General features: G+C 39.6%; 1 protein-coding gene across 1 annotated transcript; it reads left to right on the plus strand.

Annotated features, from left to right (window-relative positions):
* Nucleotides 1–2,514: 2,514 nt before the first annotated feature.
* Nucleotides 2,515–58,539, plus strand: snx2 (sorting nexin 2). Its single transcript, XM_063068714.1, has 15 exons — nucleotides 2,515–2,669; nucleotides 4,221–4,335; nucleotides 9,463–9,620; nucleotides 13,906–13,972; nucleotides 14,382–14,425; nucleotides 15,339–15,480; nucleotides 17,425–17,503; nucleotides 26,661–26,736; nucleotides 37,481–37,594; nucleotides 37,831–37,924; nucleotides 40,350–40,555; nucleotides 42,460–42,603; nucleotides 57,207–57,287; nucleotides 57,370–57,441; nucleotides 58,058–58,539. Exons 1-15 carry the CDS (start codon nucleotides 2,550–2,552, stop codon nucleotides 58,106–58,108), a joined length of 1,563 nt encoding a protein of 520 aa, XP_062924784.1. The 5' UTR covers nucleotides 2,515–2,549; the 3' UTR covers nucleotides 58,109–58,539.
* Nucleotides 58,540–62,146: the final 3,607 nt, after the last annotated feature.

The following is a 62,146-nucleotide window of genomic DNA, read 5'->3' on the forward strand; positions in this document are numbered from 1 at the left end:
CAGCGCAGTGAGCAACACTGTCGTTATTTTTGACCGTATTAGGCAGGGGTACACTTTAGTGTAGTCTGGGGTGACGTACGTTTTATATATTTTTTGGAACACTCTGCCGTGGCGCACTCTCGCTCGCTTGCTCTCTCTCTCTCGTGGTCGCCCTCGCTCTCTCACGCGCTCTCGCTTTCTCTCTCACGCGCTCTCGCTTGCTTGCTCTCGCTCTCTTTCGTGCTCGCTCTCGCGCTTTCTCTTGCTTTGTCTCTCTCGCTCTCAAAAAATTGATTTCCGTGATATTTTATATAATTTGCGGGCATCAGGGAGCCACTATTAATATGCGGGAGACTCCCGGAACTTCCGGGAGAGGTGGGATGTCTGTATTTTTTAGAGCATAGAGAAGGATAGCATAGGCACAGACCTTCTGGCCCACCAGGTCTGCGCTGTCCGTGATTCATTTTAAGTTATTCATATTTGCCTACATATGGTCCATATCCCTTTGTTTACTGCCTGTTTATGTGTGTGTGCCTAAATGTCTCCAAAATGTTGCTAATGCAATCTGCTTCTACCACTTCCTCCAATATTATGTTCAGACACCTCCCATTGTGCTGTTGTGAATTAAGTTCCCCTTCCTCCTTTAGCCTCTGATGTTCTAAGAAAAAAAATCCAACTTTGTCCAATCTCTCCTTACTGCTAATACACTACAGTCGAAGCAACATTCTGGTGAACAACTTCTGCACCCTCTCCAAAGTCTCTACACCCTCTGGCCATTAAAAGAGCATCTTTTTATGCTCTTTATTAAAAAAGCACTGAAAGTACTCAGGTCAGGCAGCAGAATTCGTATTTCACGTCAACAGATTTTCAATGGTTCTTACTATTTTGTGCTGCTTATAGTTTCAGAACCTCAACTTGTGACATTAAAAAGTTTTATGGATAAAGTTCAACTCAGGGCATTAAAAGATAGATTTAGATATTAATGAACCCAACATGAAAAACCAATTTTGCCATTGTCCATGTGGGTCTGACCGGCTCTAGCCTGTTGAAGTTCAAACTAAATTTATAACAAAGTACATATATGTCACTATAAACAACCCTGAGATACATTTTTTCAGGTTTACACAATAAATCCATAACAAAATAATAACCATTATAGATTCAATGAAAGACCGCACCAACTTGGGCGTTCAATCAGTGTGCAAAGACAAAAAGAAAGAAAAAATAATATTATTAAATAAATAAGCAATAAATATTGAGAACATGAGAAGAAGAGTCCTTGAAAGTGAGTCCGTAGGTTGTGGGAACATTTCGGTGATGGGGCAAGCGAAGTTGAGTGAAGTTATTCCCTTTGAGTCAAGATCCTGAAGGTTGAAGGGTGATAACTGCTCCTGAACCTGGTGATACGAGTCCTGATGCTATTCTACCTTCTTCCTGATTGCACCAACAAGAAGAGAGCATGTCCTGGGTGGTGGAGGGGTCCCTGATGATGGATGCTTTCCTGCGGCAACATTTTGTGTAGATGTGCTCAATAGTGGGGAGGTCTTTACCCATGACGGATTGGGTCAAATCCACTACTTTTTATAGGATTTTCCATTTAAGGGCATTGGTGGTCAATATATTCTCCACTACACGTCTACCGTATAGAAGTTTGTCAAAGTTTTAGATATCATGCTGAACCTTCCCAAACTCCTAAGGAAGTAGAATCTATGCTTTCTTCGCAATGCACTTATGTGTTAGGCTGAGGTCAGGTCCTCCAAAATAATACACCAAGGATTTTAAAGTTGCTGCCCCTCTTTATCTGTGATCTTCCGACTAGGACTGATTCATGGACCTCTGGTTTCCTCCTCCTGAAGTTAATAATCAACTCCTTGTTCTTGTTGACATTGAGTGAGAAGTTGCTGTTATGACACCACCTGGCCAGATTTTCAGTCTCCCTCCTTTATGGTGATTTGTCACCACCTTTGGTTTGGCCAGCAACAGTGGTGTCGTTAGCAAACTTGAATATGGTATTGGAGCGGTGCTTGGCCACACAGTCATAAGTGTAAAGCAAGCAGAGCAGGGGGCTAAGCACACAGCCCTGTGGTGCACCTGTGCCGATAGATTGTGGTTGCCTATCCAAACGGGGGTCTGCAGGTGAGGAAATGGAGGATCCAATTGCAAAAGGATGCCAACGTCTTAGAGCTTAGTGATTAGTTTGGAGGGGATGATGGTATTGAATGCTGAACTGTAGTGGATAAAGAGCATCCTGATGTATGCATCTTCTGGGAAACAATGAACGATGAAAAAAGCATCCACCCAGGTTGACAATCCCTTCACGCAGGGGTATGTTTCGTTGGTTGCACTGCTGACCACAGTGGGATGGTAGGCATCACAGCCGCAAACTCCCAGCAACACCAGACGCTGCCCCTCAGCCACTAATCACGTGGACCGGCGGCGCCGGCGAAAACGACTGCACGGCGTGATGTCAGGGCGAGCTACGTCGCGCGCGCGAGCCGAGGGCGGGGCGGACGTGGGTCACGGGTGTGGGGGCGGTCATATGACTTGTCGGTACGATCGTGACAGAGAAGATGGCGGCCGAGAGAGAGCCTCCGCCGTTTGGAGACGGGGATCTAGAGGAAGAGGATGCCGAGTTCAGAGAGGTGGAGGGCAGCGAGGATCTCTTCGTCAGCACCACCAGCACCTTGGAGGTGAATGCCTGCGCGGGGGCGGTGGGCAGGGTTGAGGGACATGCCACGGCTTGGCCCGACCCGGGACGCCGCTGTGTATTTTTTTCATTTTTCTCTCTCTCGGGGACTCGCCTGTGTTTCACAGAGTCTCGCTGGACTTGACTCCTCTTGTGTTGTATTTGTCGATGATGTGTCGTTGTGGATGGCACAGCGCTGCTGAGCGGAGGCGGATTGTTAATCGCGCCGCTTCCATTAGATTATCCACAAGAAAAAACACCCTTTTCCAAAAAAAAGTGAACGTAATGAAGTTATCCTGAGCAAATTGCGCATGACGGATGGTCTAGGGTTTGTTTTTTGCCGACGAGGAAGATAAATCTCTAATCACTTACTAAAGACAACAGTTAATGTAAAATTCAGCACTATTAATTCATTAGATTGGAATGCTAATGTGTTACGTGATTTAGTTGAAAAATGATGCGTTTACAAATTATTTGGTGTATTCCTGCAATTTGCTGTAAATCGACAACACATTAGATGGTGTCCAACAAAAATCCTTTTGAATACAGTTTTGATATGAAATCCTGCGGAATTGTGTGTTCAAAGAAATTGGCAGCTGAAGAAATTTGAATGTTCTGAGGGGATGTGGGAAACATGTCAAGTTTAAAAACTAATTTGCCACCATTTCAAAGTTCAGCGTTTGTAGTTTTTAAGTAGTCATGTTGCAAAATTGAAATTTCAAATTGATCAAAGCTAGTGGATTGATCAGGGCCCATTTCTAAGGCAGTCCTGTCTTTAGCTACTTATATACTTAAAGTTTTGGACAGAACTGAATTTTGGAAGCATACTTGAGATTTATGTACAGTATATGTTTATTGAGATAGAATGCCCTTCTGACCCTTTGAGCTATGCTGCCCTGCAATTTCCCCAATTTAATCCTAGTCTAATCACAGGACAATTTACAATGACCAATCAACCTACTAACCAGTACGTCTTTGGGTTGTGGGAGGAAACCAGAACACCCTGAGGAAACCCACAAGGTCAGGGGAGAATGTAGAACAAACTTGTTACAGGCAGCGGCAGGAATTAGATGGAAAATACGGAAATCACTGGTATGTGTTGAGCACGATGCTTAGAATAAAGAGCTAATAGAATGCAAATGCTGAAACTGCCCATGGAATCTACTGTTCCTATGTGGGTTTTGTCACATTAGAACCCATTAAAATGTTAACACATGAAAGTTGATCTCCATCCTAAGTGCTTGTAAACATTGTGAAATTTTCCTGCACATCTCTATTTGAATTGTTTCTGAATTGGTAAAAGCTGTTAAGCAAACAAGACAGCATCGTACACTTAGCAAAAATGCTAAACTTAAAATGTGTAAAAGATTTTTTTCAAGTATTTCACACATTGCTCTGTATGATAATAGGCCAGGAAAGATAATGGTAATATGAATAAACCATAATTGGCTGACTACCTTTGTACTCATCCAATGAAGTCTTTAATCTGATTTGTTTACCTGAAGTCTTCATTTCTAATCAACAGACTAAACATGCTTGTTTGCTGTTCTTTCAGTCTAGTCCTTCTTCACCTGATCCTGCTAGTCTTCCAACTGAAGATATAAGTGTGAAGTCAAATGGTCCCAAATCTGATGCTTTACTAGATGATGACCATGAAGACCTGTTTGCTGGTAAGGATGCTGCAATTTTTTAAACTTTGATTTTAGGCAGGTCTACTGGTTCTTGTTTCCTGTTCAAGTTCCATTTTTTGGTGCAGCTTCCTCCTCAGGTTATTGTTGAAGGCTTGAAGTACAGAATTTAATTGACTTGAGTAAATATCAAGTTGGGAGCAAAAATTATATTTGTAGTGCCTTTCAGCTTGGGACAAAGAGCAAAAGCTATGTTACAGATTAGTCATATTGGGAGAGTTGTGTTTGAGAGGGATAGTTTTTAGAGATGTGAAGTTACATAGTTGGTTATTATTATGCTGTTAAACATGAATTGGAGGAACATAATGAGGATTGTAGCCATAATATCGGAGAGGGTGAAACCAAATGGGATTTTTTTTTTTGTAAAGCAGAATTGAGGTTTTGCTTAATTAGGAACTGGAGGGATCAGCAGGGATAGTAGTTAATAGGTGGCTTCATGGGTTAGGACATGAGAATTGTATAGCTTTCAGGTTTATTAAGGGCAGTAGGAGATTGGTTGAGGATGCACAGAATCATTTCTAGAAGAACCTTTAGTAATGGATAACCACTGTTCAGACTCGAATCCAAATGTTGAAGATTTTGTCCTGAACATCACTTTATACCTGATTTCACAGTTCAGAATCAATTTATTGTCAGTATGTGAAAAGTACCGGAACTGATTGTGTTTCAGTGTCAAGCATGAAACACAGGACAGTACCATAACAAACAACATGATAGCAACTAACAATTTACAAGACAGTGGTGTAAACAGCCATGAGAATCAACAATAGCAGAAGGGTGGCATGTGCATGTGACCAATAACCAAACTTAAATCAATAATTATCAACAGAACAAGGAGAGCAGGGAAGACCATTTAACAGATGTTGTGCAGGGACAGTTAGAGTATTACACCTGATGAGTTTGGTTGAGAAGATGGATAGCTACAAGAAAGAAGTTTCGGAGATGATGTGTAGTCCTGGTTGGTGATGATGAACATGTAGCATCTCCCTGATGGCAGTGTGGTGAATTGGTCACTGCTAGGGTCGGTGCAGTCAGCAGAAATTTTTTTGAGCTCTTTTCTGCACTCTGGTGATGTACCGGTCTTTTAATGTCATTAGCTGACAGCCAATAATCTTCTTACTGGACCACTTACTGCAACCTGGACTTGGAGAAGGAGGAGGTAGTGGGAAACCAAATGTGCTAGAGCTGGTCAACCCTCTCAATGATGGTTGAGTACAAATTCATCAGGATACGCCCTGAAATGTTAAGCTTTCAAAGCTGGCATAGGAAGTACAATCTGCTGGGCTTTCCTAGTGATGAGCATAATGTGCTTGTCCTACTTGAATGTATTGGTAATGGTAGCCCCCAGGAATTTGAATGACTTGACCACAGACACAGCCTGACCCTTAATCTCGAAGGAGGGAGGACAGGTAGGGGATTGTAGGTGGAAGTCAATCCTCATTTCCATTGTCGTGATAGCAGTAAGTGTCACATTGTTACAAGCGCACCATACTGCAAGATGGTCTGCCTCTTTTGATAGCAGGTCACGTCATTATTAGATTTAAGACCAACTATAGAACATAGCAATCTACAGCACATTACAGGCCCTTTGGCCCACAATGCTGTGCCAACCTCTAGAAACTCCTCTAGAAACTGCCTAGAATTTCCCTAGTGCAAAGCCCTCTATTTCTCTAAGCTCCATGTACCTATCCAAGAGGCTCTTAGTCATGTTATCTGTGAACTTTAGGATTTATCTGTGGAACTGGTCATTTGTATAAAGTGAGAACAGGAGGGGGAATGAGCACAGCCCTGGGGAGAGCCTGTGCTTATAGAAATTGGATCTGAAAAGTAGTAGCCCTGTTTACATATTGCTTCCTTCCTGTCCAGAAGTTCATAATCCACTAGCAGATACTGTAGGGTACGGCTGGCTGGGTTAACTTTCTGTAGAGCAATTCTGGGACAATAGTGTTGAAGGTGGAGCTAACATCCACAAACAAGATCCTCACTAAGTTTTGGGGGAGTCCAAATGCTGGAGAATGTAATGACGACACAAGTTAACTGCTTCCTCAACTGAGCAGTTTGCTCTATAAACAAACTATTATAGGCCAAGAAGATGTTCAGTAATGGACTTTACATAGGGCATCATCAGCCTAAGGTTTTTGTACTACTGAAGTCAGAGTCACTAGCCTATAAACATTAAGTTCAGTGAGTTTGTCTGTCTTGGGAACGGGAATGATTGTAGCAACTTTGAAGCAGTCCAGGACCAGGTGAGACACCATCAGGGCTTGCAACTTTCCTAACCTTCTGTTTTTCCAAATTTCTTCACAGAAAGTGTCGGGTGGGATGGAGGGAGGGGGAAGAAGGTGAATGGAGCTGAAGTAAAATGGAGTGATTGTGGAAGGGAGGTGGGTAGGGTTTTAGCATATTAAGATAGGGAAAGTAAGAAGTAAATGTTTTATTCCTACATATTCAAATACCCATCAGTAGTTTTGTAAGTTTTTATTTATTTTGGATGCTGTTAGCCAGTATTCAGTGGTAATTTAGTGGGATACAGCAGCAGTGATATGATTTTAATGTTTCAGGAGCTCATTGTATTACGAAACTTGTCAGTATAGGCTCAGCAGATTCTGAATCTCTACTTCCATTTCCTGTTTTATGCTTCAGGTAATCAAATTATGAAGGAACATTTCAGTTAGAGAAAATCTATTTGGGACCTCTTTAAATTAGAGTAACGTAATATACCCACTTGCTGTTTGTATTAACTGCTATTCCATATGATCATCTTGTAAGTTGAATTGACTATCATTTTTGAGTTGGCCTTGGTTTTACTAAGCACAAGATCAGTTTATATATTTTATTCAGTTAATAATTTAATATAAGATTACCCTCAAAGTTGTAGGTTTTCATGTGGAATATTGCAAATCAACTAAGGGAATCATTTTTGGAAGTCCATTGCGTTCTCATGCAGAAATAGAATTCAGACATAAACAACATTTACACACATTCAGATAGTGGATTCCTGTTAATTGGGACACATCAGGTCCAGTACATTTTGGCCCAATTAAGTGGTTGCCCCAATTAGCCAAAGTCTCGTAGGAATAGATAAAAAAGACAAACTTCTGTTTAACTGAGTAACAAATTATGTATTCAGATGAAATACAGAACAAATTAGAAAACTACAATGCTACCACAGTACTGTAAAAATATTAAGAGCTAATATACATCAACAGAGGAGTTTAACCAGTGTACAGGATGTCCAGGGAGGTGTAGCACATGTAGTGAAGGGCTTGTGTCCATTCTGGGGCAGCTCACTCACCTTTGATCCCCACCAAACACTCAGCTCTCACCTGTGGCTCCAAGTAGCTGTTTGCACGCAACAGTGACCATAACTTGTTACACTGCTTTGACAGGCAGGCTAAACCAGGTGAGGGTAGCTGGTGGGCCTTACACCCTGGTGAAATAAGGGACATGCCTGTGCTAGCTCCAGCAGACTGGGCGGATGAGATTAGTGAACGAAGGACGTGATAAGGCACAGAAGAAATCATGGTAATTCATTGCAACCAAGGAAGACCCCAGTTTGTGACAACTGTACCACTAGACTCAGACTTCTGAGATTGACAGAGTGCAACAGCTTTTCCACTTTAAAAGCTCTGCTGCGCACGTTTCACTTTCATCATTGAATATGATGGGAAACCAACATGCTGTCATGTTCTTTGACTAACTGTAATTAGACAAAATTGGCACAGATGCCTAGTGCAGATAATGAACCAGCTTCATACAATGCTTTTGATGATTACATTTTCCGAATCTTCATTTTTGTTATATTCAAGATGATTGTCAATATCTTTTAAATGCTTCATATTTCCTAATTTGTTGAAGCAGTGTCATTTTCATTTTCAATCCTGGCTGCTTCTGGCATCTCGAAGCCTGAATGCTTGAAACTGCAGTGAGCAAAACAACCCTAAATTGTCTTATTGTATATTTCTCGCTGGCTGTCAGTGACAAAAATCACTGTCATTTGAACTCAAACACACGCAACTGACGCTATTGTAAAAACTGCTTTAAGCATGGTGTAGTGACTAATGGTTACACAAGTTCACACAACTGACACTAGTTAGAAACCGTGCAGCAACAGTTTCCTGTCTCAATTAAGCAGCATATGTCTCAGATAAACAAAGGGAATCCTGGCTATTTTCTTGATTAGTTTTTCTTCTTTGAGTTGCCCCAATTAACCAATGGACGAATCCACTGTGTACTGTACTTTGAGGAATATTTGGTGATTGAACAGTCAAATACAGCTTTAGGTGATCGATGTAGAAATCTGAATGCTGTTTTATTGATTTTTATGGAAAGAAGTATAGATAAAGGGAAATCTCAATGAAAAGAGTTATTAAATTGAAGTTGCCCATGGAAATTTAATATAGTTATTGCAGATTTTGTTCCTTGGATTGACGGAGCAAATGTGAATATTCTGCAGTCTACTGGTTTAGTGGAATCAAGGTTAACGATTTCAAGCTCATAAAAATTGGAATTTTTGGATATAAGCAATTTCAGATATAAATTTGTGCAAAATGCTCTTTGTGTATTTCCCCCAGATACCAGTGTGTACATGCTTTATGCTCAGTGCATCCATACTGCGTTGCTTATTTCCTTAGAATTGCACCTTGAGTCTTGATGACGTAGTTGATCATGGCTCATTAAGTTCTGCATGTTGGATACCTGTATTTACTTTTCTTTCTTGTATACAAACTTGAGAGATTTATTCATGTTTTGCAACTTGATAAATGGACCTCCAAGTAAAATTATTTAAACTGAAACTGGATTACTGGAGTCTAGAGGTGGATGTGGCTACCTTTTTTAATATGTTTTTAATACTGTATATAAATCTACTGTGATAGTACAAATAATTCACCAAATTTTTACTATTGTTTCAATTTAGTCTATGCAGACATTAATTGCAGTGAGTTTTAGTGTAGCACTCTATTTTGCAATTGTTTATGATGTGGACTTTATTGAAACTGTGCTTTAGGAAAGGGTTTTCGTACTTACCTTTGCTATGGATATTTCTTATCGATTACGTAGGCAGTGATATTTGTAGTAAGTTTTGCCTCTTTCTTTATTGCTTTCCAGAGGCCACAGAAGAGGTTTCACTTGACAGTCCTGAAAAGGATTACCTGCTTTCTCCAGAACCAACTCCTGCTATTACCCCTGTATCTCCGACACTCATTGAACCACGAGCTGAACTAAAAATGCCTAATCCAAAGATGTTCGAAAGATCCAAGGAGGAGGTGTGTATATATTTCTTAACATAAGTGTGGAGGTTGTAAAGCAAATTTTAATACAATATTTTAGACTCTCTCCATTATCAGCACACTTTATAGTCTAATTTATTAATGTGTTGATGTTACAGTAACAATTGTTTGACTGCAGTAGAACAGCTTGTAAGATTAATCCATTTTCCTAGTAAATTTAAGTATTGGCAGGAGAACAATGAGAGCTTTGGGTTCAAACTGTTATAGGGTGTCTACTCTAACATTGTGTAGCCTTTGCCAGTCCGATTGGAAAGTTAGACATAAGCTGTTTCATTACTTACATTATCAATTGTATCTTGTTTTGCATCCATGCAGGTGACTTTGTTATCAATAGTAATTAGATTATACAGAAAAATATAATAGCTGAAGTTATGGAGTCGTGAAACTATTCTTGGATTAGAGCATTGGTGTTCAGATTTTCAGCACTGTGCAAAATTTTACTTTGGAAAGGTTTTATCAAACTCAATAATGTAACAATGTCTTGTTTAAGTTGTAGCAATGGAATTAAATACTTAAGAATGGACCATCAGGCAGGGTAATTGACAAGTAGTCTTTTGAGTACAGGTGTATATTGTAAGAGACCTAGATTTGTTTCTTGTATGGTTATACAATATCTAGTTAAACTTTATCCATTAGAAAATGCAATCTAGGATTTTAAATCTTTTTTTGCTTGATACAGATTTTTTTTTAGTTTAATTTGGAGATGGCTTTCATGGGCTAACTTGTTTTGCATACAAATTGCACTTTATTACAGCTTGAAATTCGTACTGCAAACTTCTCTGAGAAGGATTCCCCACCCCAACTGATGATCTTTTCTTCGTCTTCAGCCACCCAGCTCTGGCAAAAAAAAAATGGATCTAGTGCTTTCCTGGCATATATGATGAATAAACTCTTGGGCTTCCAGCTGGGTACAGATATCAATTGTAACCGGTGTCAATGACAAACTCCGCCACCTCCATCAAGGATGATGCCTATGTATGTCTAATCCTGTTGTCCATCATTCCTTCCAATCACAAAGGAGAAAATCTTAAGATGCTGGAAATCCAAACAACAGACACAAAATGTTGGAGAACCTAAATAGGCCAGGTAGCATCCATGGGAAAAAAAGCATAGCTGACGCCTCAGGCCAAGACCGCCTCAGGACTTAACCTTATCTAATCAGGTTTCCACGCTCTCACCTTGTTTACAATCAAATCCGGTTCTTACGTGGGGCAAGACCTTCATCTTTTTTTAAAAATTCTTTTCCTCTAGTTTTATTTCATTGGCTTTTGGGACTACCTGATAAAGGAAGCCATTGAAATAAAACTATAAGAAATTTTTTTTAGCAAAGAGATCTTGCTCTAAGTAAGAACTGGAATTTGATTGTAAATAAGATGGAAGAGTGGAAACCTGATTGGTTAGTCCTTATCCAATCAGGAGGGACGGACTAGGGGAATATAAATACCACTGGACTAGACATGCCCAGGCATCATCCCTGATGAACGTGGCAGAGTTTGTCATTGAAACATCAGTTATAATCGATAGCTGTACCCGGCTGAAATCTCTCCACTTTTTTGACAACAGATCTAACAGCTCTCTTTCTCCAATAGCACCCTCTCTAGCAGAACTGTTTGTTCTCAACAGTTTCTCTTCTGGATCCTCCAACTTTCTCCAAACCGTGAGCACTTGGCAGTAGAGAAGGTCATGGACAGACATATTGGAATGGGTAGCCACAGGAAGCTCCTGCCTTTTGCGAAGGTGCTTAATATAGTAGTCCCTGAATTAGTGTCAGGTCTCACCATATAGAGGAAGCTGCACCAGAAGCATCAGATACAGTAGATGGCCCCAACAGGCAAGGTATCGTCTCACCAGGAAGGACTGTTTCAGCCCTTAATGGTGGTGAGATATAGAGGCAAGTATAGCATTTGCCACGCTTATGAGGCAAGTGCCAGTAAGAAGATCAGTGGGAAGATCATGGCCTCCTCTACTGCAAAGATGAGGCCAAAATGAGGTTGGGGGACAATACCTCCTATTTTATTGGGGTAGCCTCCAAATTGATTGTATGAACATGGATTTCTAGCTTCCAGTAATTTCCCTCCCCCCCCCCCACCCCTTTCCATTTCACTATTCTGATGATTCACTCCTCCTGTTACCTGCCGATCACTTCCTGGAGCAATGGAACACTACCACACAGAAACAGGCCCTTCAGTCCACCTAGTCCATGCCAAATTATTGTTCTCCCTAGTCCCATTGAACTGCACCTGGAACATAGTCCTCTGTACCCCTCCCATTCATGTACGTATCTGAATTTCTCTGAAATGTTGAAATTGAACTCTCATCCACCACTCTGCTGGCAGCTCGTTCCACAGTCTCACCACCCTCTGAGTGAAGAAGTCCCGCTTCATGATCCCCTTAAGCATTTTACCTTTTATCCCTAACCCATGGCATCTAGTTCTAGTCTCACCCATCCTTAGTGGCCTGCTTGCATTTACCCTATCTATACCCCTCATAATTTTGTATTCTTTCTCAAATCTTCCCCCATTCTTCTATGCTCTAGGGAATAAAATCCTAATTTATTCAACCTTTCTCTATAACTCAGCTCCTCAAATACAGGAACATCCTTAAGTTTTTTCTCCACTCTTCTTTGCTATAGGTTGGTGAACAGAATGGCACACATTGTCCCAAGTTGGGACTCAGTAATTTCTTATATAACTTCAATATAACATTCCAACTCCTGTACTCAATACTTTATACAAAGGCCAATGCGCCAAAAGTGCCCTCTATGACCCTATCCACCTGTGACACCACTTTCAAGGAATTATGAACCTGTATTCCCAGATACCTCTGTCTCCTGCACTTCTAAGTGCCTTACTGCCCGCCATGCAAGTCCTACCCTGATTTACCCTCCCAAAGTACACTGCATCACACCTGACTGCATTAAATTCCATCTGCCATTTTTCCAGTCTGTTTTTTCCAGCTGGCCGAGATCCTTCTGCCAGCTTTGACAGACTTCCTCGCTGTCCACTACACCCTCAATCTTGGTGTCATTCGCAAATTTACTGATCCAGTTTGCCACATAATCATTCAGATTGTTGGATTATAGATGACAAATAACAACAGACCCAGCACTAATCCCTGCAGCACACCACTAGCCACAGGCTTACTGTCATTCAACCATCTACTACCACTTTGTGGCTTTTTCTGCAAAGTCAATGTCTAATCCAATTTAGTATCTCATCCTAAATGCCAAGTGACTGAACCTTCTTGACCAACTTTCCATGCAGGACCTTGTCAGTCCTTGCTAAAGTCCATGTAGAGGATATCCAATGCCTCTTCATCAATCTTCTTGCTAACTTCCTCGAAAAACTTAATAAGATTGATTAGACATGACCTACCATGCACAAAGCCACATTGACTATTCATAATCAGTCCCTGTCTATCCAAATATGAATATACTATATCTTATCTGTTAGAATATGGCTAATTATTCTGCTAGGGCCCCTGCAATTTCTGCACAAGCTTCCGAATAGGTTCAAGGGAACACTTTGTCAGGCCCTGTAGAATAATTTGCCTCAAGATAGCAAGCACCTGTTCTGTAATTCATATTCAGTTCATTGTTCTTTCCTACTAGATTCCTTCTTCAGCCCCTTACCTTTTTACCTCTTTCACCTGTCCCTTTGCAATTACTTATTTCATCCACATCTCCCAAATGCCCGTCTTCTACTTACCCATCACCTGCCAGCTTGTACTGCTTCCTCTTCCCCCACTTTATTCCGGTTTCTGCCCCCTTTCTTTCAAGCCCTGATATAAAGTGCCTTGGTCCAAAATGTTGATTATTCTCCTAACATGCAGCATTGTGTTTTACTGCAATTGATTTTTTATGAAGGACCAAGTTTCTTGTTATCTTATGAAAAAGAATGAAATAAGATTTGACTAGTACTACCCAGTTGAACTGAAAGTTAAAAGACTGGAGTTCATAGACAAATTGAATTCTTACATCCACCAACTCAGGACCATTTCTTTAGCTGATAGTGATGCTGATAATATTAAATGTGGTCTATTAGAAACAGTTTAATGATTGGTGTCCATGTTTTTGAAAATTAATTTCTATGACTATTCTTTCCTATAAAATCTACATTTCTGGTATATAATTTACTAGATGTTGCCTTTTATCTCTGATCTTACTAGTACATTTTCTGTTTTGCATTTCAATTAAGATTTTGAATTGAATTTTCACTTGATTTTGTGCTAAATTGTCACAATCTTGTTGTTTTTATTGTAGCTTGAGGAAGAGGCAAATGGAGATGTGTTTGACATTCAAGTGTCAGTTTCTGACCCTGAAAAAGTTGGTAAGGTTTTTAAATGGCTAACATTATGAAAATGTGTTTTGAGTATTGCTGAGGCTCTCTCCTTTTGCATTGGCCCTTTTGTAGACTTGAATTTTTTTGACTAGCTCCGTGCTTAAACTTTCAGTTCTCCTTCTGAGGCAACTCTCTCCTCCCACGATACTTGTTTTGCACATTACTGCCATTTGATTTGCAATATTTTGCTCTGCTTTTACTCACTTCAAAAAAAACTGAATTCTATTTATTAGCCTCTTAGTGAAATTTCACTGTGTAGTTTCTTCCGACCCAAGTCTTCTAGCTTATTTTTCTGTAATTTTACTTTGAAACCCATACTATTGAATTGTAATCCAGATTTATAGTTTGCTTTTAACAGTTCTCATTGCAATGAATCTAATTGTGTTTTATCACTTAGGTGATGGTATGAATGCCTACATGGCTTACAGTGTATCAACTAAGGTAATGGTTTAACAGCATCGTGCTTCTGGTGGGGAGGGCAAATGAATGGACAGTGTCCGAAGTGGTGTGGTGACTTTGGTGAAGTTGGGTTGCATTATTTCTGTAGTCAGTGATTTCCATTTATAATTAAGCAACTTAATCAGCATGTAAACAGAACAAGACCAATGGGCTCTCCATCATTTGGGGATGTCACCAAAATTGATACTTGAGCTCTGATATCTAGGAGACTTGTCACTTCTAGGGATACTCATGCCATCGGTTCAAGGTGATCACTGGTCGTGTGTAACATTGATTGAAATTAATTGCAGTAGCGAGAGTAACAAACCTGGGTCAGTAGTTTTAATTGATTGATCACTATAATTAACACTAAATCCTTGTATAGCTGTGTACTCCATGATCTGGGCCAAATGTGATGCACATCCTAAATTGTTGAACATTTACCGTATTGACCCATTATGTTGCCAGTTATGTGTTTGGGGACTGTTGGTTAATGGTCATGTTAAACTGCTGCAAGAATAATTTGTACAATGTATGCCTGTAATTCAAGATTTTTGCTATTTCTCTTTTTGTCATGGTTCATCAGTGTCTGGGTAGAAATTTTGGGGTGGGGAGGGGGAAAAACTTCAGGCCAGACACCCAGTTTTGGGTCAGTACTCAGTGGTGGTTGCATGTTGACTTTTAGACTATAATTGAACCTGATGGGCTTCCAAGATGTAAATTAGGAAGCACTTAAGGCATAGAAATCAAATGGTGCAATTGAGGTTCTGCAAAACAATTGAAATTACTGAAATAAGTGTGCACCATGTAGGTGTAGAGAACAGGCTTTTCCAAATACACACATAATAGCATCAACAGTACCAATTTGTCTACTACAGGAGGATATAGTAATTCTGAATATTCTTTCATTATGCAGACTACTTTATCCATGTTCAGCAGCAAAGAATTTACAGTCAAAAGGAGATTTAGTGACTTTCTGGGTCTGCATAGCAAATTAGCTTCAAAGTATATGCATGTGGGCTACATTGTACCTCCTGCACCAGAAAAGAGCCTTGTAGGTAAGGTAATTTATTCAATTGACAACATAATACCCTCATTTAAGTGGTACTTTTGTTTTTTGTGTTTCTTTTACCAGTATCTTCCTCCCCCCCCACAACTTTAGTAATACAAGCTACAATATACTAAGTTCAATCAATTCTGCTTTGTATTCTTTCTTAGTTTTGTACAGTTGGTAGTATTGAGTTTTCTCATGGAAATGTTTAGCTTAAACCTTTGTTCATCTACATTGTTGGTGACTTAATAAAGCTAGAATATAAAGATTTCTGCTTTTGTAAGCAAATTAGATTTGTAACAAATCTAAAAATTGAGAACAAATGGTCTTAAATTATATATTAGCATCAATTAAGAACCAATACAAATTGAAAGGAAATTGACAGCTATTTTGCATCTATCCATTCCTTGGGCCTTGTTGAAGATAGTTAATCTTGAGTTATATTTTCACATGCATTTAGGTTGACAGCTCATTCTAGTGGTTTTATTTCTATTGTTTGAGTTTGAGCGGAAGACTTATTTTGGTTATGTTATACTTTGTTATGGGAGTGGAAGGGCTGAAGCCCTTTTCTTAATACCGTATTGCAATTTTGCTTTGGCTTTAATACTTCAAGGGCAATCGTATTGTCATTTTGGCTGCAAAATGAAAATGATTGCTTTTTTGTGACAATCTTGTTAACTAAATACAAGGCTCACTGCATGGTTTTTTTGAAATTTTCTTTTTAATTTTAATTTTAAGAAATGACTTTATAGAGGGTTTGATGTTAAGTCTGTATAAGTTTTTATCATGGGTCTTTAGTGGTGGGGTGGTGAGGGAGAAGTTTGGCTCAGTTCAGGAAGAATACAAGGCCACCTTCTACTGTAATGAAGAGAACTTTTTATCAGCAACTTCTGACATGTGCATGGTTGGTGGAATAGCAAGTCCTGAAGCTGATATTACCAATTTTTTTTTCTTTGCAGTGTGTGTTTTCTGGCTGTTAGTAATATTCAGCCTTTTCCTGGCCTTTCTCAAAGTCATTGGCTGAAGTCAATAAATAGATTTAACTTTGAAACAAGTAGCTTGCAGTGTTAACCATGCTGAATGAAGCATAATTGATTTTTGAACGCTCTATTAAATGAATTACTGCACTTTCTGATCTTGTACTGTGAGATGAGAGGGAATGAGTATACAACTTCTGTGCATTTTAAATTAATTTTGGTGTCTGTCAACTTCCAGCATTGACAATATTTCTATGTCAACTATAAACTTGATCTTCACTCCTTAACAACCTAATCAGAAAATACAACACATTAGTTTGCTCTCAAGGGGATTAGTTGTTCAATCAGCTAGATAACCTCACTGTGTCGCAGTTTTACTTGATTACAAATGTCAGTGGGGATGAAAGTTTTTGATTTCAGCAAATACTGGAAATCTGGAATAAAAACAAAATATTGGAAGCACTCAGCAGGGCAGGCAGCATCTGTAGAATGAAATATTGATGTTTTGTGTCTAATATCTTTCAGAACATGAAATTTTGCTTCTCGTGTAATTGTAAAGTCTATCCAAATGCAATTTGACTTGTTTAGCGGTCTTCTCAAAAGGTGTACTTAATATTTCTTTTAGAAAGGTTGGTTCCTCTTTTGAGTGGCGTATTACATTGTAAACTGTTGTTTCTGACTCTTCCACAATTCTTTTGAATTTGGTTATAGACCAAAATACTAACCAGGAAATCTAAAGTTCTAAATCTAGTTGTCTTTGAGCTTTTCAGAGAAAAGTATCAAAGTCACTTTTTATCCTTTTAACACGGTAATTACCAAAAAGAATTATCTTTAACTGTAACTTAACTGTTCCATCATATTACCACAATAGGGCAAATTGAATTGTTAGTTATCCTTGACTAGTATTCTCTAAATTGGGATCACCAGTTAATGGTACATCGTTTTGAAATTGGAAATTTTTTCTATTCTGAAAGGTATGACCAAAGTCAAAGTTGGAAAAGAAGATCCATCATCAGCTGATTTTGTGGAAAAGAGGAGGGCATCATTGGAAAGGTAAATTGCTTTGGAACGAATCTGTAAATTTTTAAGAATACCAAAGGTGGCTCAAATTTGAAGGCTGACGTACTTGGCTTTCTGACCGTTTAACCATTTTGTCATCACTACTCTATCTGCCCTTGCATAGCATTGTTGTGAGGCTTGATCTTAGATTAGCACAATGGATTTTACACTGAATATATAGAAGTGAGGCAAAATATCAATGAGGTCATGGGCCATATACAGGTTACAGAGGAGCAGCTGTTTGTTGAGCCAAATTAGGGTGATTGAATCCCCAGAGCCTGACAAGGTGTTTCTTTGGAACTTATGGGAGGCTAATGAAGAAATTGCAGGGGCCTTAGCAAAAATATTTGAAAACGTCCTTGACAATGGGTGAGTTGCCAAAGGATTGGAGAATAGCTGATGTTATTTCTTTGTTTGAGAAAGGCTGTAAGGATAAGCCAGGAAATTTTAGGCCTGTGAGCCCAACATCACTAGTGGGAAGTTACTGGAAGGTATTCTAAAGAACCAGATATCTAAGTATTTGGATAGAAAGGGACTGATGAGGTACAATCAACACAGCTTTAGAAACATAGACATAGAAACATAGAAAATAGGTGCAGGAGTAGGCTATTCAGCCCTTCGAGCTTGCACTTCCATTCAGTATGATCGTGGCTGATCACCAACTCAGAACCCTGTACCTGCCTTCTCTCCATACCCCCGATCCCTTTAGCCACAGGGGCCATATCTAACTCCCTCTTAAATATAGCCAGTGAACTGGCCTCAACTGTTTCCTGTGGCAGAGAATTCCACAGATTCACCACTCTCTGTGTGAAGAAGTTTTTCCTCATCTCGGTCCTAAAAGGCTTCCCCTTTATCCTCAAACTGTGACCCCTCGTTCTGGACTTCCTCAACATCAGGAACAATCTTCCTGCATCTAGCCTGTCCAATCCCTTTAGGATTTTATACGTTTCAATCAGATCCCCCCTCAATCTTCTAAATTCCAACGAGTACAAGCCCAGTTCATCCAGTCTTTCTTCATATGAAAGTCCTGCCATCCCAGGAATCAATCTGGTGAACCTTCTTTGTATTTCCTCTATGGCAAGAATGTCTTTCCTCCGATTAGGGGACCAAAACTGCACACAATACTCCAGGTGTGGTCTCACCAAGGCCTTGTACAACTGCAGTAGTACCTCCCTGCTCCTGTACTCAAATCCTCTTGCTATGAATGCCAGCATACCATTTGCCTTTTTCACTGCCTGCTGTACCTGCATGCCCACTTTCAATGACTGGTGTGTAATGACACCCAGGTCTCGTTGCACCTCCCCTTTTCCTAATCGGCCACCATTCAGATAATAATCTGTTTTCCTGTTTTTGCCATCAAAGTGGATAACCTCACATTTATCCACATTAAATTGCTTCTGCCATGAATTTGCCCACTCACCTAACCTATCCAAGTCACCCTGCATCCTCTTAGCATCCTCCTCACAGCTAACACTGCCGCCCAGCTTTGTGTCATCCGCAAACTTGGAGATGCTGCATTTAATTCCCTCGTCTAAGTCATTAATATATATTGTAAACAACGGGTCCCAGCACTGAGCCTTGCGGTACCCCACTAGTCACTGCCTCCCATTCTGAAAAGGTCCCGTTAATTCCCACTCTTTGCTTCCTGTCTGCCAACCAATTCTCTATCCACATCAATACCATACCCCCAATACCGTGTGCTTTAAGTTTGCACACTAATCTCCTGTGTGGGACCTTGTCAAAAGCCTTCTGAAAATCCAAATGTACCACATCCACTGGTTCTCCCCATCCACTCTACTAGTTACATCCTCAAAAAATTCTGAGATTCATCAGACATGATTTTCCTTTCACAAATCCATGCTGACTTTGTCCAGTGTTTTCACCGCTTTCCAAATGTGCTGTTATCATGTCTTTGATAACTGACTCTAGCATTTTCCCCACCACCGATGTCAGGCTAACCGGTCTATAATTCCCCAGTTTCTCTCTCCCTCCTTTTTTAAAAAGCGGGGTTACATTAGCCACCCTCCAATCTTCAGGAACTAGTCCAGAATCTAAAGAGTTTTGAAAAATTATCACTAATACATCCACTATTTCTTGGGCTACTTCCTTAAGCACTCTGGGATGCAGACCATCTGGCCCTGGGGATTTATCTGCCTTTAATCCCTTCAATTTACCTAACACCACTTCCCTACTAACATGTATTTCCCTCAGTTCCTCCATCTCACTGAACCCTCTGTCCCCTACTTTTTGCGGAAGATTATTTATGTCCTCCTTAGTGAAGACAGAACCAAAGTAGTTATTCAGTTGGTCTGCCATCTCCTTGTTCCCCATAATTAATTCACTTGTTTCTGTCTGTAAGGGACCTACATTTGTCTTAACCAATCTTTTTCTTTTCACATATCTATAAAAGCTTTTACAGTCAGTTTTTATGTTCCCTGCCAGTTTTCTCTCCTAATCTCTTTTCCCTTTTGTAATAAGCCCTTTGTCCTCTGCTGGACTCTGAATTTCTCCCAGTCCTCAGGTGAGCTGCCTTTTCTGGCTAATTTGTATGTTTCTTCTTTGGATTGATACTATCCCTAATTTCCCTTATCAGCCACGGGTGCACTACCTTCCCTGATTTATTCTTTTGCCAAACTGGGATGAACAATTGTTGTAGTTCATCCATGCGATCTTTAAATGCTTGCCATTGCATATCCACCGTCAACCCTTTTAAGTATCATTTGCCAGTCTATCTTAGCTAATTCATGTCTCATACCTTCAAAGTTACCCTTCTTTAAGTTCAGAACCTTTGTTTCTGAATTAACTATGTACTCTTCATCTTAATGAAGAACTCCACCGTATTATGGTCACACTTACCCAAGGGGTCTCTCACGATAAGATTGCTAATTAACCCTTCCTGATTGCTCAATACCCAGTCTAGAATGGCCTGCTGTCTAGTTGGTTCCGCAACATGTTGGTTCAGAAAACCATCCCGCATAAATTCCAAGAACTCCTGTTCCTCAGCACCCTTACCAATTTGGTTCACCCAATCTATATGTAGATTGAAGTCACCCATTATAACTGTTGTTCCTTTATTGCACGCATTTCTAATTTCCTGTTTAATGCCATCCCCAACCTCAGTACTACTGTTAGGTGGCCTGTACGCAACTCCCACCAGCGTTTTCTGCCCCTTAGTGTTATGCAGCTCTACCCATATCGATTCCACATCCTCCCAGCTAATGTCCTTCCTTTCTATTGTGCTAATCTCCTCTCTGACTAGCAATGCTACCCCACCTCCCTTTCTTTCACGTCTATCCCTCCTGAATATTGAATATCCCTGAATGTTGAGCTCCCATCCTTGGTCACCCTGGAGCCATGTCTCTGTGATCCCAACTATATCATATTCATTAATAACAATCTCCACTTTTAATTCATGCACCTTATTACGAATGCTCCTTGCATTGACGCACAAAGCCTTCAGGTTTGCTTTTACAACACTCTTGGCCCTTATACAATTATGTTGAAAATTGGCCCTTTTTGATTTTTGCACTGGATTTGCCGGCCTGCCACTTTTACTTTTCACCTTACTACTTTTTGCTTCTACCCTAATTTTATACCCCTCTGTCTCTCTGCACTTGTTCCCATACCCCTGTTGTGAACTAACCTCCTCTCTCCTAGTCTCTTTAATTTGATTCCCACCCCCCAACCATTCTAGTTTAAAGTCACCTCAGTAGCCCTCGCAAATCTCCCCGCCAGGATATTGGTCCCCCTAGGATTCAAGTGTAACCCGTCCTTTTTGTACAGCTCACACCTGCAGCAAAAGAGGTCCCAACGATCCAAAAACTTGAATCCCTGCCCCCTGCTCCAATTCCCCAGCCACGCTCCACCTCATTGCATTCCTACTAATTCCTAGTAATCCCGAGATTACTACCTTTGCAGTCCTTTTTCTCAATTCCCTTCCTAACTCCCTATATTCTCATTTCAAGACCCTTTCCCTTTTCTGACCTATCATTGGTACCTATATGTACCACGACCTCTGGCTCCTCACCCTCCCACTTCAGGATATCTTGGACGTGATCAGAAATATCCCGGAACCTGGCACCAGGGAGGCAAACTACCATCCGGGTCTTTGGACTGCGTCCACAGAATTGCCTATCTGACTCCCTTACTATCGAGTCCCCTATTACTATTGCCCTCTTCCTTTCCCTACCCTTCTGAGCTACAGGGCCAGACTCTGTGCTGGAGGCATGGCCGCTGTCGCTTCCCCCAGGTAGGCTGTCCCCCCCAACAGTACTCAAACAGGAGTACCTATTGTCAAGGGGCACAGCCACCGGGGTACTCTATTACCTGACTCTTCTTCTTCTCCCTCCTAATGTGACCCACTTGTCTGCCTCCCATGGCCCCGGTGTGACCACCTGCCTGCAACTCTTCTCTATCAACTCCTCACTCTCCCTGACCAGACAAAGGTCATCGAGCTGCAGCTCCAGTTCCCTAACGCGGTCACTTAGGAGCTGCATCTCTGCGCACCTGGCGCAGATGTGGACGTCAGATAGGCTAGGAGACTCCACGACCTCCCACATCAGGCACCGAGAACAACAAACTGCCCTCACACTCATACTGCCCCCTCTCTTCAAATAACAGGAAAAAAAATGAAAAAACCAAACCCTCTTCGCCTCGCTTGTTCCCACCTAAGCCTGTTGAGCCGAAGCCCTTAAGCCTTCACTCTGCTCCCGGCTCACTCCGCCGCCCGCTATATAAGGCTCTGTTCCTTTTAAATCTTCCACGCTTCACTGCCGGACGTCACACGCCTGTGCAGTCCCACCTCTCTGAACGCCGATGGGGAAAAAAAAACCGAAAAATTCAAAAATGGCTTCCTCCACACTCTCGCTCCGGTTCTTAGACTTCCTTCTCCTTTGTGTGTGATAGGTTATGCTAAGATTGGTTAGTCGACTTTTTCGAGGAAGTTACCAGGAAGGTTGACGAAAGAAAGGTAATGGATTTTGTCAGTATGGACTTTAGCAAGGCCTTTGAGAAGATCCCGCGTGAGAAGTTGGTCAAGAAGGTTCAGTCACTTGGCATCCAGGACGAGGTAGTAAATTGGATTAGACATTGCCTTTGCGGGAGAAGCTAGAGTGTGGTAGTAAATGGATGCCTCACTGACTGGTGGCCTGTGACTAGTAATGTGCTGCAAGGATCGGTATGTTAGTCATCTATATCAATGATCTGGATGATCGTGTAGCAAACTGGATCTGCAAATTTGCAGATGACTGAGGAAGGCTGTTAAAGCTTGAAGCGGGATCTGGACCACCTGGAAAAATGGGCGGAAAAATGGCAGATGGAATTTAACACAGACAAGTGTTGTACTTTGTGAGGACAAGCCAGAGAGGACCTGCACGGGGCAGTAGGGCACTGAAGAGTGCTATAGAACAGAGGGATTTTGGAATTCAGATCCATAATTCCTTGAAGGTAATATCACAGGTAGATAGTCGTAAAGAGTTTTGACACATTGGTCTTCATAAATCAATGTGTTGAGTGTAGGCATTGGGATGTTATGTTGAAGTTGAATGAGATGTTTGAGAGGCCTAATGTCGAGAAATGTTTGCAGTATTGGTCACCTACCTACAGGAAAGATATCAAAAAGACAGAAGTGCAGAGAAAATTTATGAGGATGTCGACAGGATTTGAGGAAAGATTGAATAGGTTTGGATTCTATCCCCTGGAGAATGGTGAATGAGAGGAAATTTGATAGTGGTATATAAAATTATGAGCAGTATGGACAGGTGAAATGTTATTTTTTTTGCACTGAGATGGGTGAGACTAGAACTAGAGATCATCTGTTAAGGGTGAAAGATGCAATGTTGAAGGGGACATGATCAGCTTATTCACTGTAAGGTGGGAGTATGGCAAGCACTGCCAGTGGAAGTGATGGATTTGGGTTTCAGTTTAATATTTAAGAGAAATTTCGATAGCTACATGGATGGAGGGCTGTGTTCGGGGTGCAGGTCCATGGACAGGCAGATTAAGAGTTGGGACTAGGACTATAGGACCTGTTTCTGTACTGTAGTGTTCTATGTCTCCATGATACAGAAGTTAATTGGCAAGCATGGGATTTTGTCAAGTAAGAAAGGCCAAGTTAAATTTGCAGGTAGATGCACTGAAAGTTAATTCATGTGCTCACTGATGTTGAATGTCATTAGGTGCAGAAGTAGCACGTTTGGTCAGTCCTGACATATCTAAAGTTAAAGAAAGTATCACATAACTTTATCTATCCTGTGCATTCACTTTGAATTGTTGCTTTTTAAAATAAATAATCGAGTGATTTATAATTGGAAATATTGCATAACCTCAACTAAATAAACTTAGAAATTTAACCTTTGATTAATTCTTGGTGTTATCTGACATCTACTGAAATATCTGAAGTTAGAACAGTGGAATAACCATTGCAAGATCCTCCAAATTAAACTTTAATCTGTGGTACTATTTGCTATTTCTATCTACATTTGGCAGTACAGTACACTAGGAAAGTGAATTTGGCAATGAAATTCAACTCTTGGTAAAATACCAATTCTTAGATTGGAGCTGCAGATCAGGTGCCATTTGCTTTCAAATGAACTGCTTCTGGTAATTCGAATGAGGGAATCCTCTAACTTTGAACACATTCCTGTACTAACTTACTGGTTGTTTAGATCTAGCTGAGTGACAGTTGCATTTTATGGGGAATTTGGTGCTGTAATTTTGATAAACTATGTGGGATATAAACTAAGTGGGCAGATTGTAAATTCCTGTATCATTTTGAGTAATAGATGGTGGACTTGACAGGATTAATCCCTTGAGAGAAATTCCTTTTCTATACCATTATAGCCCACTTAATATTATTAATGTATTCAATTTTTGTGATGATTGCCAAGGCCAGCATTTTTAACATTCAGCTATAATAGCATTTGATGTTTGAGCTATTGTTGTGTTGGATTGTATAGTGAAAGTACTTCATGGAATTCTAGTATCTGAAAATATTTTTAAATTTGAGATATTACTTATGGGTATTTGCTGTCCTTCAGTTTTTAAGGTGATACGCACATCAGAAGTCACAGCAGACTGCTATGATGCCTTTAGATATATCATTAACTTGTGTGGAGGGAGTAAGGTTTAAGATCATGGTTGTAAATTTGGAGTTGCACTCAACACCTGTAGTATTTTGTCATATTCCTGATGTACATTTTGAATTGGAGTAAAGCTTTGAAGTTAGTGAATCTTTAAACTTATTAACTGTGACTTGTTTGCTATCTGAGCCTCCCTTCAAGAATAGTCTCCCAAGGGAAATTATCAGAGAACCTTAATTTCCATGGAAAAGTCTGGACTGTTAAACCCGCTCCCCATTTTGTTGAAGCGTGAAACAAAACATGGTGGTAATAGTCAAGCAGTCAGACATGTTGGTGAAATGAAAAATACTCAAATATTTGTGTTATGTCATTGACCTGAACTTGTCCTGATTTTATCTCCTGAAGCCTCTATTAAATCTGCTTTTCTGATTTTTTTTAAAGAAACTACCCAACTCAGTATTACAGATTTTTGCTGAATATCTGTTTTATATATTAATGTAGTCTCTGTCAAATTGAATTGCAGTTGCGATTACTGTGGAAAAAACTGCTACTGAACAGTTTTGGTTGTTTCTATCTATTAAATTTAGTATAATTCATTCTGTTCCTTCGACTTTTGTTTTTCATCTACTTCATTGGCCAGAAATGTGAAAATTAAATGTTTTCATGATTCTGGAGTAATTGTGATAAACTTTTAATTTTCAAATATACTCTTGATGCTCAGAAACTAAGCTTCCAAACATTTTAATTTGCAAAGAGCACCTATCATTATCTTTGAATTAGACATGTAAGTTGAGTTTAGAAAGGGTTGCTGCTAGTGAAATTTACCAGATATTTTCTGAAGTTGTGGAAGAAATTCGAGGAGACTTCTGTTAATAAATTCTCCTAAAGATTTGTGACATTACCCATAAAATTACATGCTATAATAGGGAGAAACAATTAAAAAAAAAGAATTAAAATAGATGAAGCTGGTATTTTAAGAATGCTATTTGGCTTTCATGTATTTTCTGCTATTTGCGTTTTCTTATTGATGAAGGTGTTTTAAAGAACAAAGCCAGCTAGTGCTGTAAACTGCCATGAAGTCTAGGTTTCTTTGGACTTAATAGCTTGGCTTTTTGTGCAATGTATAAGTGAGGGTCATGTGGGCCTCGGCTGGTGCAACTTCTCACCCTCTTGCTGTAGTTGTATACCGATATCTGGAGAGAGGTGGCACTTTTTGCAAAAGGTTATCATTCTGGAAGATGTCTGAAAACCTTTCTAAGCTTATTTAAGAAGGGTATCAGACTTTGAATAATAGCATTGTTATTAAGGGCAAAGCAGTCAAGCTCGTTGAAAGATGGATTTGATTTTAAACTAAAATACTCTGCTTTTAAAAGCTTACATTTCTGTAGTGTAAATGTTTTTGAGGTTGAGAACATGTAAACAGGGTTTTATTGGGGTGGAGTTGATTTGTTAGGAGTATTTAGATTGCATACATGGGATTTACAGTTTGGCACTTGAGTTTGTAGGTAACAGGTACCATCATTGTTTAGTGAAGGTTTAATTTTCACTTAAATTTGAGCTTCTAGTTTTGAGTTTTATGTGGTAAATATCAGAATGCAGTTGTATTGTTTTGCAAACTGGAAATAAGGTTTTGGGATTTAGAATAGCACTGAAGTATTTTTCCCTAGATTGAACCAGATTAAAATTTCTTTGAGCATGATTAATTTTGGCTCATCTTAATGTAATTGAGCTGCAGAACTTTGTAGTCTAGATATGAGACCTGTCTGGTATTTATCTTGACATGCTTTGATGTATGATATTTTGTGCACCTTGATGCACAGAATAAAAATTCCATTTCAGAAGAGTCTTGACATTTCTCTGCCCTTTTTTTAAACTTGTTGATGTATCAAAAGGTCAGAGTCATTAATGCCTGTGTATTGTTGGCATCAAATGGAATGCCTTGCATGAAAATCTAATCCATGGTTTATATGAAGAATTGACATTCGAAATACAGGAACTGTCTTTAGCACTAATTATGGATATTTGGATAACTTTTGGACTCTGGACAAAGTATTATTAATTTTATATTGCAGGTATCTACAACGCACAATAAAGCATCCAACCCTGTTGCAAGATCCTGACTTGCGGCACTTCTTGGAAAGTAGTGAGGTAAGTTTTAAGACCATTATTGTTGAGAGAATTTCTTATAACTAGTTTTTCACCCTAGTTAAATAGATCCAACATTGCATTGTCACAGGGGCCCGTTATCTTTGAAACGCTATCCGAACTTGGTCAGATGTGAAATGTTGAAAATCAGTTGATAGGGTATGGTATAACCTTCAAGGTGGGAATAATTTTGTACAGTGTTACAGTACTTAGGCTTCTACAGACAAGTTTTGACACTGGGGCAATAGACAATATGCTGAAGGAACTCAGCAGGTTAGGCAGCATCTATGGGTGGTGGGAGTAATAGTAGACATTTTAGTCTAGAATCTGCATTAGGACTAGTACTATTGGGATAAGTGCAAATTTTTAAAAGTAAGCATACACACGCTGACCTGTTTACGTGCAAGAATACCTTCCCTCTATATGAGCAACTCTTCCTTCCCCACTAACACGGAAATGTACTAGGGAAAAGTCCCAATTGCCAAATACTAATCTTCCATCAAACATTGACCCCTATGTCCAAGTAAGTGTTGGTTCATGGAGTTCAACATTTCATGGTAATCCTTTTATGTCCACTTGCAGATCAGCATCCCCTAGTATTGGGGCCCTAAGTATACCGTCAACTCCATCGGGCATGAATAATGTCAGGCTTTCAAAACCTTAGTGTTTTTTTTAGTCCATTTGGAATAGACTACCAGGTAGATATAAAATAAGTTCAAAGATGGCCTGCCGAGGAGTTCCAGCCCGAACATCAACTGTACTTTTTTTCCCCCCAAAGATGCTGTCTGGCCTGCTGAGTTCCTCCAGCATTTTGTGTGTTTTGCTCAAAGATGTGCTTAAAGTTTGCTTGGGAAACGTCTTTTGGACTTCTAACTCCTGTGGCAATTCATTGGAGGAGCAGCATTTTTAGCGTTAAGTACTTTGTCCATGTCAGAGGCACATTGAAACCCTGTAGCAGAGCACCTTGGTACCACCTGCTTATCCCATCAAACACTTGGTTCATTTGTGTTTTCCATGTTGACCTCAATCCACAAACTTTGAAGTCCACCATCGTTGATTAGAAATGCCTGAGGATTTGTCCAATCCAGGCAAGATGGGACTGGCAAATTCTCCATGACCTGCTGATCGGCAGTCTAGGGTTTTGAAAATAGTCATGCGATCGGTCTGGTCGAGTAAGATGTTCTTTTAAGGAGTTGTCTATTGGTGGGTCCTCAGGTGGCTGCTAAAGACCAATCTGGGATCCACGTTTTGGTACACTGTGGATATGATTAAGTGGTGGGTATGGTTAGTGTTTGGATCTTTTGGTTGTTCATTCTCTCCTTTCACGGTTGCCATTAGTTCTCTGTGGCACAGCAGAGGTTGCTTTTGTGTAACACAGCTCCCTCTTGAGCAGATTTCCCTTAGTTGCATCTATTGAGTGTTGTGTCTTCCCAGGTTCTAGGTGTAATGTTGGACTTCAGGCTGATTTTGATGTAATTTTTGAAGCATTTCGTTTGCCACCAGGAGCTCACTGATCATCTTTCAATTGGGAGTAAAGGATCTGTTTGGGGAGACATGAGTTGGGCATCTGAATGACAAGACATATCCATTTGAGTTGTTTAATCATGGTGGAAATGCTGTTCATGTTGCCCCTCTCCAGTATGCTGGCGTTAGTGCATCTGTCCTTCCAGCTGATCCTCAAAATCTTGTGTGAAGTTCTTTGGTGGAATTGGTCCAGTGCTTTCGGGTGTCTCTTGTAGGTGGTCCATTACTCTGCTGAATCATGGACCTGGGTTTTGAAAATGTCAGATGATGATGCACTGGTTTTCGTCTAAGATTCCATATAACAATTACAGCACGGAAACAGGCCCTTCTAGTCCGTGCCGAACTCTTACTCTCACTTAGTCCCACCGACCTGCACTTAGCCCATAACCCTCCATTCCTTTCCTGTCCATATATCTGTCCAATTTAACTTTAAATGACATCATCGCACCTGCCTCAACCACTTCTGCTGGAAGCTCATTCCACACAGCTACCACTCTGAGTAAAAAAGTTCCCCCTCGTGTTACCTCTAAACTTCTGCCCTTTAGCTCCCAACTCATGTCCTCTTGTTTGAATCTCCCCATTCAATGGAAAAAGCCTTTCTACGTCAACTCTATCTATCCCCCTCATAATATTAAATACCTCTCTCAAGTCCCCCCTCAACCTTCTACATTCCAAAAAATAAAGACCCAACTTGTTCAACTTTTCTCTGTAACTTAGGAGATGAAACCCTGGCAACATTCTAGTAAATCTCCTCTGTACTCTCTGAATTTTATTGACATCTTTCCTATAACTCAGTGACCAGAACTGTACACAATACTCCAAATTTGGCCTTACCAATGCCTTATACAATTTCAACATTACATCCCAACTCCTGTACTCAATGCTCTGATTTATAAAGGCCACCATACCAAAAGCTTTCTTCACCACCCTATCCACGTGAAATTCCACCTTCAGGGAACTATGCACCATTATTCCTAGATCCCTCTGATCTACTGCATTCTTCAATGCCCTACCATTTACCATGTATGTCCTATTTTGATTAGTCCTACCAAAATGTAGTATCTCACACTTATCAGCATTAAACTCCATCTGCCATCTTTCAGCCCAGTCTTCCAAGTGGTCTAAATCTCTCTGCAAGCAACTCCACCTATCTTAGTATCATCTGCATACTTACTAATCCAATTTACCACCCCATCATCCAGATCATTAATATATATGGCAAACAACATTGGACCCAGTACAGATCCCTGAGGCACACCACTACACACTGTCCTCCAATCTGATACAGTTATCCACTACTACTCTCTGGCATCTCCCATCTAACCACTGCTGATTCCATTTTACTACTTCGATATTAATACCTAACGACTGAACCTTCCTAACTATCTTCCGTGTGGAACCTTGTCAAAGGCCTTACTGAAGGCCATATAGACAACATCCACCACTTTACTCTCGTCAACTTTCCTAGTAACCTCATCAAAAAATTCAGTAAGATTTGTCAAACATGACCTTCCACGCACAAATCCATGTTGACTGTTCCTAATCAGACCTTGTCTATCCAGGTTATTATATATACCACCTCTAAGAATACTTTCCATCAATTTACCCACCACTGACGTCAAACTCACAGGCTGATAATTGCTAGGTTTACTTTTAGAACCCTTTTTAAACAATGGAACAACATGAGCAATACGCTAATCCTCCGGCACCATTCCCGTTTCTAATGATATTTGAAATATTTCTGTCAGAGCCCCTGCTATTTCCACACTAACTTCCCTCAAGGTCCTAAGGAATATCCTGTCCGGATCCGGAGAATTATCCACTTTTATATTCCTTAAAAGCGCCAGTACTTCCTCTTTTTTAATCATACTTTCCATAACTACCCTACTTGTTTCCCTTACCTTACACAATTCAATATCCTTCTGCTTAGTGAATACCGAAGAAAAGAAATTGTTCAAAATCTCCCCCCTCTCTTTTGGCTCCACACATAGCTGTCTACTCTGATTCTCTAAGGGACCAATTTTATCCCTCACTATCCTTTTGCTATTAGTATAACTGTAGAAACCCTTTGGATTTATTTTCACCTTACTTGCCAAAGCAGCCTAATGTCATCTTTTAGCTTTTCTAATTTCTTTCTTAAGATTCTTTTTACATTCTTTATATTCCTCGAGCACCTCATTTACTCCAAGCTGCCTATATTTATTGTAGATCCCTCTCTTTCTCCGAACCAAGTTTCCAATATCCCTTGAAAACCATGGCTCGCTCAAACTTTTAACCTTTCCTTTCAACCTAACAGGAATATAAAAATCCTGTACCCTCAAAATTTCACCTTTAAATGACCTCCATTTCTCTATTACATCCTTCCCATAAAAGAAAATGTCCCAATCCAATCCTTCTAAATCCTTTCGCACCTCCTCAAAATTAGCCTTTCTCCAATCAAAAGTCTCAACCCTGGGTCCAGTCCTATCATTCTCCATAATTATATTGAAACTAATGGTATTGTGATCAGTGGACCCGAAGTGCTCCCCAGCACATACCTGTCCTATCTCATTCCTTAACAGGAGATCCAACACTGCCCCTTCTCTAGTTGGTATCTCTATGTATTGCTGTAAAAAAACTATCGTGCACACATTTTACCGACTCCAAACCATCCAGCCCTTTTAACAGAATGGGCTTCCCAGTCAATGTGTGGAAAATTAAAATCTCCCACAATCACAACCTGTGCTTACTACAAATATCTGCTTTCTCCATGGTAATTTCTAGACCAACTTCTGCAGATCAGAAGGGGATTAGTACCATGCACCTCCTTAAGGAAATGAAAGACACAAGATTCTGCTGATACTGGCAACCTTGAGCAACACACACAATGCTGGGGAACATGACAGGTCAGGCAGCATCTATAGAAGGAATTAAACAGCCAATATTTTGGGGTGAAACCCTTCATCAGTCCCGATGAGGGGCCTCTGCCTGAAATGTTTACTGTTTATTTTCCTCCGTAATTACTGCTTGACCTGCTGAGTTCCTCCAGTATTTTGTGTGTGTTGTTTAAGGAAATAAATACTGAATTCTAGACCTATTATACTGACATCAGTGAGGAAAATGCTGGAATCTAGGTGGTAAAAAGGCACACAAATGAAATTGGATGAAGTTGACATTAAAGGGAAACGTTTGGTAAAATCTGTGAAATTTTGAGAGACTAGAAGGGATGAGGATCAACCAAGTGTGGTGTACTTGGACTTCCAGCAGGTCATGTAGATGTCGCATGAGATAATTAAACAGTCAGAACACTTTTTAGGAGCAATATCCTGTGCAGGTTAACTAGTCTTAACATTAACGATTGACAAATAATATTTGGGTTGGAGGCTGTGACAAGTAGGATGTAGAGATTGTACTATGAGCCTTAGCTGCCCAATCTGTCAGTTTCTGGGAGAAATACATAGGTTTGTAAAATAGCCAAGCTTGCAGATAGAATTAGGTAGTGTTAAATTTGAGGAAAGTGCAGAGCCTTCTGCAATATAGATGGTAGGGGGGTGCGGTATCTGTAAATGGTTCAAATGTCATATGGTAGGTCATTGGTGAGAAGGGTTTGAATGATGTTCAGTGTCCATGTTGACTTTGGTTAATATGTATACAAATACAGCTGGCAATTAGGAAGGCAAATGGTATGTTACAGAGGATATAAATGTTTTGCTTGAATTAGAACCTTGAGTGCTTCTGGTTTCTCGACTCAAGAAAACCTTCAAGAATTGGAAAATGAAGGTTTTCCATAGTTGTGAAAGGAGGAGGGAGTTGTTAAACCATCTAAGCCAGTACACAGAATGAAAGGTGATCTAAATGTATAAAGTTCTTGTTGGAGAATGGGTTAAGAGTGATAATTAATCAGCCATGAATGAATGGCAGAGCAGACTAGATCAGGGGTCCCCAACCTTTTTTGCACTGCGGACCAGTTTAATATTGACAATATTCTTGCGGACCGGCCGACCCGGTGGGGGGCGGGGGTGGTTGGGTTGCCAACGAACAAGAGTAGCATTCAAAGTAAGACTACAATGACCGTGAAGCCTTGCACGGGCACCAGTGCGCATGCGTGTACCTGCCGATATTATTCTCTGCAAAGCGTTTTTGGCGATTCTGTTCGGGGGGCGGGGTGTTCATCGCGACTGGAATATTGGTAATAAGGGGCTAATACACTCAATTTCATTTCTAAAAGGGTTTATCTAAGGAATTTGATATTAAACACACAGCGCATATTTTCCTCACATGAATATAGTGATAAGTCAATCATCAGGGGAGGACGGGGAGCTTGAAGTGTTGAAAGAACCTCCAGTAGAAGTGGTAGAGGCAGGTTTGATATTATTTAAAGAAAAATAGGATAGGTATATGGACAGAAAAGGAAAGGAGGGGTATGGGCTGAGTGCAGGTCGGTGGGACTAGGTGAGAGTAGCTTTCGGCACGGACTAGAAGGGCCGAGATCGCCTATTTCCATGCTGTAATTGATATATGGTTATATAAGTCACTTATCAGTCAATAGCATCATAACATTTTAAGTAACGTCTGGATATTAAACACACAGCACATATTTTCCCCGTATGAACATATAAAATCATTGCAACAGACCAGTATCGCTGAATCAGTGGGAGCCCTGGGCTTGTTTCCCTGCAACAAGTCGGGCCTATCAAGGGGTGATGGGAGACAGCGATACTCGAAGGAGGTTCCTTATATCTAGTCTATTTAGTTTTCGTCGCATTCGTTGCAGAGATATGTTGGAAATGGAAGCAACGTTTTCAGTTCTTTCGTGGCTATCTCAGGATATTTAGCCTTGACTTTGATCCAGAATGCTGGCAGAGATGTTATGTCAAACATACTTTTCAGCCCACCGTCATTTGCAAGCTCGAGGAGTTGATCTTCTTCCCGCGCTGACTTGGATGACGCGCTGTTAATGACCTCGCGTGTGTTCAAGCTCAACAGTGCATGACAGGGAATGAGGAAAGGTGCAGCTGACTCATATCGCCAAGTCATATCGTTTCCTCGCGGCCTGGTAGCAAATGCTCTGCGGCCCGGTACCGGTCCACGGCCCGGTGGTTGGGGACCGCTGGACTAGATGCTCCAGAGCTGCAGAATTGGGCCATTTGTTTTATGGTCTTAAATGGTGTGATGTCTAGATAGTGATTAGTAAGCTTCAAGTGTGGTACTATTTCATATTCTCTACCCAATAGGGTTGTGGAGATTTGATCACTGAGTATATTCAGACAGAGCGGTATATTAGGAATTAAAGGAGCAGAGAGGTATGGGCTGAGAGCATGGAAGTGGCACTGAGGTATGTGATCTTGTGTCCTGAATGGAGTAGAATTAACAACGACTCGTTACGTTGTGTGGAAGCCAGATTGAAGAGCTTTTGGCATGTTGATACTGAAGTTGAGGTGTTGTCTAGTATCAAAATGCCAAAAACACATAGGCTAGGCAACATTTTTAAAGCAACAGTCAACTCCCTAGGTTAATGTTTAGGCATACTACAGCCTTTTGGACTTGACATTGAATTAACTATTTTGGATGACCTTTCCATTTTGTCAAGCAGGCTAGTTCTGAACTTGGAACAGTGTGTGCTGGGGTGATGGTCAAGTCCAGTGGTATTTGACTGGCTGGTTGGATTTAATAGGCAGGGTTATTGTTTATGAATGACCTTTATTGAGGGCTGTTTGTCAGTTTGGCTGTTCCCTCCATGGATGCTGCTTACTTGCAGAGTTTTTTTGGCATATTCTTCCTGATTGCTGACAAAGGAACTTTAGAATTTCTGGTTAGTGCTGCAACTTGGACAAATTCCAAGCTCATGTCCAAACAATAAGACATAGGACCCAGCATACCCCTCTGCAACTGACTCGTAACTTCTTGTGATTAATAGATCACAATCAGTAAGGACAGGTAACAACATCTCAACTACGATTATTCTCCACGCTGATGCCATGCAAGATTTCGTCCTCAGCCTTCTACTCCCTATATGGTCAGCTTCTGCTCTACTTCATTTAATGACATCGCTGGAACGGGCCAGATCTAGAACAATGACAAGATAATAGAGGAAGGAGGTAGAGAACCAAGTGGCATAGGATTGAGACAACTAAGTCTTCAATGCCAACAAAGGAGTTGGTTCACTGACTTCAGAACACTGCAGTGTGAGCCTTTGTCTGTATCATTGCTGCTGAAATAGGGATTGTTGAGAGCTTTTAAGTTCCAAGGTGCAAGTATTGCCAACAATTTGTTCTGGTCCAGCCTCATGGATGCTATGGCCAGTAAAGCACAACAGTGCCTCAACTTAGAAGGATAAGGAAATGTATGTTCCTTATTTATATGTTTCTTTTGTTCTTTGTTATTTATATTATTCATTGATGGGGCCCTTCTAGCCCTTTGAGCCGAGCCATGCCACTGCAGCAACCCCCAACAGCTCTGATTAAACCTAACCTAATCACAGGACAATTTACAATGACTGGTTAACCTACCCATTACAGCTCTGGATTGTGGGAGCAAACTAGAGCACCTGGGGAGAAACGCATGCATTATACAGGGAGGTCACACAGAGACTTACGGATGGCGCCAGAATTGAGCTCCATACTCTGCACTGAACTGTAATAGCATTGCGCTACCTGTTACACACCGTGGTGCCCATAGAATGCATCCTTTCAAAATTCATCAGATCTTGGTACGGCAGCGGTGCTGCCCAAGACCACAAAAAAATTGCAGAGTTGTGAACGCATTCTAATCTATCACTAAAACCAGCCTCCTCCATTAACTGTTTTCATTTCTAGCTGCCTTGTGAAAGCAGCCAACATAATGGAGAACCCCTTCCACAGTGGTCAATTCTTTCTTCTTCCCGTTCCCAATAGGCAGAAAATACAAAAACATAACCACCAAGTTCAACGTCAGATTCTGTTCTTTTATAAACATGAGATTGGACCTCTTGAACCACAAAAGGATCTCATGATTTTGCAGTCCACCGTATTGTGGTGCATGCAATTTGCTTACCTGCACTGCACTTTCTCTGTAACCAACTATATTTTTTACTTTTTACTTTTTTTTTCTATTACTGTGATGCAAATGGAATGTCAGATGGCATGCAAGCAAGAGCTTTTCATTGTATCAGTACCTGTTAATAATAAACCAATTACCAATTGGACTTCACTCAGTCAGACGTTCCTTCTATTTCCCACCCTCTGCCTTCTCTGATTTGAAATTGCCTAGTTTCTGAATTTTCCTTGCTGTCCAGAGATTAATGGTTTCACTCCAAAGATGCTTCATGAACTCCTAAATATTGCCAATTTTAAATATATTGAGACATCAATCTTTTGCTACTTTAGAACAGTTCCATCAGTATTGTAAAAATGATCAGGAGTTAGTATTATTTACCTCAGTGGTGAACCAGTTGCTCACTTGGGGAAAAGTTTTTTTTTGTCCAGCACTTGCTTTGAGTAGCAATCATTTCTTGTAGTTGCAATTATAAATATCACATTTGCTCATCTGTGGTGCAGAGCACTAGATACATTTTTGTCTCATTAGTTATTTTCCATCTTTGGTGTACTTGTCAGTTTGCTTCAAATCACAACTTTCGGGGGAGAAAAAGCTGCGATCATATCCAGCAACATAAGCCAATTTTGTAAATCTAAATGTTCAAGTGTAAATCTAACAGCATCACATAACTCTCCAGCAAAATCTTGCCCATGTAATGAGATCATCTCAGTGTGCAGTCAATTTAAACAGAGGGATTGTTTTATCCCAACAAGAACAGTTCACACACCAGGCTTTGAGGGATGATTGTGATAAATACCAAGCTGAATTTGATGAACAGTATCCTGTCGTATGAGGCATCATTTTCGAGGTGAGATAGGACAGTGGAGGGCCGAGGCTATGGCATCATCATTGCACGGGTTTGAACGGCAGGTGAACTGGAAAGGTTCCATTATAGCTGGAAGATGGGATTTTATATGATCCATTACCAGCTGCTCAAAACTCTTCAGGTTTGTTGAAGTCAGGGCCACTCAGCTGTAATCGTTTATGCCAGTTACCATCGCTCTCTTGGACACTGGAGTGATGGTGACTTCGTTGAAGTCTGCAGGAATGATAGACTGTTTCAAAGATATGTTAACGATATCTTTTCAGACCTCTGTTAGCTGATCTGCACAGTCAACCAGATATATTGGCCGGCCCTGCAGCTAGAATCCTCCTGACCTTGGCTGTGGCCAGAGAGGGTGCTCATTCCTTGGGGAGAAGGGGCTCTCCTCAATGTCACATCGTTTAATCCATCAAATCATTCATAGGCTCAGTGCCTTCATGCCTTATATCAGGAAGGGAGGTGTCGATGCTATTGACTTGCAGGGTGGAGTTGTAATCTGCTATGGTTTGAGTACCCTGCCACATGCACCACATGTCCCTGTTGTCACAAAGGTGTTTGTGAGTTTTCTGTGCATTCTCGTATTTTGCCTTCCAGATGGCACAGGAGAGCATAACTCTTGCTGACCCTAGCGATGTCCTGTTCCCCAATCTGAAGGCAGTGTCCTGAACCCTAAGCAGGGCATAATTATAGTCAGCCATGGTTTCAGGTTTGCCCTGGCACTGTAGTGTTTAATCCTGGTAAAGTCCTCAATGCATTTTCCTGTGTAGCCAGTCACTGATCCCACATATTCATCAATGCTGATGTGATGATTGTAGGTAGCTGCCTCCCTGAATATGCTTCAGTTCGTGCATTTGAAGCAGTCCTGCAAAGCTGAAGTGCACCATCTGGCCAGGTCCTGATCTTCTGATAACTGGTTTGATTCATTTAAATGGTGGTCAACATGCAGGGGTTAGCAAAATGGATATGTAGTCTGAGTATCCGAGGTGAAGGCGAGGGACAGCCTTGTAGGCTCCACTAATGCTGGACCGGGTCTAATATATCGTCTCCTCTGGTTGTGAAATTTGATGGTAGTTAATAGATTAATACTGAAAGCAGGTTTAATGTTTTGAGTTGATACTGTTAAAATGGGATTGAACTGCCTGTTTATAAATAGCAATATACTCTGGGTTTTATGAAGGATTAAGATGCCTTTTTTTAATGGGACATTTTGGTAAGCTACCATAAGAGTGTTGAAGTTTGTATACAGACATGCCTGAGAGCAGAAAATAGTGTTGGCCTTGTACTTTAACTACATACTTCTAAGGCTTTTCACAGGATAGCTCACCCTTATTTGTCATTCAATTCTAGCTGCCTCGTGCGGTTAACACCCAGGCTCTAAGCGGTGCAGGCATACTGAGGATGGTGAACAAGGCTGCTGATGCTGTCAACAAAATGACAATCAAGATGAATGAATCGGATGCAGTAAGAGCTGATATTTGAACCTGATTAATGAGTTGAATTAATGAGATTTTCCACTTCCTTTCTAAGGGTAAAAAGACAGTGGGATGGATAACTATTTGCTTATTTTGTCTCTGATTCAGTCAAATTGTGTAAACTATGACCACAGTTAATTTGTTTTCCCTTAAGTGGTTTACTGGTAGTAACATAATTTGTAATGATTTGTTCTTGGTAAATTAACTCCATTCTTCATCTGACAGTGGTTTGAGGAAAAGCAGCAGCAATTTGAAAATCTCGACCAGCAGTTAAGAAAACTACAAAACAGTGTTGATCTCCTGGTCTGCCACAGAAAAGGTGTGTACATTTTGAGTCTCAGATTCTTCCTCATTGGATTTAGCCAGTTAAATTTATTGCACATCTTGCATTTCTAATTTTCAATTATTTTCTACAAACTTCATTTAAAATTAGGACAAGGCTGCTGCAGCCATTTTTGCAATTGATCATCAGCTATAGAAATTTCATAATAATGCAGTTAAGTATCAAAATGGCAACTAGAAAAATTAAATTCTGCTAAATTGTAGAGTTTAAAAGTCATTATATTTTTCTCTGGATTGTTCTCTAATCCAATCATTAGGTCCCTAATGACTATACCTGGTTTGACTTAATTCTAGACCTACACACCAGCAACACACAATAAACTTAACAAGTCTCTTGGTTCAAAGATTTTTGGAGATGTAATTAGTCATTTTGAAAAGAAACTTCTATCGCATTGTTCATGATTACAGGACAGCCAAGTTAACTGTAGTTACCCTTTCTGATTTGATGTCTAGATAATATCTAGTTCATGTTCTTTTGTAACACAAAATGGTGGAGGAATTCAACAGGTCAGGCAGCATCTATGGATGTGAATAAGGGAATCAGATCCTGATGGAGGGGTCTTGGCCCAAAACGTCGACTCTTTATTCCACTCCATAGATGCTGCTTGACCTGCTATGTTCCTCCAGCATTTTATGGGTGTTACTCTGGATTTGCAGCATCTGTAGAATCGCTTGTATTCATGTTCTCTTGTATTTAGTTATTTTCCTGTATTTTCACTATTAATCAAACTGGAAGTGAGGTTTGACCATAAAATCATAAGATATAGGAGCAGAATTAGGCCATTTGGCCCATCAAGTTTGTCGATCATTTCATCATGGCTGTTCCATTTTCCCTCTCCGCCCTAATCTGCTGCCTTTTCCCTGTATCCTTTCATACCCTGACTAATCAAGAATCTATCACTAAATATACATAAAGACTTGGCCTCCACAGCCACCTGCGGCAATAAATTCCATTGATTCGCCAGCCTTTGGCTAAAGAAATTCCTCTTCATCTCTGTTCTAAATAGACCTCCCTCTATTATGAGACTGTGTCCTCTGGTCTTAGATTCTCCTACCATAGGAAATATCCTCTCCACATTCATTCTCATCAAGGCCTTTCAACATCCAATAAGTTTCATTAAGATCCCCCCCCACCCCCATTCTTCTGAATTCCAGAGTGTACAGGCCCAGAGCCATCAAATGCTGCTCATATGATAAGCCTTTCAAACCAGGAATTATTTTCGTGAGCCTCCTTTGAACCTCTCCAATGTCAGTTCATCCTTTCTTAGAAAAGAATAACTGTTCACAATACTTGAAGTGAGGTCCTGTCAGTGCCTTATAAAGCCTCAACATTACATCCTTGCTTGGAATGAAATAGTGAAGTAGTACAGTGGTGGGCTATTTTGAGCCCTTGTGTCTGCAAAGTATCTACAGTGGATGACACTCTTCCATTTTGAGGTAAGCTAGTTTTGGATTGAAATTGTGCTCCTAAATTTAGTGTAACTGTTGCAATGTTACCCTTTTCTGCCATTTTCAGATTTTTGACCACAGATATCAAAGTCTGTAGTCTTTCTTCTCCACCTCAACGGTACCATTTTGAAAGGCCTAAAATACATCATTAAGTTATAGGCAAGTGTGAATGGCCAGTCTTACTGGATGAAGTAAGTGGGGACTTAAAGGATGGTCAACAGGAATGCAAGAGGACAAAATGTAAAAATATAATACTGAATTTAAATAGTTGTGTGTTAATGAAAAGGCCTTTGCCAGCTTGGTCTGGCGTGAATCAAGTAGTCTGGGTTTAATATTCTACCCAACTGTTTTCTTCCTATGCTGTTATTGCTCTATTTCATGGGCTTTATTTTGAATTTTAATGGGGGATTTCGTGGATGGCTTCGATCTTGTACTCAGTGCATGGTCATTGAATGTTAAACATTCACACTCATTTTGCCATTACTTTTATTTGCTCCCAAACAGCTGCTGGAAATTTTCTCACCAGTTAAATTGTCTTATAGTACTGGGTTATCCTTTCAAATGTAACATTTGCAATCTCTGTCTGTAAAGCTGTCAGCTCTACAAGTTTACACTTCAGCAATACCAAATTAACTTTCCCAGTACCGGGTCTTTGATAACATATAGTTTTTCAGTATTTGGCATAGTTTTCTCTTGGCAACACTAGTGCAAAATGTACTTCAGTACCATAGGCAGTGTGGACCTTTTGATTAATTGATTCTTCCTGACATCTACAAGTTTGTATATAATCAAACCAAAATGATGTTCAGCCATCAAATGATGGTATGATCAAGAGTAGAGAAGTAAAATGGTTTGACCCATATTGGAAGAATAATACAGTTGCTTTGCAAGTTTTAGCCTAATTTTAAATTGGTTTAATGCTTGATGGCATATGCAAATCACCTTTTGTCTAGAACTCTCAGTCAACACAGCTGCTTTTGCCAAGAGTGCAGCCATGCTGGGTAACTCGGAAGATCACACTGCTCTGTCACGAGCCCTATCACAGCTAGCTGAAGTTGAGGAGAAAATAGACCAGCTTCACCAAGAACAAGCAAATGCTGACTTCTACTTATTTGCAGAGCTTCTAAGTGATTATGTTCGACTCATCTCTTCTGTAAAGGTAAACTGTTCAGCAGATTTTAAATTCTAGTAGTTTTTCATCAGCTAGATTCATGGGATATTAAGTGACTTGTAAGGTTTCATATTTTTTAATTTGAACAATACTCAGTTAAATTGACCTCTATACTACAACCAGAACAATGGTCATAAATCCATCTTGAACGAAAGAACTACACTTGAGGTTCTCTGAATAATTAGGATGCTGTGAAATCTGTTTGCATAATGTTATATTGGTTAGTGCAAATTTTATCTTGGATGTTGCACATGGATGTTGGTGTTCATGTTCTGATTTCAAAATATAGAAATTTCAATTCCAGAGCATTTTCATGATTATGTGGGAAAATGATCCACAAATATTATGTTCAATTGATTTTTGGAGGTTTCTTTGGAAACTGCAGTTGTTAAATGGGATAACCTAATAGCTGAGGGGACATTGCAAGATTATCCTTGCATGTTTTCAATTTGCATAAAGTTTCATAAAATTTCAATCAATTGGGCAAACCACCAGGATAGAAAATTGGTTAATTCAAAAAATAAGGTTATGTTCAAATTTCCGGAGTCTTCAGTGAATTAATCTAGTTGTGTGAGATGCAATTTTGCTGCATTCACATTTAAAGATATGGATTTCTGAGTGGCTGCATAATCTCAGATACTCTGTACAGTCTTTAATGCATTCTAATTTAATTTTTAACATGAGAGAGCATATGCAGATTGAGATGAGGCTCAAAGTAGTACCGAAAAGCGCAAGATGTGAATAAATTCAAATATGATTTTGTTGAAAATATTTTTTGCTAAATACTAACAGATCCAATCATGTATGTTGTGACTAGTCAAATTCCTGGTGCATCTGCTCAAATGGATGGGTATTTAGAACCTTGAGTCAATTGTTAGGACTACACAAGCTCAGTATAGATGGTTGATGTGCACATTCTGACTGCACCTTGTGCTTCACTAGGTAGGTCTCATAACAGCTTTATTGGTGTCCATGTGTTCAACTTGGTGGAATTCAGTACCAATGAGGACTGCCTAGCAATAAGTGTAATGTGACTCATTCGGTGGGTAGAGTGCGCAGACGTAAATGCACATTCTAGGAAGGATAACCGCTGTTTCTGTGATGACATGGACAGTTGAGATTTTTTAATTTGATGTGTTCAGTAAATGGGAATCTTTAAGGTTGAATTAGAATTGAGATTGTTTTCCTTGTTATGATTAAAGTTGATGCATGGTGATTAGCCTTTTAAGGAAAATTTGATATTGGAAGTAGACATAATACAGAGCTATAGGTGAAGGAATTGGTTTTGTTCCTGGTTATTTCTTAACCCTTCTGGGCAGCTAAGAATCATAAGTGACAAAGGTAACTAGTTCTTTGCTCCTGTATTAGCTGCTTGAAAGGACTGTCCTTTTAGTTTGTGTTGAGGTTGTTTTACTGTTTCAGCATTTACTGGTTTAAGATTTTATCCATTATTTATTTTCTGATCTCTTGTTCATTTGCCAGTCACCTTAAATACATTCAGATTCATCTTTATCCTTATTCCATTTGTGTCTATTTAAACATCAAATCTCTGCCTTTTAACGTGAGAACAGCCTCCAGCTTTGTTTCTCCGCACAACTGCTTTACATCTTCCCTCTAACGTACTCCTACCGGAATTGTACAATAGAGCTAACAAGTTGTAAAGTTTAATGTAACATGTTGTTTAGCCATCTTCTCGACTTGTGTGTCAGCTTTAGATTTGCCCACTGTCCCCACCTTCCCTTTTAAAATAGCATTATTTGCTTGCAATTGCATTGTCTCTGCACGTCCTTAATCAGTGTGATTAGACTAATGTACAATTGCTGGATTTGCTAAGTTGGCTTTCAAAGGTAAACTTGATCAACAAGTTGCATTAAGGTTTTTTTTTGCTATAGGGTGTGTTTGATTATCGAATGAAGTGCTGGCAGAAATGGCAAGATGCACAGGCCACTCTGCAAAAGAAAAGGGAAGCTGATGCTAAACTTCAGTATGCGAATAAACCTGACAAATTACAGCAAGCGAAAGAAGAGATAAGAGAAGTAAGTTTTTTTTCTACCTGACTATTCTTGGCAAAATAATGCACTTTTTAAAAGGGAAATGTATAAATTGCAAGATTTTATTTACAATGCACTTCCTGAAACTTAAGACAGTTCTCTTCCAGGCAACCAAAAATCTACAATTAATGAGTAAGAATGCTTTTCCATCTGCCTGTTCTCTTGTCTAGCTGCCCACTTGTTAAACAAGAATTGCAAAGGATAATGTATGGTATGAGAAATGTCTAGAGAATGGCCAAAGCAAACATTGTTCCCAGCTGAGAAATCAATTGGAATACAGAAATTGCAAAGACATTAAGGTTGCTGTTTGCAGCAAAAGTCAAAACATGCCCAAAAAAAAGGACAAGAAACCTGGAGGAACTAATGCTATAAAGAAATTGAGTTAGACAAATGGGACTTGGTCTAACAAGTCTAGTGGACCTGCTAGAACGGTTCAATAAATGATGTCTGCAAAATGTGAATGTTTTGGTTGTGATCTATTCACAAATTGGAATTTGGCAAATAGAAAATGAACTTCCTCCAGCAAATGTTGGTCATCTTTTAACTGAATGAAAGTTAAATTGCGCTGTTGATGCATTGGCCCCAGAAAGGAAGGTGATAGAATGGTTTGCAAGTGATTGGATGCACCCTAGTTTGAGCTGGCTATTAATGAAATATGTGTGGAAACATGGGTGACACATGAGGACTTGAGTGTGGATGTCACATCCTTTCTCTCAGATAAAAGGATAAAACACAACTTGTACAGGCCAATCACTGCAACCTTAAATGTTTTAGTAATCTTCAGGATGGACTTCACGATTGAAGGACATCCATTTAGAACAGAAATGCGGAGAAATTATATTAAACAGAGGGTGGTAAAACTGTGGAATTTGTTGCCTCGAGGGTCTGTAGAGGCCAAGTCATTGGGTTCATTTAAGGCAGAGATAGATAGGTTCTTGATTAGCCAGGGAATCAAAGGGTATGGGGGGAAGGCAGGGGAGTAGGGATGATTGGAAGAATTGGATCAGCCCATGATTGAATGGCGGAACAGACTCGATAGGCCGACTGCTCCTGTATCTTATGGTCAGTGGCAAAATAAGCAGTCATTTGAGCAAATGTGAATGCACTTGGGGAAAAGCCAGTGTAGAAATTTTAGCCAAGTAGTGTAAAACTGGAGCTTTTTGAGACATGGATTGATGAGGATTTTTTTTTAACTTAAATTTTCAAAGGGCATTTGAGATGCTGTCTAGTAGACCTTGCATCAGTACTTCAGCTTGTGGAATAAAAGGATCTGCGGCAGCATGGAGAGAAAATTAGTTAAATAAACAGCAGAAATAAGTGTTTACAGGATTCCCCCACGATCCGAAGGTAGAGAGTTCCTGTGAAACCGTTCATAAGCCGAAATGGCGTAAAGCAAAGAAGCAATTACCATTAATTTATATGGGAAAAATTTTTGAGCGTTCCCAGACCCAAAAAATAACCTACCAAATCCTACCAAATAACGCACAAAACCTAAAATAACACTAATGTATAGTAAAAGCAGGAATGATATGATAAATATACAGCCTATATAAAGTAGAAATAATGTTTGTACAGTGTAGTTTCACTTACCAGAGTTGGGAAGATTTAGCCAAAATCGATTTGTAGAAAAAAATCAGCACGTACAAGCATGCGCATACACCTGCCCGCACAAGGCTTCACGGTCATGGTAGTCTTTCTTGGGGTAAACTCACGTTCAAAGCGGGCGTCTTTTTTCGTAAAAGCGAAGTGGCGTAAAGTGGGGGACATCTGTATTTTGGATCAGATCAGTGCACAGTGATGCCTTCCCATGATCTGAATGAAGACTATAGCTTAACACTGACTGCAGTATGGTACTGTGCACAATTTCTAAATTAGCAGGTGCCACCTAGAGAGCATGAGTTGAAGTAATGGAGGGTAATTACTATCAGGTTGAAGGGGAAGCTATGAACTTGAAATTTTAAGTAGATAAATGATTGCATGCAAGTAAAGCTAAGAAGGCAAATAAGTTGGCCAACATTCTTACTTGAAACCATAGTTGGAATATTGTTTTCAGACTTACTCTGAGATATGATGGGTTGAGGTAATATAGAGTAGTTTCATCAAATTGATTCCCAAGTTGTGGTGAGGAGATGCTTATTGTCCCTATTGTGTGATCTCGAAACAGGTTGCTTAAGGTAAATACTGAACACGTGCTTCAAGTTTTAGAGAAATGGAAAAGTAGAGAGAATGAAAAGAACATATAAGGTGGTGGCTGAAACAGGATAGTATTAGTGCTAGCTGAATGTGATGAAGGCTTATGTGCAGCTGATTCTTCTGGAGGGGAAGTAAATGGGGAAATATGAGGTTAGGCATATAGAAATCAATTAGCACTTCGATACTAGGAATACCTAAATTAATGTTTAACCCATAAGAAGTGAACATTTGAGGTGACAATGATGGAACCTCAGCTTTTCCCTTTCCACAGTTGGTGTTTGACCAGAATATTTCCAACATAGTCTATTTTGATTTCCAGCATCTGCAGTTTTTGCTTTTCAGATGTGAATATTTCTCAGTGGTAGAGGCTAAAAGCAGGGAGCATTTTCTTGGGATAAGGAGCTAATCCTCTGAGAAGGAATTTGTCAGTCTTTGTAATTCACTGACTTAAATGTGGATAAAAAGAAATGAGGTATTCAAGGTTGAGTTTTGGATTGTAGCAGATATAAGGTTTGGGGAATAGGCAAAAGGTGAAGATTGGATTTGCCATAATACTGCCTTATGAAGCAACATGCATAAAATGTCATCTGCTTCGGTTTTGTTTTACTTCTGTGTGTTTTAATCTTTAAACCATTTGCTCCACATTTAACCAAGTTCAAATGAAGTATTGCTTGAGATGGTAAAATTCAATTTGTCTACTATTTACACCATTGCTTGTAATTGAACACAGGATTAACTTGCCAATGTGCTTATTTAAAAATCAATTTTCATTATGTGATCAAATCTAACATTTAAACTCTTCATTTTCCATAAAATGCACCAATGGCTTGCAATCTAGCTGCCATTTAAACTCAAGTTACAGCCTTGTGTTTAATCTGTTTTCTGATCAGCTTTTCCACCCTTCTAGGAGTATCATTCCCTCTTTTGTTTTTTACAGCTGCATGGACCAACTATAACTCTGAGCAGGAAATCTTTTAACAGCCTGAAAATCGTGCGAAACTTTAAATGTTTATTTTTGTAATATGCATACTATGTATATTTAGAATGAAAATTGAAAATATCATGCTTGATTTTATTTATTAATTGAAGGGTGTGGTGTAATGCAATGCAACAAAGAAAATCTTTTACATTTTGTGAACTACTTGTCTGTTATATTACAATCCATTGACTATAAACACTGTCCAGATTGATTTTGCGTCCAGCTGAAAGATGTTTTAATACTCATTAGATCATCCAAATGTTCCACTTCTAGTCTGTTTCTAGACTTGCATTTGATTGAGTTCATAAGATTGAATCCACATTCGTAGTCAGCACAAGAAGCTTCAAATGTTCCAATGATGCCAACAAGAATTGACAGTTCTTCAAATTCTCCGTTTCTAAGCTTATGGTTCAATATATCAGTGAACATCTTAATTGAACCAGTCTTAACTTTCTCAGAAATTTACAGTATTGCCGTGATATTTTTGCTGCAGACATTCTCTTTTCCAAATTCAAAATTCGTTGCATTTGCAATAGCAATGGGGTCAAATGCTTGTATTTTCTTAACTCGTCAGGAAATCGATTTAGAATACTTATGGATTATATTCATCAACACAAGTAATTACAGGGTATTTTACAATTATATTAACATAGATTTTAAAGTTATATTTGCATTATATAATAGAGAATTCCAGCTGTGCAACAATGAAGGCTACGTGCTCAGGAGCATTTAAGTTGCTGCGTGGCCACGCACCTGTGCAGCTTAGAGGAGGAGGCAGTGCTTGGGAGTAAAATCCTTGTACATTTTACTGCTTTTGTATTCGACACACACTTTAAATCAGTGGTTCCCAAATGGGGTGATATTGCCCTCCCCACCCAGGGGGCAGTGGGGTGTGCTTGGTAGCAAGGAGGGCAGCTGAGGGATTACAGGCTTAATTTAAGAAATGAATTACTTTAAGTATTTAATCTTCGGTGTCTCATAATTATAATTACATAATCACCATCTCTTGCTAACTCACCATTCTCTTGGCATGCTTGAAACGTATTATAGTTGAAAAGCAATGTGACACTTCTGCATTTGGCATATCATGACAAATCTAGACTGAAGAAATTGCTATTTCCAGTTTATTACTTACTTACTGTCTGTAATGCCGCTGGCACTTAAGGCGGCAATGAAGGTCTTACCATTCCTGGTGGTCAGGGCTTCTTTCATCGTGTCAGCAGCTTCCTGTTTTTACTACTGTCAAGTCATGCAAGTCCCAGGTGGAATACCATCGCAGTCATATGTAGAAGGATTCTTCACTGCTGTTTCATCATTATTCAGGTGCCTTGCCGTTCGGCATGGGCGATCATGTCTCTCCATCCATCACGGTCCTTGACCCTCCGAATTGTAGTGGTTGCCTCCCCTGTTTCTAACCATGATGTTATTCCATCTATCATTTTTATTCTTTGTCTGCCTCTGCTTCTTTTTCCTTCCAGCTTTCCAGTTGTAACTAGATGTTCTAATGTCTCTCTTCGCATGATGTGTCCAAAGAATGTTGATTGCTGTTTTCTGATTTTTTTTTTAAGTAATGTACATTTTGTTTTCGTTCTCTGTAGAACTTCTTTGTTGGTTATCCTGTCCGTATATGATATGCATATCATTCTTCTGAGGAACCACATCTCTGCTGCATTGATTCTTTTTTCCATTGCATTTGTGATGGTCCATGACTCGCAGCCATACATCAATATAGGAAGAACTTAGCAGCTGAGAGTTCTAAGGCGGACGTCAATTGCTATTTTCTTGTTCGTTAGGATGTTTCTCATTTCTGTAAATGCTGTTCTTGTCATTGCTATTCTTGCTTTTATATCTGTTTTGCATTTGCCATGAGATGTTACCCATGATCCAAGGTATTTGAAGTTGTGAACTTGTTTCAGGATTTCATTTCCCAATACGATCCTACAGTTTGGGATATCAGGTTTCTTTGACATTACCATCACTTCAGTTTTCTTTTTGTTTAAGGTTAGGCCAAGTCTTTCGCTCTCTGTGTTGATGGTAGATACTAGTTTCTGTAAATTTACTTCACTGTTTGCTATCAGTATTGTGTCATCTGCATAGCGGAGGTTGTTGATATTGTATCCTCCTATACTTATTCCAGGTAGGTCTTGTATGGTTCTCATGATTTCACTGTACAGGGAGAACAGGTCTGGTGATAGAACACAAACCTGTCTGACTCCTCGCTTTATTGGCTGATATTCACCAATCTCGTTGTCTATCTGTATGGCTACACTTTGTTGCCAGTAAAGATTCCTGATTATTCTTAGATCTTTTCTGTCGATATTAATATCTTTAAGCATTTTAGATTAGATTATGAGAACACTCAGTCTTTTTTTATTGTCATTTAGAAATGCATACATGCATTAAGAAATGGTACAATGTTCCTCAAGAGTGATATCACAGAAAACAGGACAAACCAAAGACTAACACTGACAGAACCACATAATTATAACATAGTTACAGCAGTGCAAAACAATACCATAATTTGATAAAGAACAGACCATGGGCTCAGTAAAAAAAAATAGATGATGACTTGGTGTTTCACTGTGCCAAAGGCTTTTGTGTAGTCAATGAAACAGAAGTATAGGCCTTGTTGTACTTCTATTGACCTTTCGATAATATTCCTGAGAATATAAGTGGCGTTTGATGCTCCCTTGCCTTCGACAAAGCCGCACTGTTCTTCACTGAGAATTTTTGTGAGGTGGCTAATTAAACTAATTGTTCTGTGTTGTCCACACTCTGTTGCACCTGGTTTCTTTGGCAGTGCAATGAATACTGTCTTTAAAAGATCATCTGGTACTTATGCCATTGTTGTATATTACACAACAATTTTGTTTTACCAGTCACGGTTGCTAGCCCTCAGCTGAACCCCTGAACCTGGAGGACTGGTGGATCCTTCTTAGCCTGACTTCTTTACCAAGAGCCAAAGTATAAGCCCTGACTCCGGCCAACATAGCTCTCCAGGTCATTGAGGCACGCAAGTCTCCAAACCACGACGAGGTTGTGGTCCTCTTGAAGGATTTCAGGGCCAGGCCTGGCATTGTGTCATTCACTACTGTAATAGTGTTAGTTATTATGATTCCTATATTCTAAATCATGCAGTGGAGCAAATCCTCTGAATTAAGGAATAGCATTCGATGGGGTAAGTTCAGAATGGTCCTGACCGTGTTTCTGTAGCCTACGGCCCCACCAATATATTACTGACCCACTTTGTGTACCTTCAGGCAGAGAATCAGGGTTTGCCTGATCTATGATGACATCATAACTTTCCTCTTAATTGACCACAATGCTTGAGGATGGACTTAAACCATAGGTGATTCATGGTCGCACATTAATCCATACAAAATGGCAGAAGCAGTCAATGAAAAAGTGTAGACAATATAGTGTGGAGTATCTGAAATAAGGATTTATATCAGCACCAAGCAGCCAACATGCCTATTGTGTGGAAAAGTTTTCTCAAATGAGGCAATGAAACTATCCAGGTTCCTTGAACATTTGAAGAGAATACACTGTAATCAAGCAAACAGGAACTTGGCTTACTTTCAGTCACTTCATGAAAACTTTTAGAAACAGAAATCACTTCAAAATATGTTTGCCAGCACTTCAGAACAAAACAGTGATGGTTTGTGTGCTCTTTGCTAAATCTGGAAAGCCCCATACAATTGGAGAAGAACTGATCCTGCAGCAGCAAGAAAGATCCTGAGTACTGTTTTGCATAAGTCACCAGACCAAATAACTAAAGCAATTCTGCTCAGCAGCAACTCTGTTCAAAGACAAATAGACAAAATGTCTAACAAATTTGGAAGACATTGTGCAGCATACTTAGGACAACAGAATTTGCTCTGCAGTTGGATGAGTCAACTTTGTCAGGCAACTAACCTTTGCTTCTTGGTTATATTCACTTCATAAAAGATGACTGCATGGTTCAAGACTCGGTATTTGCAAGGGGACTAGAAACATACGGGGTGACTCATTACGAGGGGTGATTGATAAGTTCATGGCCTAAGGTAGAAGGAGTCAATTTTAGAAAACCTAGCACATTTATTTTTCCTACATTTACACACCTAGTCCAGCGATCGTGGAGTATATGGATCCCTTCTTTTGTAGAAGTCGGCGTCTTGGGCCTCCAGAAGTGGTCCACAGCAGGGGTGATTGATAAGTTTGTGGCCTAAAGTAGAAGGAGATGAGGAGAAACTGCATTTTCACTCAGAGTTGAACTGCATGTGCATATAACGAGAGCTGTATAACTCATCTCCTTCTACCTTAGGCCACGAACTTATCACTCACCCCTGCTGTGGACCACTTCTACAAAGGGATCCGTATGCTCCACGAGCACTGGACTAAGTGTGTACATGTAGGAGGAGACTATGTTGAAAGATAAATGTGCTAGGTTTTCTAAAATTGACTCCTTCTACCTTGGGCCATGAACCTATCAATCACCCCTCGTATTTTAGGTTGTTGAGCAATTTTTCAAAGAGGAACATTCTACTCACCAACATTCTTGCTTGTGCAACAGATGGGGCACCATCAATGACAGGACACCACTGTGGAGTTATTACTTTTCTTCTAAAGAGCTGTACCTAACATTTACCATTCGCTGTGTAATTCACAGACGACATCTTTTTGCAAAAAACCAAAGTGATCGGCTGTACAAATCAGTGAGTACTGTTAGCACAGCAGTAAATAAAATCAGTCATATGCTCTCAGTTCTTGACTATTTTGTGAGCTTTGTATTAAGAATGAGCAGTTTAAATATTTGCTGTTGCACACAAGTCGGATGTCTTTGAATTGATTTTTCTTTGAAGACAAATGCTTCATTCAGTAATTAACTGAAGAATATTATGCATTACATTGCCTATTTGTCAGAATTATTTGCAAAGTTGATTGAAATCAATCTTGCAAGGAAATTTGAATTTTATTAAAGTCAAATCAGTCGTCTCCACATTTCTGTTCAAGTTAACCCTATCCAAGTGCAACATTGGCCATCATGACCTTTTCCAGTTTCTGAGCCTCTGATTTGGAAGAGAAAGAATGCCAGATGGTAATCTTCAAACATGCTGTGCCCACCTGGCTGAGCTGCATAAAGACATGTCAGTAAGATTTCAGGATCTTTTCAAAGTAAAACTTATTGTCAGACTACATGTCACCACTTACAACCCTGAGATCCTTATTCTGCAGGCATACTCAGCAAATGTATAGAACAGGAACTGTAAACAAACTGTGCAAATGCAGATATGAATAAATAGCAATAAATAACAAGCATGAAATAATAATATAAGAGTCCTTAAATGAGTGTAGCTGTCCCCTTTTGTTCAAGAGTCTGATGGTTGAGGGTTAATGGCTATTCTTCAACCTGGTGGTGCAAGTCCTGAGGCACCTTCCAGCTTCTCACAGCAGTGAGGGGGAGAAAAGCACGGCCTAGATGGTGAGGATCTTTGCTGCCTTTCTACAGCAATGTTTCATGTAGATGTGCTCAATGGTTGCGAAGGTTTTACCTGTGATGTACTGGCCCAAATCCACTACCTTTTGTAGGATTTTCCGTTCAAAGGCATTAGTCTTCCCATACCAGGCCATAATGCAGCTAGTCAGCACACTTTCCACCACCCATCTATAGAAGTTTGCAAATATTTTTGATGTATGCATCATTGCTGTCAATATGTTTCAGGGTTGTGTGAAGAGCCAATGAGATAACATCTGCTGAAGACCTCTTGATCCAAATTCCAGATTGGGTAATAAACCCAATCTTGAACACTTGTAATAAGGGATTAACAGGAAGGATGAAAGAAGAACTTATTTTTGCTACAAAATAACTTTGAGCTGAAGCTGAGGTTCAAAAAGTCATATCAAGACCTTGGTTGCAAAAGAAGTCTATCCTGCACTATGGAAAATGATCAGGATGTTGAACAGGCAATAACTAACATCATCTTTTAGTGGAGTGTGGTTTCAGTGCAGTCACCCAAATTATTTGAAAGCAATGAAGCAGACTGCAGATTGAATGTGGGGATCTGAGACTCCTGAGTGACATTAGGCCTGATGTTGAGAAGCTGATAGCACAGTATCAAGCCCATCCTCCTCATTGAGAGGTGAAAAAGCAATGAAGTAGTGAATAGTTGGACTGCTAATGCTCTAAAATTGTTCCTAAATTGTTTTTACTATACTTAAAATAATATTTGTAGCTTTAAATAGATTTGAATAAAGTTGCAATTATTTATCACTGCTTTGAATTTGCAGTTCCTAATTTCTTTCACTGCACATCGTAAATCAAAATTCGGTTTTTTTTATATGTAATAGCCGGAAAGGGAGAGGGGGATGCTCAGGATATTTATGGGAGCCTTGGGAGCAATAACACAAAAGTTTGGGAACCTCTGCTTTAGAACATCATGTAACAATATCAGCGTACACTTTTAGTATCACATCCATTAATTATGTAACTGTTGATTTTTGAGCAATTTGGTTGCATTAACTGGATTTTTTTTTATCAACATAAAAGTTTACTATGAACCATCTCAAAAGGGCAGTGAAATGGGCTGATTTTTAAAGTGTCCTGTCAGTTTGGGATTGTTACCTTATGCTTACTGATTGTAGCTGAGTTTTGGTGAAAAGTTTGAAGTCTGATGCCAATGAATTTAAAATTGACCAAGTTATTAAGTTATGAAAATGTGTTGCTATATTAGTAAACTTTGCATCTGGTGACCTATTTAGTGTGAGATTCAATTGGATCGTAATCCACCAGTATATTTTGGTCGTGCTCCTCGTGGTTAAGCTAAAGATGCAAAAAGATATATAACATATTGCTGGCTTCCTCAAATTATCTACTTTGTCCCACTTCCACAATGTTTATCTTCTGTAGTATTCAAACATTTTTGTTTTGTAGCTGCTATTTATAGTCATACTTGTACAGCAGTGAAGTGGGTTCTTCTGCCAAACTTGTGCATGCCCAAGTTTCCTGCCCAATCTTGTCCCATTTGCCTGTGTTTAGCCCATATTCCTGTAAACTTTTATCCATGTACCTGTCTAAATGCTATTTACTACATTTCAAATCATGTCCACTACAGCTTGCACTTTTATTGCTGCTTTTTAATACTCACCCTTTTGAACTGAAATCCGAACCTATTGTGTTTGTCCTTGTGTTGAAAAGCTTTTGATACTGTACAGCAAACTAAAGAAATTATTGCCACTGACTGCTTTTAGTAACTAAATATGCTTTGAACTTTAGGACGTTCTGGCTAGGGAAAACAATGTTATGCTTAAATTCATAAAACTTGTTTTGTAGCAATGTAGGAAGTGAAAATCCAAGGTAAAAATCTCAAGTATTGATCATGAATACTATTGGTATGCTTAAACTAAATATACCTATTAGAAGCAGAATTCCAAAGTTATAAACTATTTTCAGGAGAGTGCAGTTTAAGTAAAATTAAGTGGTAGGAAGATGAGCTGTTAAATGGTCTTAACTTGTATAATTTTTGTTTTACTCTGCTTCACAAGGAGATTGAGGAGGTAGGAAGAATTTTAAACTGGTTTGAGTGACTGCTACAGCTTGTGTCAAATTACATTAGTGGTAATATACTGTAACTTTACTGAATTCCTCTAAAGCTGCTTGTGATCAGTTCTGGTTGATATATTCATAGATAACAATGGTCCAATACCAAACCCCAAGCTGCCATTTTTTCACTTCCACTTTAATTTTTTATATATTTGAAATTGTATGCAGTTTATTTCCACCTTGCCTTCCCTGAAGCAAAGTCCTTCTTGGGCTTGGTTCCACTGGTGGCACTACTTTATTATTTTGCCTAAGCTGTTATTGACAGGACTGTCTACTTCCATGCTGAAATTGATCCGTGCCCTTATGCCCTGTGCCCTGGTTAGCATTTGTGTACTTGGTGCAGAATAGAAGGAAAGAGCTTCAGCTAGTACTTGGAATGAACTTGTTCGATCTTTGCTGGACCACATGTTGGAATTTATCCAAAAATATATTTGATCCAAGTAGATGCAAATGGATTGGCTTAACTAGCTTTCTAAAAATTTGAGGTGTGGAACTTCAGCCATTGTCTGCTTTTCAGCAAACTTGTTATAATAAGCAGTCATAAAAATGTTACATTGGTCAAATAGTTTCTAACTCAAAATACATCCTTGCAGTTTGTCCAATAGGAAACAATACTATACCTAAAGTCACTGCACTTAATTTAATAGGTGCATTGATACTTCATGAGGACATGAAAATTTCTCTCGACTGCTTTGAAAGTATTTGCCAATGATATTGCATGTTTTAGTCAGTGGTGGGTCTTTTATGAATATTTAATCTTTGGTCTTTAATGTGCTTTTAAAGCTGAGTTTACCAAGGAGTCACACAAGATTGATAATCAATTGTCTGTCTGATCATTGAGTATCATTGTTCTTTGTGCAACAGGAATTAGAATAAATACTTCAAGCTAATTTTATCCAACATGAAAGCGGATGGTGCTACTTCCATTTGTACACTTTGCAGAGATTAAGCATTTGTTGTCAACAAATCAGCACCATTAAAAGTGAAATTTTACCAGTGGAATGTCCATTAGAACTGAAATTGAGGATCTTTTCCAATCACTGGCTGTGCTCAGACAACAGCTATATGTAATGGATGAGGCATGTGGGAACATGAGTGAATATTAAACTGAAAATGCAAAAAAAAACTGTGGATGCTGTAATAAAACAATGCTGGAAATTGAGTTGTACATATTGTTCTGCGGATAAATTTGGTAGTTCCCCCCGCCCAAGTTTGTCAGCTGCTCTTCAAATAGTTTCTAGCACCCACCCAATCAGTAAGGTAAAGTTAAGAGGCAGTTATAAAAGCTGGCCAGCAAAGGTACACTGACCTGAAATTTTCCTTCATTCTATTTTCTAATGCCACTTGGCTTGTATCACCAATGTACCTGCTACCATAATTCTGAAACTCTTTCCACTTTGCAGTTGATTGGATAATTGGTTAAGTTTAGGTTTGTATACAGCCTTGTGAAATTAAGGAGCAATGCAATGTTGGAAGAAGTCAGCATCTGGGCAGTGGGCATTTCAGGTTGAGACCCTTCACTTGGACTGAAAGTGGGGGAGAGAGCCAGTATAAAAAGGTGAAAAGGGGTAGAATAAGAGCTCACAAGCCAATAGGTGGATCCAGCTCAGTAGGAGTGATAGGCAACTGGGGGTGGGGGGGGGGGTGTGATTTGTGAAATTAAAGCCTGGATAAACCAAGAAGGCTGAGGGCAGGGCAGTAGACATGTTTTATAAGGACTTCGGTAATGCCTTTAAGATTCTGCATAGTAGACTGCTCTGGAAGGTAAGATCACACGGAATCCAGGGAGAGCTGGCTAATTGGATGCACAGTTGACTTGATGGTAGAAAGCAGATGGTTGATGGTAGGAATTGTTTTGCAGATTGGAGGCCCATAACTAGTGGTGCACCTTGGGGATTGGTACTGGACAACTGTTTATCTGTAGCCATGAATGTACTAGGCATGGTTAGTAAGTCTGTAGATACCACTAAAATAAGGTGGTATGGTATAAAGGTATCAAAAATTACAAGGGGATCTTGATCAGCTGAGTCAGTGGTTTTTGTCATGTTCCCCTTCAGTCAGGCATTGAATATAAAGGCTTGGAGGTCAGGGTCAGTTGTACAGGACACTGAGGGCAGACTTTGAGTATTGTGTTCAGTTTTGGTCACTCTGTGATGGGGTAGATGTGTAGAAAAGATTTTCAAGATGTTGGCAAGACTTGAGGGACTGAATTATGGGGAGAGGTTGAACAGGCTAGGACTTTATTCCTTCGAATGTGGGAAACTGAGAGGTGATCTTATAGAGGTGTATAAAATCTTTAGGGATGTAGATAAGGACACTCCTTTCCCCCAAAGTTGGGATATCAAGAACTAGAGTACATAGGTTTAAGATGAGAGGGGAAAGAGTTGAGAGGAACTTGTGCAACTTTTTTTTAAACACTGTGTGGAATCAGCTGCTAGACCATGGTGAGGCAAGTACAGTAACTTTTAAGACAGTTGGACAGTACTTGGACTTTAAAAATTGAGAAGGTGATGGGCCTGTTTCTTGGCAAATGGGACAAGCTTGGATGGGATACCTTGGCTGGTATGGACCAGATAGGCTGTTCTGTTTCTGTACTGTCTAACTACATAGATATGCAATTCTAGTAAATAGATTTGGATTCGGGAATTGTGGCAAAAAAAAATTTGCATTCCAAACCTCTGTGCTTTGCCTCTGGTAGGCACTTCCATTTGTTAAATGGACATGCAGCCATTCTTGAATTGGGAAAGTTTCTGAAACTGGCATGTTTTACTGTATAGCTATTAGGAATGTCATAATGGAGTTCAAAGCTTTCAATAATTAAATTTTACTGCAAACCTTTCATCTGTAGGAGCACATTTACTGTAATTAGATTGATATTTCTGAACATTCTTTGGGATACTCTGTGAATTGGACATTAAAATGGAAACTGATGCTTTTGAGTTGTTGCAAAGAGCCTCTGTTTTAGATCTGACCCTGTTAGCCAGATCAAATTTGGATGGAATTATCAGGGAAGTGTTTAAGTGGGTGTTTAGGGAGTATCAAACATTGTTATTAAAACCTGAAGAATAAGGAATGTCTTATTAGTATGGAATGAACTAATAGATTTTGGACTGTAGACAGCTGCAAAATTTGAGGCAGCCAGTTTCTTTTGCAGCTGAATGAAATCCAGTGGGGCCTTGCTAAGATCAATGTAAAACGGTGAAATAATGTGACAAAGTTAGATATAAAGTTGGAATAAGATGTACATTCCTAAGATTGGGAGATGGAATTGACTGCCAGCTTTATTCATTCCAGATTAGTTATAGTTTTGACATTTCCATGCAGTTTTAATTTTAAACCAGATTGTGTATTATTGTCAGCTATTAGAAAATCATGAACAGGCTTTTGAACAACTGTGAAACATACTGGTTTTGAGAATTGAATCAGTGTGTGTCTAAGGATTAGTGTGTTGAATTGCCTAGTCTTTCTCACATTTAATACTCTTGGAATTTTCATAAACCAAACTTGTGGCTGAAAATTTGAGGACTGTTTTAGGATTTATTTTTAAAAAAAGTTCATTTGAAATTATACTTGACTGGCTGTGCAAATGAGCAAATTTCAAAGATCATAGTGTAATAGAACATTGTTTTTAATGTTTAAAGTGATCCAGTAAATTTGTTTCCCACTTCAAATTTGCATACTAAATTGAATCCTGAACATACTTGGGGATATCAAATTTTAATTAGCTGTTATTGCATGAAATCCAACTAGTTTTGCTATTAGCTTTTGGTGATAATTTTGAACGCTTAGCAACATGATTACAGATCTAACACTTAATTTATTTCCTTCTATTTACAGTGGGAGGCAAGAGTTCAACAAGGGGAAAGGGATTTTGAACAAATCTCAAAAACTATCCGCAAGGAAGTGGGCAGATTTGAGGTGGGTGAAATGCTCTTTCTGTAAATTTAGCTCTGTAAAGCACTTTGAGCTGTTTTTAACCTTGTTTCTGTTTTCTTTATAGAAAGAAAGGGTAAAGGATTTCAAATCTGTTATAATCAAGTACCTTGAATCTTTAGTGCACACGCAGCAACAAGTAAGTTGATAACCACCTGGAGATTCTGTTAAGAGTTACAAATAGTCTGTTGGCCATGGATGTAGATTAGATATTAGTATATTGATATTACTGTTGTTTTTTTTTTTGGCTGTATCTGTTTTAAATGTCATTTTGTGGACCTTGTTTGAATTATGATTTTATGCTGACCTGATTTTTCTGGAAAATCTGTCCTTTCAGCAAAGTCAAGTACAAATGGATTTTCAAATATTGGCAGTCAGTGTGGAGTCATAACATATCTGCCAGGTGGATATAGTCCAGTAATAGAAGGATTTTTAAAATTTTGCAGTAGTAGCCAAACTATATTTTGGGCATACATCTGAATTTGGAGTGGTAGAATGTGCAAGGGAAAAGATGAGACTAGACTTCGCATCTCCAGGGAAGACTAATAGTATTTTGTATATGTATATGCCTTAGTATAATCCAAACTAGGGAGATGCACTTAAGTTACATTTTGGGCGCGACATGCCCTCTTGAATGCAGGGAGTACTTCAGTAGGATGTATAGCTCCTGTGTTGTATCATGAGAGGTACAATATTCAAAGTAATTGATTATATGAATGTTTCTATTTCTAAATCTTGATTCTAATCTTTTTCAGTTAATTAAATACTGGGAGGCATTCCTGCCAGAAGCCAAAGCAATAGCATGAAATTCCAATGAGATGAAGTGTGGCCTGTCTCTTGTTTACAACTAGTTCCGTACTAGGCACTGACCACAGAATTCCAATATAACCACTACATATATTTTAAATTGTAATACTGCATTGCAGGAGTGGTTTAATAAATTTCTCGCATTTTGTCAACCAACTGCATGGCCTAATCCAGTCAGAATGAACTGGGTTGTGGAATGAAATTCTGCAGTAGTTGCTGAATTGAACACCACTGTGCAGCTTAAGTTTTTTGCGGTGAAGTGCATTGTCAGTGCTGGAACTGAGATTTTACTGTAATGACACTTGTTTCATTGAGAGATCTATTACTGAATTTTCATATAACTAATTGTAAATTGTGAAACAAATTCAACATTCCTGTATAGAAATCATGAATTTTGATCTTTGTTACTATAATAAAGAGATATACTTCACCACTTTTCTAGTAGTTTTTTTTGTTACTCTGGTTTTTTCATGCATTTTTGGTATTCCACATACTTAAAGTACTTTGAATCATTGAAGTATTTGCCTTGTAGATGCACAATAATAGGAGTCCTTATGAAGATGGTTGTTGGCCCCTCATTTCCAGTCTTGAGACATTGTTGCAGCAGTTCCTTGGAACAGTGCAATAATATTCTAGTCTCATGCTCTCATTGGCTTGGTCTAAATCTCCTTGTTCACTAATCTTATAGGAATACCCTTTAAATCACTAGTGACTCATGGAGGCTCATAATTTTTAGGGCTATTTGGGGAGGCCTAATTTAGATCTGTCAGCAAAATTCATATCCTGTACATAAAGGATATCTTGATATCAAGGCTGCTGATGTAAATCTTTCTACGGACAATTTTTATTGGGATTTTATGAATAGCAATCTGGTGCTGTGAAAACAGCAGTATTTAAATGAAATGTAAATTTATTAAAATTTTAGCATTGCAATCCTTTACTTCCTATTTAACATCCTGAGTGGAGGTTCTGCAGCTTTCATGGTATGGAAACACCAATGCCCTTGTACAGGAAAACCTATAAAAAGTGAATACTGCCCAGTCCATCACGGGCAAAGCCTTTCCCCACCATTGAGCACCTCTACATAGAATGCTGTTGCAGGAAAGCAATATCTGGCATCAAGGACCCCCACTATCCAGACCAGCAGGAGGAAGGTAAGGAGCCCCAAGACCTGCAGCACCAGTTTCAGGAAGAGTTATTACCACTCAACTATCAGGCTCTTGAATCAGAGGGGGTAACTTCACTTGCCCCATCACTGAACTGTATCCACTGAACTCTCTCAAGGACTCTTCATCTCATGTTCTCTTTATGGCTTATTTATAGTATTTTTTTCCCTTTTTGTATTTGCAGTCTTTTTTGCACATTGGTTATTGTATGGGTATGGTATTCCATTGGTGCATTTTGTTTCTTGTATTTACTGTGCCTGCAAGAAGAGGAATCCCAGGGTTGTATACAGTGACATATCTACTTTGACAATAAATTTACTTCGAACTTTGTAAACTTTCAAAATATCAAGTTGAAGTGTTAAGATTTTAAAGCTTTAACTGATTACCCTCTTTGTAGCTCATCCAAATCACTGGATGAATTCCATAATTGTGGGTTGTATGTCTAATGTGTACTGGAAAGGAGGGGGTTGTACTAAATCAGTTCATGAAAACATGGTGCTTCCCACAGCAAGAGAGTACAGCAGAAGGGTTGTTGCATGTTCTCAAACAAGGGCAAGCTGCGGAAATAGATGGTGAGAGTGAAAATCAGGCAATGAATTGAAAGTTTCCTTTGAGGTATGTGCTGAGATGCACGTCTGGAATATATCCCGAAACCAAAGTCCTGTAGGGGGGAAAAGAGTACTTCTAAAAACAAGACTTCTTGGAAGTAGTAGGTTTAAATTGTACCAACACCTCGCTCCAAAGGAATAAGTTGTCAGGTCTACAAGACCTGAAGATGTGGATCCGTTTTTGGTGCATAGCATTTGTATTTTTTTAGTCACAGTAACTGTGTCTGTCTTAACAATTTTCTTTTATTTGTATGATGCTTAATGAACACACAGAAGCAAGCATAGGCCAACTGGCCCCTCAAGCCTGCCCAGCCATTCAGTTTGATCATGGCTGATGTACGCTGGCCCCAACTCTACCATAGCAGTTCCAATAAACTTTTTTTTCAAACTTATCTCCATCTTATTTGTAATTATCTGGCTTTGCATACACGGACAATTTCAGATTCACTATCCTCAATTTTCTACAAACTTGTTTTAAAAGAGCCCCTTGAAGCTCCCTTCATGTATGTTGTACACTGTGGCCACTTTATTAGGTATACCTGTATACCTCAAATATCTGATCAACCATTTATGGCAGCAACTCATTGCATAAAAGCATGCAGATATGGCTAAGAGGTTTAATTGTTGTTCACACCAAACATCAGAATGGGGAAGAGATGACTGGCCATGGAATGATTGATGCCAGAGTTGTTCACACCAAAACAGCTGTTTGCCTGAGAATTTCGCTCAAGTCTGGAAGTTTACAGAATGTGAAAAGCATTAATGAGCAACAGTTCTGTTAGCAAAAACTCCTTGTTAAGGAGAAGTCAGAATGGGCAGACTAGTTCAAATTGATAGGAACAGTAACTTAAATAACCACGCAATACAATGGTATGCAGAGGACCTACTCTTTAAAAAGGAAAACTCGCAGACAAAATGAGTGCTCTTGTAGTGTGGTGGGCTGACCTCTACCTTGTTGAGGCAAGGCAGCAATTCTCAGATACTATCTCATATTTACCCCTTAAAGAGAACCCCACTCCAAACCATCAGAAAACTGTCTCCAACACCATTACTGACCTTACCAGCTCTGGAGAATTCCCATCCACTGCCACCAGTCTCATAGTTCCCTTAACCCACATTGCTCGCTTGTATCTCCTACCAAGATCCACAAACCTGACTGCTGGGGTAGACCAATTGTCTCTGCCTGCTCCTGTCCCACTGAACTTGTGTCCTCATACCTTGGCTCCATTTTATCTCTCTTAGTTCTGTCCCTTCCCACCTACACCTGCAACACTTCATTCCCCTGGTCTCTCCACTAACTTTTAATTTATTGTTCCTGATCACTTTATTTTCATCATGGATGTCCAGTCCCTATACACTTCTATGTTCCTTCAAGAAGGCCTTGAAGCTCTCAGCTTCTTGCTAAAAGAAACAACCAGTTCCCCTCCACCACCACCACCCCCCTCCTTTGTCTGGCAGAACAGGCCCTTACCCTCAACAGTTTTCCTTCAGCTCCCCCCACTTCCTCTAGGCCTGAGGGGTAGCCATGGGAATCTGCATAGGCCCTAGCTATGCCTGCCTTTTTGTTGGCTACATAAAACAGACCATGGTTCAAGCTCTCCTCAGTCCCCAACTCTTCCTCTGCAGTACTAAGGACTGCATTGGTGCTGCTTCATACACCCATACTGAGCTCATTAATTTCATCAACTTTTCCATTTTCCAACCTGCCCTTAAATTCACTTGGTCCATATCTGACACTTCCCTCCCCTTTCTTGATCTTTCTGTCTCTATCTCTGAAGAAAAATTATTGACTTCATCTTTTATGAAACCTACTGATTACTAGTTATCTTGACTATACCTCTCTTCACCCAGTCTCCCGAAAAACTGTTATTCCCTTTCTTAGTTTCTTCATCTCTGCCCTATCTGTTCCTCGTATGTGGCTTTCCTTCCCAAGTCATCACAGACATTCTCCTCCTTCAAAGAACAGGGTTTCCCTTCCTCCTCCATTTCTCAAACATCCACACCCACACCATCTTCCCGCTGCTTCCACGTGTCCTCACCTACCACCCTATGCGCATCCGCATACAATACATCATTCTCCACAACTTCTGACATCTCCAAAGGGATCCTACCAACAAACATCTTTCCCTCCCCACCACCTCCACCTCCCCGCCCCCCACCGGTGCTTTCCACTATGATTTTCTTGTCCATTTGGCCCACCATACTAATCTCCCTCCCGGCACTTATTCCTGCAAGCGCCCAAGGTGTTAAATCTGCCCATTCA

This window comes from Mobula hypostoma, chromosome 16 (assembly GCF_963921235.1).
Source record: "Mobula hypostoma chromosome 16, sMobHyp1.1, whole genome shotgun sequence".
In the NCBI taxonomy this organism is placed as follows: Eukaryota; Metazoa; Chordata; class Chondrichthyes; order Myliobatiformes; family Myliobatidae; genus Mobula; species Mobula hypostoma.

Excerpts from the sequence above, each read along its gene's own strand:
- snx2 (XM_063068714.1), top strand. The coding sequence starts at position 2,550 with ATGGCGGCCGAGAGAGAGCCTCCGCCGTTTGGAGACGGGGATCTAGAG. Across the intron at positions 13,973-14,381 it reads TTCTGACCCTGAAAAAGTTG|GTGATGGTATGAATGCCTAC; the intron begins GTAAGGTTTTTA and ends TTTATCACTTAG. Across the intron at positions 37,595-37,830 it reads AGATGAATGAATCGGATGCA|TGGTTTGAGGAAAAGCAGCA; the intron begins GTAAGAGCTGAT and ends TTCATCTGACAG.